At 38.6% G+C, this 72,089-nt stretch overlaps 1 pseudogene; it reads left to right on the top strand.

Annotated features, from left to right (window-relative positions):
• Positions 1 to 37,590: 37,590 nt before the first annotated feature.
• Positions 37,591 to 57,538, top strand: LOC148024698 (small ribosomal subunit protein eS7y-like; annotated as a pseudogene).
• Positions 57,539 to 72,089: the final 14,551 nt, after the last annotated feature.

The following is a 72,089-nucleotide window of genomic DNA, read 5'->3' as shown; positions in this document are numbered from 1 at the left end:
GAAACAAACCAAATATATTAAGTGATAAGTTAATGGTCATGTGAGGATCATAATGACCACCAATGTGCTAAGTGTACACATATAGACCCATCTAAGTAAGTAATCCATCATCAATATCTACACATATTGAGCTTGCCATCTCAACACTCCCGCTCAAGCTTAACTATATCTCTGCAATTCCAAATAATCTTCAAACTTTTCAAAGCTTCTCTACACCTAATGCCTTTGTGAAAATGTAAGATTTTTGATCCTCTATGCTAATATATACCAAGTCAATCTCTCGTGTAAGCACCTTCTCTCTCATAAAATGATAATATATCTCAATTGTTTTGTTCTAGCATGGAATACTAGGTTCCTTGCACATCAAAATCACCTAATAACTTTTGCAGTCATACCACCTCATATGCTGCCATAGTAGCACCTTTGTACTCACCCTCTCTACTCAATACAATATATATAGGTTGCTTTTTGCTACTCCATATAACTGCTATACGACCAAGGAGAAACATGATTTCACTGGTAGATCTTCTATCAAACATGCTACCAGCCCAATCTGCATCTAATTATAAAACACTTCTATATCCTTACTTGCCTTATAAAAAAGTCCATAATGCAAAGTGGACTTCACATATCTCACTATGCCTCTAACTACATCCAAATGAGGCTTTTTAGGCATCTTCATAAATTGCTTGACAAGGCCAAGAGCATAACTCAAGTTTGGGCTTATGATAGTCATGTAAATCAGACTTCCTACTATCCTTCCAAACATAGTAGGGTCTTCTATCTCATCCCCAATGTCAGCACTCAACTTCACATTTTTCTCTTATGGCACTAAAAGAGACTTACTTGCTAACATACCATACTTGGATAACATATCAAAGACATACTACCTATGAGACAAGCATATTCCATTAGCACATCTAATTAGCTTAATGCTTGGAAAATACCTCTGCTCACCCAAACCCTTCATCTCAAACTTTTTCTTCAAAAGGTCCTTAACTTTCATAATCCCATTGTCACTGTCACTGCCACTTGTAATTATCAAATTATGCACATAGATGACTATGATGGCCAAACATGCATCTCCCTTTCTCACATAAAGTGAGTAATCAATATCTGAAACATAAAAGCCAATGTTGACAAGATACTCTCTGATCTTGTTAGACCATGCTCTAAGTGTTTACCTTAGCCCATAGGGCTCCTTCTTTATTTGCATACATATTTGGGATGGTCTAAATCCTATAACCTATAGACTGCTCTATATACACCTCTTCCTGCAATTCACCATGCAAGAAGCCCATGGTACCTAGCCACATTTATGGGTACTTTGAATCTTTGGGGGGGGGGGGAGGGAGGGGAGGATCACTTTGTTTAAAAATGTGTGTAACGTGAGTTCAAAAAAAGGCAATATAAAAATACATAGGCTTGCATATGTACATTTACAGAAGACAATATTTTAAAAGTAATAAATCTATTCACAAAGGGGGTCTTTATATTGAACATGTGAAGTTTTTACAAAAGGGTATTATTAAATCATAAAACTGGCCTAGATCTTTAACAAAAAGATATGATGAACCTTAACAAGTAAAGATAATATCCCTAATCTTTAGGGTATTATGCCCCCACACACACACACACACACACACTCTCTCTCTCTCTCTCTCTCTCTCTCTCTCTCTCTCTCTCTCTCTCTCTCTCTCTCTCTCTCTCTCTCTCTCATACAAGAGGTGGAGGATGAGTGAAAAGACCTAACATTAAAGAGACATTCTCTAAAGTGGTCAAGCACTAAGACTTAGATTTTGTAAAGCCAACCCAAAAGAAGAGAAAGAGTGATTGTTACATTATTTTGTGGAGCCGCATGAGAGTTGCATGCTCACACACACACACACACACACACACACACACACACACACACACGTGAAAACTATTATTCCTTCTTCTATTAGAAGTTAAAAAAAAAAAACACACATTCAGGACTAAAGTATTTTGTGTTTAAGGCAACTATCAAGATTGTTTATACTTCTTTAATGATTAATAGATAGATTATGCATGTAGAGTGATGGTTTGATTTGTCTTCATTTTCTTATTCCTTTCTCTCTCTCTCTCTCTCTCTCTATATATATATATATATATATATATATATATATATATATATATATATATATATATATATATATATATATATATATATAACTAGGCTGAAAGGAGTATAACCATGAATAGTTGATGGCATTATTTTCTCTTCTTAGGAGGTTTAAACGAGTAATTTTGAGAACACTCCAATTTAAGATGCAAGCAACACATAATTAGCAAGTAGCTATGTAAGTTAGTAACGATAGGATTTTGTAACACATGCCTTGAAAAGTGATATTACCATACTATCATGAGGCACATGTTAAGCTTCCTAATAATAACTATTGTAAAAACCTTATGTTTTGTCTTTATCTTTAATATAACATGCACTTTCTTCATACATATACATACATATGTACATATACATAAATGCACTTTCTTTATATATGTACATATATATACATCTACACACATATGTACATCCATACATACATGCATGCATGTGCACGCGCACACACACACACAAAAGTTGATTCACATAATGTAATAAAAAAGAGTTTGAAAATAGCTCTTGGATTAGAGACAAGGGTTTTGTAAACCTTCAAAACTTTCTAATGAGCATGATATTAACAAACCTATCAAAGAAGTGGAGATATCTCAAGATGAGGGGGAAACTCTTTTGAGGAAGCCTCGCAAAAGCAATTCTCCTTCTAATCAATTACGAGCCAATGGTTCTTGTGCATCTATTTTTGTTTGTAACTTTGTTCAAACAAGAGCTGAATATCTTAAATAAAGGGTTAATAGCATCATAGGGACTAGTAATGACTAAAGTAAGTTACACTAGTGAGGGCCAATATTAAGAAAGCTTCCAACAAGTAAAGATAGCCTCAAAGAGTGTAAAACATATAGAATGTTTATGTGTTGATGTGCTCTTACTAGCCCAATTATGTTAATGTATAGGAAGTTATTGTTTTTACACATTGCATCCAAATTTCATCATCCATGGTTTAATGGAAGTGACTAAAATGGTTTGAATCAAGCACAATACACATGTTTTTTTATCATGCAAAAGCTTTGTGATCAAACTTTCTTATATAGTGCTATTAATTAAGAGACCTTAGATGTATTACCTTCTGTAGTGTCCAAACTTTCTTATCTAGGGCTATTAATCAAGAGACCTTAGATGTATTACCTTCTGTAGTGTCCAAACTTTCTTATCTAGGGATATTAATCAAAAGACCTTATATGTACTACTCTTGGCCCTTTCATCCTAGAAAATGTAGCAACACATTAAAACTAGGGGTTCAGATGGCACAAATCTCTCATGAAATTAGCTTCACATACATCATCATTGTCTCTTTGTTTACTTGTTGCTATGATAAGATCATTGTGGATCTAGTCACATGGAGTGCTGATATTATGACCAAAATGGTTTGGTGGTAACCATCTCATTTTCATGATACCGTGGAGGTAAGTTGTGATTGGGACACCATCTTGGACTAAGCCTCAATCACTTAACCAAAATGACCATTAACAACGTTCTTCATACTATGGGTGGAGCTATGATATGAGACATTATGAAACTCTTATATGTACATCTAGTGTCTCTATTTGGAAATTTTTTCAAAACCTTAGCTTTATTTAGAAAATTCAAAACTTTACCATTGGATGTTATATATCATGAAGATATTTTGCAAAGTTTCATCATCACTAAAAAGCTAAACTCTTTTATGAACCCTTAAGAGCTAGTTGTGATCAATTTTGTGATAAATATAGTGTCTTGTATTTATTACATAAGGATTTGCTAAATTCTTTTTCTAAATTATAGCAAGGGATTTATAAAATATGGTAAGAAGTTACACAAGGGTTTAAAAAAATCACAAAAAATATTACATAGAGATATATAAAACATGCCATGAATGCACGTCATATATAGGATTTATACATAGTGACCCCCCCCCCCCCCCCCCCCCCCCCCAAGCTTTGATTGATGTATTGATGTATGTCTATGTTGTTATGAGCTACAAATGCATTTTGGATCACTAAAGACATTGTATTATGAGAAAATGCTATTGAAGAGGATATGAAATACCTCTATTTTATGTCATAATGGGTAGTAAATTCATGCTCATTCTAAACTGTAATTGACCTATAGCTAGCTCAATTGATCTTACATGTCTTGAGTAGTTAATGCCTAGTGAAATCTTGCTTGTGAAATATTTGAAATCGTAGTTACCAAATTGTGATAGGTCTTTGTAGGTTGTTGGCCATTGCTATTGCCTAAGTGGAAAACCTCATCAACATTGATTGTTGGTCTCTAAAAAATGCATGGGAGATCCTTATGAAAAATTATGGTTATGTAACACATGCAAGAAAATTTTAGCTAAGGTAGTAGTTTAATAACATGACTAGAAACAACAAAAGTATACATGCCTACACTACTAAAATCAAAACCATTTGCTCATTAGATTCTCTCCATTAGCTCAAAGGTTATGGATGATGATATGGTTGTGGTTACTCTCTGGTAAAGAATACAAGGCCTTTGATACATCTATTTCTCTAAGATTAGAACCCCCTAATTGGGATGAGCTACTTGCATTGTTGCTACATGAAGAAGCTAAGCTAGACTTGAATAAAAGACCTAGTAACTCTTAGAGCAGAGATATAGTTTTCCACTCTACTTAGGAAATTGAAGGTGGTAAGGCTTGAGGAGCCTCTTGAGGTCATGGTGACACTTGAAAAAATTATGGGCAACAAAAAAATAATCCTAGAATAATCAAAATGCACAAGGCCAAAGAGGATCTACATTTTTCAGAGATAAGGGGATGTCACCTAGAGATATAGGGACTTCGCAGCCTATTCATTAGTCAAGTAGAGACAAGGCATGATCATATTGCAAAAGACTATCACAAGAAAAAATCTTATATGAAAGCTAAGAGCAAAAAATGTGGTCACTATGCATAATTTATTATTGCTAATGATGATCAATAAGGTAGATTTTTTTAAATGACACATGTATTGAAAGACATACTTAAGCAAAGCAAAGAATGATAAAGAAGTCTCTATTCTTCTCATATTTGATGTGTGTTCTCTACTCCTTGCTCAAATTTTGTCTACTATGACATGTAATTTCTATAGTTTTGTATGTACCAGCTATTTCCTTTTTTTTGGTGTTGGATAGATGGATCAATAAAATTTGCATGTTAGATTTAGCAAGGATGGATGTTTCATAAAAGAATATGGGAATGGTTGTAAATTGATTGCAAAGGGTAAATGGAATGGTAGAATATTTACTTTAGACACTAATATTTCTACACTAATGACAGTCATGTTTGCTCATGACAGTGGAGCAATTCGAGATATTGAAATGTGGCATAAATGCATTGGGCATGTCAATATACAATGGGTAAAAAAATATACAATAGAAAGAGACTATACTTAATGTCACTACATTTAAATATATAGACTTAGGACATGTATGTTTAGCTTGACAGCTTTTGGAAAGTAGGCTATATTTCATTTGTTAGACATGTTAGGAATAGCATAGATCATTATAGTTAGTGCACTCTAATATTTGGGGTCTAGTCTATAATGCATTTTCAATGGTGCGAAATACCATGTCTCCTTTATTGATGGCTATAGTAAGTACACTTAGCTGTATATTTTGAAGCACAAGAATGAAGTGTTTGATGTCCTCAAATATTTTAAAAGTCGTACTAAAAATGCATTTTGGCTCTTATTTTCTTGCTTGAGATCAGATGGAGGAGTTGAATATGTCTCTCATGAGTTTGATAGATAACTTGCTAAGCATGGACTTAAACAAAAATGCACATGCAACTTTACACAACAATAGAATGGTGTAGTAGAAAGAAAAAATAGAGTTCTTATGAAAGCTACAAGACCTATGATGAATAAGAAGAATTTTCCAAACTACTATTTTGCTGATGGTAAAGAAATTATGACAACAGTGTATGTTCTAAATAGGACCCCTATAACTAGTATTCATGACATTATGCTTTAGAGAAACTATGGGCACAAACCTAATCTCAGTTGGTTAAAACTCTTTAGATGTAATGTCTATATGCATATGCTAGATGAAAAAAGAAAGAAACTAGACACAAAGTTAGTCAATTTTATATTTGTTAGCTATGCATAGGATAGGAAAGCATACAGATGCTATGACCCGTCTACACATAAGACATTTGATGAGTTGGCTTCTTGGTATGGTAGTCAAAATGTGATTATTTCTAATGAACCAACAAATGATAATCATGCTAAAATTGATACTTTGGATAGTACCATTGTTAGTAGGCCTACAAGTGACACTCCTCTACTTTCACCATTAGAGGAAATATGGACTCAAAAGGAGCCTCATAAGAAATAGATTAGGAATCCTTAATCTTGGATTAGTCTGTCTTCAATAGTCATCATTGCATGCCTTTTTGTCCCATGGCCCACCTACATTCCTAGACTCTACCCACTTTTTGTGGTGGACCCTACCTAAAAAGGGGGGGTCTCCCTTTCTTTTCACCCTAGTAACTAGCCGTTTTCATCCTCCAAGTTGGGGGACCACCACTCTTCCAAAAAAGCCACATCACAAACTTAGATTTATTTTTGGCCCAAAAAATGAATTCTTATAAATTTTCACAAATTAAGGATTCTTTTTCTTAAAAGGTACCCAATTATATCCCAAGTTGAAATACTCATTTTCTATATACTTTTTTGTATTAACGGCCCTCTACACAACTCATTCTCTAAGACGAGACCATCACTCTTCCAAAAGTGCCACATTAGTAACTCAGATTTATTTTTGTTCCAGCAAATACATTTTCAAAAATTTTGACAAAAAAAAGATGTTTTTCCTCAAAAGGTACCCAATCAAATTACAAGTTGAAATACTCATTTTCTATATACTTTTTTGCATTGAAGGCCCTCAAAATTACCTCATACTTTTTAATGTCCACATATATATGATACCTAGGACCCTCTAGAGATACTTATATTTATACTTTTTGCTCCACTACTCCTCCTAATTGCCACATCCATAGGGCAGACTAATTTTGATCTCAAAAAGTGACTTTTTACCCTTCTCAATATATGGTCTTTTCCATCTCTAGTTGTGCCTCACCATATTACATTTGCAACAATATTATTGCAGCGCTTGATATATATGTTAGGATCTAAAGAGCAAGAGATAAAACCTTATTTTATAAGAAAGAGATCAATCTTTTGATACCAAGCTCGTGAAGATTGTTTGAGACCATAGAGTGCTCAATGAGGTCTGCAAGCAAGATTTTCCTTATGTTTAACTACAAATCCCTTTGGTTGCTCCGTGTATATCTCTTCCTTCGAATTGCCATTAAGAAAAGTAGTTTTCACATCCTTTTGGTGAACCTCCAAATCAAATTTAATAGCAAAAACTAACAAGACCCAAATATTTGTAATGCAAACAATGAGTGAGAAAGTTTCTTGATAATCATCTCCTCCAATTTGTGTGAACCCTTTGGCAACAACTAGCCTTGCTTTGAATTTCTCAAATGTTCCATCTGCTTTTTTTTAGTCTTATAAACCCACTTGCATTAAATAGCAATACATCCAAGTGGTAACTCAAGTAGAACCTATGTATCTTTAGAGAGAGGAGATTCATACTCAGCTACTACCATGGCCTCTAGCTATTGTTCCTTTTGTGGAGATGACATGGTATCACTATAAGAGATAGGGTCTTCACAAATATTGAGAGCATTCTCAAGAATATCAACATCATAAACATGACAACTAGTACCATGCTCATTATCAATTGTTGGATCATCAACATAAAGATCAACACCAAGGTCATCATCAACAATAATAATTGCAAGTTGTAAATCATGATTTAAAGAGTCAATTTTATCCTGTGAAGGAGATTTATCATCATATAGAAAAGAAAAAGGAGTAATGACTTTATATCATCAACGTCCCCTAGTGACTGCATCCTCTTAGCATCCTCTTGAGACCATGTGTTACCCATAAGTTGCTCATTGAAAATAGCATCCTGACTTAGGATTACCTTCTTGGAGAATGGATCATAAAATTTGTATCCCTTAGAAAAATTTGAATATCTAATGAAAAGAACTTTCAAACTAGTAGGATCAAGTTTTTTGCAAATCTCTTTGGGTACATGAATATAAGAAATACATCAAAAAGTTCAAAAATATGAAACAGAAGGAGTTTCACATGTCCAAGTCGTAATCAATATTTAACCAGAAGAAGCAGCTGTAGGAAGAATGATTTAGCACAAATACTACTATTCAAACTTCTTAAGCCTAGAAAATTTAAGATATCATTAACTTCTAGTTCTACAAAATTTGAACTTATGCTCAGAGGTCTAATTTTGAGCATTATGTCCAATATTTAACATTGGAGGAAAGTTAACATTCATTTGATATTGTCCAAAGGATCTATCTATGGTTTATTTGATTCACACATTGACTTCCAATGTTGCATTGCTTAACTCTAGTAATGGAATTCTATGGCCTATTTGAGTGAAAAAATTGTAGTTGTAACCTAAAAGCATTGTAGCTCCCATTGGTCTTCAATGCTTAAGATTGAAACATTTCTCACCATGTTTAGAGATAGACTTTTATGTTAAGTTGATGATAGATCTAGACCTATAAAGTCAAATAGGTTTTGCAATATTACTTCAAACTGTCAATACAAAAATTCATGTGGTGATTAGGAGTCCACCTTAAATCACAGGGCATGAACTTTGATCAACATGGAGTGGTATCTATATGTAATAGTGAGCTATCAAACATAGAAAGTTCAAATTTCAACATTTAGAAAATGTAATATAAGGAAACACATGTATGTGTACATACTTTATTGTAAAAACTGCTATGAAAATGAGAAGATGAATATATATTTATTTGTTAGTTTTTGTTGTATATTTGCCATAAAATTGTGAGTTGTTACACATAAGTACTACGTATGACACTTGTCATATTATGCTTGTGGATAGATGGTAGGAAACATATGTATTTTATGTTGTAGTGAGCATATTCTTTTCTACAATTATTGATTATAAATTGTCCTTAGTGGTATTTGTTCTTATTTATGTATTATTAAAATTGCTATTTTATCAATGAACTAGAAGGTTATTTAGTGGTAATTTTAACAAAATCATTGGCCTTTAGTACTATTTTAATCTCATATAAATAATACTAGACTACTCGATTTAAGATACACATTTATCAACATAATCTTGCTTTATGAAATACTTTAGTTCTTTCTTTAAGTGAATTATTTTTAGAAACAATTTCTAACTTTCTTTATAAAAGTAATAGGATCATGTGAAAAATAGAAAAACAAGGTAAAAACTTAGTTTTGTTGTTTCTCCCTCATGAAGAGTCTAAATTTGGAGCTTAGGGAGTGGTTTTAGGTATTTTAGCATGTTCTAGACACAATAATGACGTTGATGTAGCACACTTGATTCTCTACAGTAGTAATTATATCAAGTTACAAGAAACCTCTTTATACAAAAGAATTGTATTTTGACTTATATTTGTATTCTTTTCTGTAAATAAATATAGATATTTCATAATGGAAGATGGCAAGCCATGGCTTTGGTTATGATGGAGATTGGGACCTATTATATGTTTTTCTCTTTTTCTTTGTGAATTTGTTAAATTATTCAAAATCTTTCGTGTTTAATAATTATGTCTATATCTAAGATTTGAGATGCTACACTTGCCACATGGTCTCCTTTGCAATAGTGCTATTAGAGCTTGGCTATGCTCCAAACTTTCAATCACTTGGCATTTTATGTGAAGATGAACACTAAAGAACAATTGAGATCTACAATGCAAATCATTGTAAACAAAAGCTATAGTCATACAAGCTATGATGATTAATCTCATGCTTTAAAACCCTTGATTTATTTACTTAACTATGTTAATCAATTTATATTTCTCACCTCTAATTTTTTTAAAAGATACCATCATGTTTGCATAAGAAAAAGACATTATAGATAAACTTTACTTTTAAAATTTTTTAACTTTAATTGATTTGATGAAGTTATTGAGTTTTTAATGATTATATGAGTCTTCCAAACTCCAGAATCTCAAAATGTCCGATGTATAGCTGTTTTCTAGGTACTATATATTTCTATCTTTTCAAAATTTGAGGATCATGTAAAAATTAAAGTATTAGGCCTTGAAAAGACCTACAATTTGTATTGGAAATTTTGTAAGAGATATTTCAATCCTAAAGTGATCCTAAACCCATATTTCATAATAGTAAGCATGTTGGAAGAGAGGGAGAGAGAGAGAGTGGAGTGGAAGATGAGCCTCCGCTCATTGTTGTTCTTCTTCCATTATTCTTCCATCATACTAATTAAAAGAGACTTACACACATAGGTATGACTAACCAAGACTAACTATGGTTAAGTCACTTGATGACTACACCGACTTATTGAATGTCACACATGTGTACCGCTGTATCTAGCTAATGTCACTCACACACATAAAGATAGACTGACTAAAGAGTAACGGGAGCTTGATATTCTAGCAAAGCATAAATTTAGATTTGGAGAGACTTTGGACTCTAGTTTGGAAACCTTACCTTTGAAATTAGAGACCTCATTAGAAAATGATATATTGAATCTTATGGTATCTATGAGTCTCTAGTTATTATCTTAAGTGGATTTTATACAATATAAAGATATATATCACAAAAGCAGGTCTTTGAGATGACCCAAAATTAGTAGAAATTTCAAGTTCAAACCAGTATAGATACTTAACCTTTTAAGACAAGGATGTTTTGGATGGAAAGTAAAGGTGTTGCTAATTATTGAGGGCGATGACTTGCATGATATTATTATTGGTAATTATGAATGTCCGCTTCAACCAATTAATCGGGCTCATGATAATGCCCTTGTAACTAAAGGACCGATCTTTAAAGAATGACAATTTGTTTATAATGAGTTGGTTAGATGTGACAAAGAAGCTCATCGATATATTCTTTCTACTCTTCAAGAATCTCTTATGCTTGATGTATATAATCGTTCAACCTCACAAGCTATATAGGAGTATTTGATAGCAAATTTTGAGAAGAAATCTATTACAGAAATACTTTATCTTCATAGTCAACTCACTAAGTTACAATACAACATCCGAACTTCTATGACAGCACATATCAAATCATTCAAGAACATTATCAATAAGCATACTGCTACTGGTGATACCATTCTATGAAAGCAATTGGTAACATAGCTTCTTGAAATTTTAAAGGATCCTACTTATGATAATATTGTTACCATATTATCTAACAAAGATGGGATCGATTTTGATAAAGCTTGTATATCTTTGATTGAATATTCACAACGACATGAACCAGGGCACAAAAATCAAGAAACAATTATCATCTCACAAGAGGACACACATTTAGAACCAAGCGACCAAGCTTTCCTCTCTCAAAGGCATACCTTGCCTTCCTTTCCATGCTTTACACATAGGAGTCATCATGGTGGTAACTTCTCTCATCTCAAGTTTCCTAATAGACATTGTTCTTATTGCAATAGAAATGGTCAAACTATAGATGATTGCTGGGAAAAATAATATGATAACTTGAGATTATTCTTCTAGAGATTATTCTTCTTGTGACTAATATAGAAAGAGTGATCATCCAACCCATCTATGTTTCAAGAAGTACTTTGATTCAAATCGTAATAGAGCATATGCTACTACACATGACAACACTACTGAAGAAGTGAATTGTGTGAGTTATTCTATCTCTTCGGAAAAGATACTTCATGTTTGTGATGAATCTCTTTTTATTATTGATTCTGATACTATAGGAAACATGACATATTAATCCCAATGGCTACATAATTATCATTCTATTCCTTTCAAGAAATTGGTTTGTCTTGCTATCAAAGGTATATGTAACTTATATCTCGGTACTCTTTCTTCAACAAAAATCCTACGTAGAGTTTTACATGTCCCAGATCTACAAAGGAACCTTTTCTCAATTATAAGACTTGTGGATCTTGGTATCTTTATCAATTTTGACCATACCAAGTGTCACATTGAGAAAGATGGCCAAGTCATAATTGTTGCCGCTCGAAATGGTAATCTTTTTGTGTTATCTTTAAATGAAGATGTTACAAATGTTGTTACAGCTCATGGCAATTTTAACAGAAAAATATAGCATCATCACTTTATTCACTAGTTTGATTTTCCTAAGCTTGTTAATCTTTATGGGTGTGACCTTGTTCAAGGTATGCAATTCAAAGCTCATCCTCACATGGGTATTTGTGATTATTGTGCACTTGGAAAGCCTTTTTGCAACCCGTTTTCCATTTCCACCACAACTCATTCCAGATATTTGCTTGATCTTATTCACACTAATATTTGTAGACCTTTTTGTCCATCGAAATCTCAATATTGGTATTTTATGACTTTTATATGACCTCTCAAGATATACTAACGTTTGTTTCTTGTGACACAAATCAAAAGCTTTATTATATTTTAAGCAATATCAAAAAGTTGCAAAACTTCATACTGGTTGTCACATCAAGAAGCTTCATAGTGATAATGGTGGAGAATACATTTCACAAGATTTTGATTAATATTGTAATAATCATGGTATTCATCATGAATATACAGTTCTCTACTCTTCTCAACACAGAATGGTTTTGTTGACCATAAAAACACGACTATTCTCAATGCCATGCGATGTATGCTCATTCATTTAAAAACATTGTTTTATATCTATGAGTGCATACACGAGATGTATGTGTGTGTGCACATGTGCATAAGTGCCTCTCTGCATGTAAGCAAGTATAAAGAGCTTGGTACATGCAAAAAATGATCTTCAGTTGTGTGTGCATGTGTGTCTATGCATGTGTGCATGCATGAGTCCATGCACACACAAGTTATTGATGGCACCATAGCACGCCCAAATCCTACTGATGCTACCTTTGTGGATTGGACCATAAAAGATTTGAATGCTCATTGCTCGGAGCTTCTTCTCTATCTGAGTGAACACCCAACACAATTATTTCAAACCCTCACCACTTCTAAAGCCATGTGGGATCAACTAAAGGCTATTTATCAGCCTACAAACTGTTCTACTCAAGTATCAAGCTTGAAATGCCTAATTCAAATTTATCTCTCTAAAGTTGAAGATGTTCCCAAGTTTATTCAAAATTGGCAATAGTCAATGGATCATGTTTCTACTTCTTGACTTGATATTCCTACTAATATCCAAGCTATGCTTTTATTAGTTGCTTTACCCCCTTCATGGCATCCTTTCATTACAACAAAGGTGTCTACAAACTTGACTATATTCACCTTGATTCCAAGTATTCTTCAAGAGAATACGTTGCATAAAATTGTTGCTAACTCCAATGCATCTTCATCTCAATCTACTGCTCCTTTGGCCATGTTCACCTGCAATTCACGTAGACTTCATTCTGTCCTCCCTTTCAAGGTTGACTTTGCCCTCGACAATTTGCCAATCCCTCTTTTGGAAAAGTCAATTTACACCATTTTTGTAAAATTTTGTAATAAAGTTTGTCATTTGACCCGTGATTTTTGTTCTCGCAACTCACAACAAGGGTGGTCTAATTTCTGTCGATGGGGGCATGCACATCTTGCTAATGAGGATGACCACGAGGACTCATGCAAATTTAAAATTGATGGTTCTTATGAGTCAGATGCATTTCTTTCTAATGATACTCTTGTTTCTTTCATGGAAATTGATTCTTCAGCCTCATCCTCTTCTACCATGTGGGTGCTAATACAAGTGAAACCTACCATTTGACATCTTGGTTTGATTGGCTTTCTCATTATAAGATTTTAAGCGAACCTTTTTTCTATACAATTTGGTAATCATGCTATCACTCATGCTCTTGGTTGGCTTTGCTCGCATACAGCTCATGGATAGCAATATTGTTGATATTGAGAGAGTGTATCATGTCCCACAACACTACAACATATAGACCCAATAGCGACGTTTAAAGCGAAGAAATTATTCATGGAAAAAATTACCCCCGTCATCGCTATTCGCGTCGCTATTAGCAACGCGATCAATTCGTCGCTATTAGCGTCACTATTTGTGTCACTATCTTCATCGCTATTAGCGTCGCTGATTAGGTTAGCAATGCAAATAGCGATGCAAATAGAGATGCTAATAGAGACACTAATAGCGACGCTAATAGAGACACTAATAGCGATGATTGTGCAGAGTAATTTTCCAACGCAAATAGCAACAGTTACAGAGGGGAAAAAAATTAGGTGGCAGGGCTGCACTAAATATTCTTTCATAATTCATTTGCCAATGCCACCTACACCTAATGTCTAAAAATTGTGTATCAGATTTTCAAAAAAAAGCTGAATCGTTTGATTGCAAAAGCGCTTAGATATAATCAATTCAAAAATGTATTTCACAAGGAGCTTTTTCATCACTTGCTTAGGCCTGAGAAGAAAAAGAATGTTGAGATATCGAGCTCCACTCGTGATACGCCAGGGTGACCGTTGTGTATTTATGTCACCGACTTTTCGGTTGCAGACGCGGTTGGTACACCGCCCATGAATAATAGCTACATGATAGCTATCCTTATCTACTCTAGTTCGTGGCTCAGTTAGTATGCCACCTTAGTTAGTTGAGTTTGGTTTGAGACCCATATCTAGGGTTCTTCTATTTCTTTGTACTTGAGTTCTTTTGGCTTACACAACTAAGAAGAGGAAAACGTTTTTCAGCCTCCACCCTTGTGTGTCTTCCCCCATTGTGTAAGCAAGAAAGCTTCAAGTGAGACTCCTTCCTTCTCTCCCACAATCTTGACATGGTATCAGAGCCTTGTTCGTGGTAAGGAGCTCAAGAAAGCAAGCCAAGCTCGTGGTGTTCTGGTAAGAGGAGCAGTGTTGCTTTCATTTTCTGTTTCGGGAGCAGATCTCTGCAGGTAGCACAGCCGAAAAGTGCAGGAGTGCATTGTCTCAGGTTGAGACGCCCTTCGCGGTGAAGCAAAAGGGCAGTATATGCTGCGGGATAGGGCTTTAGCCCTTGGCGACCTTGTTTTTTTGATTTGAGGCCATTTCGGGGCCTGTTTTGGAGGCGGAAGTTTTCTGCACGCACTCAGAAAAAGGCCCAATTTTATGCTGTGCAGCCACTGTTCTACAGGTCGGTGAATAGTTACTGTAAAAATTGCATTGTATGCTTGTGCGCAGAGACATTGGGAGTTACAGAATCATCCCTGTTGCCTGTTGATGCAAAATCGTCAGTAGGAAGTGACTGTGTGGTCAAATACCACTTTCGCCAATTTTGCAGATTTTCCCTTGTGAGGGTGAAGCTGTGGTTTTTGCAGTGACAGAATTTTTTGCAGTCTTCTGTAATGGCATCTGATTCTCTTTCACAGATTGTCACTGAAAAGCTTGACAAGAACAACTTCCAAGCATGGAAGTTTAGAATGACGAATTTCCTTATGGGAAAAGGATGTTGGGAATTTGTTGCAGGAAATGAAGAAGAACCAGTTCTTCCTGATGTTCCCAATCAACAACAAATGCAGGCATTTAAAGCATGGCATGAGAGAGCCAGGAAAGTTATGTATTGGCTGTCTATCAGCATTTCAGACTCTATGATTGTGCATATTCAGGATGCAAGTACGCCAAAGGAGGCATGGGATACTTTGTCAAAAATGTATAGCACAAATACGCAAGCCAGGAAAATGCAGCTCAAGCAAGAGTTGCACAATGTGCAAAGAGAAAATATGAGCATCAACGACTACCACATGAAGGTGAAGAAGATTGCAGATGCACTTGCTTCCATTGGGTCACCAGTGGAAGATGATGATTTAGTTTCTGTGACCTTGAATGGTCTAGGAAAGGATTATGCACAGTTTCGGACATCCATTTCAGTTCGTGAAAGATTTCCTGATTTTGAGGAGCTGATTGCTCTTCTAATTTCTGAGGAGCAAAGAAATGGTGGTGCATCTTCTTCAGGAGGAACTTCAAAAGAAGCTGTCTTCTACTCAAATGCTGGAAGAGGTAGAGGCAGAGGTAGAGGAGGCCGATATGGAGGCCGTGGTAGAAATCAGAATATGCAGCAAACTCAAGAAAACCAGTCCTATGGAGGAGGACGTGGTAACTCTAGAGGCAGGGGGAGCCAAAGAGGTCGTTGTAAAATGCAAACAATAATGTTGAATGCTACTATTGTGGTAAAATGGGTCATATGGCTAAAGACTGCTATAAAAAGCAGAATGACATCATGAATGGAAAACTGCAACAAGGAAATTATGCATCCTCTAGTAGACAGGGTGATGACAGAAATGAGCATCTGTTTATGGTGCAGCACATGAACAATTCTGTGACAAGTGCAGAAGAAAGCAACAATGTATGGTATGTTGACTCAGATGCATCAAACCACATGACAGGTCATGCAGAATGGATGGAGGATGCAAGGAAAATGGAAAAACCAGGATTTGTGGAGACTAGTGATGATACTGCACATCCTATTGTGCAGATTGGAAAAATTCATTTGTCTATGCAGGATGGGAAAAAGAAATACATGTCCGATATATTTCATGTCCCGAATATCACCAAGAATCTGGTTTCTGTCGGTCAAATGGTTGAGCAAGGCTTGCAGGTCAGATTTAATCCTCATGGATGCTTTGTTGAGGATATGAAAAATAAAGGTCGCTTGATAGCAAAAGGAAAGAAGAAGGGCAGAATGTTTACGTTGGATGCAGACATGTCTGAATTGAGTGCAGCAATGTTTGCACATGGGACCGGTGTAGTTGCAGATATTGATATCTGGCATAAACGCATTGGTCATGTTAATGTACAACGACTTAAATCAATGCAGGCCCAAAATATTGTTGCAGGTTTGCCGAAATTCAAGGTTGCAGAAATGCATAAGGTATGTGAAGCCTGTCAATTTGGAAAACAGGCAAGGAAACCATTTCCTAGACATGTTCAAGAGAGTAAGAAGCCATTGGAATTAATCCACTCTGATGTGTGGACAACTAAAGCTGCATCTCTTGGAGGCTGTCATTATTTTGTCAGTTTTATTGATGATTATAGCAGAAAAGTTTGGGTGTATTTTATGAAAAAGAAAAGTGAAGTTTTTGGGCATTTCAAAACTCTTAAAGCGATGGTTGAAAAAGAAACAGGCCTGTAGATAAAATGCCTAAGGTCAGATGGAGGGGGAGAGTACCTCTCAAATGAGTTTGCAAGGTTCCTGCAGGAGCATGGCATAAAGCAGCAATATTCATGCAGTCATACCCCACAACAAAATGGAATTGCAGAAAGGAAAAACAGGTATATTGGAGAGGTATCTCGTGCCATGCTCAATGAAAAAGACTTGCCAGATTTTTATTGGGCTGAAGCAGTTGCTACAACAGTCTACATAATGAAGAGGACTCCCACTGCAGCAATACATGGAATGACTCCAGAGGAGAGGTATACTGGTAGGAAACCTGATATTTCTCATTTGAAAATTTTTGGTTGCATTGCCTATGTACATGTGCCAGATGAGTTGAGATCCAAGTTGGATCCAAAAGCTGAGAAGTGCATCTTTATTGGTTACTCTCTGCAGCAAAAAGGGTATATATGCTATAACCCTTCTACTTGTAAGTTTACAGTGAGCAGAGATGTTGTTTTTGATGAGATGAGTAGCTGGTATAAACCAGTAAATGTGATTGATGATGTAGATGCACAAAATGGTAATGCTGCACAAAATTCACAGCAGCAGTCACAAAATATTAGTGGACCTGGAGCGTCCTCTAGTAGTGGTTCACATTCTTTGCCATGGACAGGCAGATTGAGATCAGGAGAATCTTCTCAAAGCAATGCAGATAGTGGTATGTAGGTATCACGAAAAGGAAAAGAGAAGGTTGATCAGCCCATGTTTGATGTGAATGCAGGTCACTCTTATGTGGATGGTGAATCCAGTGGCTCAGAACAGAGCATTGATGATGAGTTGGGTATTCCTTCTATTGTTACACCTGGAGTAAGGAAGACCAGGGATGTTTTGAGAGTACCTGGGAGTGAACCTACTTTGCGCAGGTCTATGAGAGCTAGGTATCCTGTGGATAGGCTGAAATATGATGGATTTACAGCCATTCACTATGCATATATGGTTAAAGTGATACATGAACCAGAACCCACTTCTTTTGAGGAAGCCATGGGAAAAGAAAAATGGGAGAAAGCCATGGATGAAGAAATGGATGCCTTGGAAGCAAATGCTACATGGGAATTGGTACCTTTGCCTAAAGGTAAAAATGCAATTGGTTGTAAGTGGGTTTATAAGGTGAAGCACAATGCAGATGGTTCTGTGAATAGATACAAGGCAAGATTAGTAGTCAAGGGGTATGCACAAACATATGGCATTGACTATGAAGAAATATTCAGTCCGGTTGCAAGGATGGCAACCATAAGAGCAGTCATTGCTGTGGCTGCATCAAAGGGATGGTCTTTACATCAGATGGATGCAAAGAATGCCTTCTTGCATGGTGATTTGCAAGAAGAGGTCTATATGGAGAAGCCACCAGGTTATGTGCATGCTGTTCATCCTGAGTTTGTTTGCAGGTTGAAGAAAGCCTTGTATGGCTTGAAGCAAGCACCTAGAGCATGGTCTGACAAGATAGGACAGTATCTTGTCACTATTGGCTTTCAGATTTCCAAGGCAAATTTCTCACTTTATGTGAGAAAAACAGAGAAATGTATTATGCTACTTGTCATTTGTGTTGATGATTTGATTATGACAGGTGACAGTGATGAAGATATCCTTCATGTGAAAATGCTATTGAAGCTAAAGTTTGAGATGAAGGATTTGGGAGAGCTGCGTTATTTCTTGGGCATTGAGGTGATTAGATCACCAAGTGGGATACAGCTCTTGCAGAGGCAGTATGGATTGGACATGCTGTCCAAATATGGGATGACAGGCTGTAAGCCTATTTCAGTTCCTTTGGAGCAAAATGTGAAGCTGAGCACAGATGCAGGTGAGCTTCTAGAAGACCCTACTATGTACAGACGCATAGTAGGAAGTTTGATTTATATGACTATTACCAGGCCAAATTTGAGCTATGCTGTTGGATTGGTAAGTCAGTTTATGCAGGCTCCAAGGAAACCACATTTGGATGCGGCTAGACGCATACTCAGGTATGTGAAGTCCACATTGCAATATGGACTATTTTATGAGACTGGGGTTCAGATACAGTTGCATGGATACACTGATGTTGATTGGGCTGGTAGTATTTCTGATAGACGATCTACCAGTGGATATGTGTTCTCTTTTGGGAGTGCTGCAGTCACTTGGAGCAGCAAGAAACAGCCTACAGTTGCCTTGTCGAGCACAGAGGCTGAGTACAGGGGTGCAGCAATGGCTGCATGTGAGGTAGCTTGGTTGCATAAGCTACTTTATGATATGCATCACTCTACAGATGGACCAGTTGTCATTTATTGTGACAACATGAGTAGTATACACTTGGCAAATAACCCAGTCTATCATGCTAGAACAAAGCACATTGAGGTGCATTATCACTATGTGCGAGAGAGGGTTTTACTAGGTCTTATTGATCTAGTTTATGTCAGCACAGAGGATCAGGTAGCTGACATATTCACGAAGGCATTGGGCGCAGAGAAGCTGCACAAGTTCAGAGACTTGCTTGGTGTGCACGAATTGGGATTGAGCTCGAGGGGGAGTGTTGAGATATCGAGCTCCACTCGTGATACGCCAGGGTGACCTTTGTGTATTTATGTCACCGACTTGTCAGTTGCAGACGCGATTGGTACACCACCCATGAATAATAGCTACATGATAGCTATCCTTATCTACTCTAGTTCGTGGCTCAGTTAGTATGCCACCTTAGTTAGTTGAGTTTGGTTTGAGACCCATATCTAGGGTTCTTCTATTTCTTTGTACTTGAGTTCTTTTGGCTTACACAACTAGGAAGAGGAAAACGTTTTTCAGCCTCCACCCTTGTGTGTCTTCCCCCATTGTGCAAGCAAGAAAGCTTCAAGTGAGACTCCTTCCTTCTCTCCCACAATCTTGACAAAGAACTTGTGATTGCAAAATCTAGATATAATCAATTCAAAAAATTATTACTCAAGGAGCTTTTTTATCACGTGTTAGGTCCAAGAAGAAGAGCTTCACTTCAAGCTTTCATTATAGTCAGGACCTTGAGGTATGAATAAGTCCCATTGATCTTCTACTCACTCCAGCTTATTCCAAACTTATTCAAGTCTTTTTGGGAGAGCATTTGGACATTTGTAAGAGTTATACCATGGTGTTAGAGCTAGAAACACTTATATAGGGAGTAGTAGTGTCTCTAAGCTCTACTTCTTTCTTCTTGTTTTTACCTATATCTAAGTCATCTTCTATCTCTTCTTTCTTATCTTCACCCTCAATCTCAATGGATGGAGGTGTTTTAAGATCAAAAGAATCAAGCTCATCCTCCCTCTTCTCAAACTCCATTTCTTGAGCTCAGACTAGTTGCTTACTCCAAGTAGATCCCTAAAACGAACAAATTTCTCTTTACCAAGTGATTTGGTAAAGATATCTGCTACCTGGTCTTCTGTCTTCACATGAAGTAGATCAATCTGTCATGCAAGTACCATTTCTTCGATGAAATTGTAATGAACCTCTATGTGCTTGGATCTAGCATAATAGACGGAGTTGCTAGCCAGCATCCATATATACCTTAGGTTGTATACATAAACCTCACACTGCTCCATATATACCTCTTCAAGCAAGTCACCATTGGAATGCATTTTTGACATCCATCTGCCATAATTTTCAACCCTTAGAAGCCGCTAATGCAATGACTATTCTAACCATTTCCATCTTGGAAACCAAGCTGAAAGTCTCCTCATAATCTAGGCATATTGCTATGCATATCCCTTTGCAACAAGCCGGGCTTTATACCTTTCCAATGAATCATCTGACTTGCATTTCTCTTTATAAACCCATTTGCTTAAAGACATCGAGTACCTCATCCTTGTACTTCCAAATGTACAGCCATGTGTATCAGTTGAAATCATCTATCCAACCGACAGTAGATTCTTGGTAATAGAAGATACATGTAGTATATCATATAGGCTCTTCTTTTTGCCATCATAGCTGCAACAGTCTACCTTTCTATTGGTGGGCCATCCTGCACTCGTGCCCAAAATCTTTCCATCCCTTTCAGCTCCAAGTCTTGCATGACTTCCTAAACAACCTTATGAAAAGATCTTTTCGAGATGAAAAGCTCGTATCCACGCTGGATTCTCCTTATCTCCTGAAGGGTGATAGTGCCCGGTTTCCATCTCCTCTTCTTCTCTAGTGGTCATTGTACTCTATGGGGAGCACCTATTGCTGCACTAGAGGAGGCTCCACCTTGTGCTCCAAGTGGCGGGCTTTGGCATGAGGCCTTCCCATGGCCGAGAAACAGGGACATGCTTTCTTGGTGCCTGCCATGCAAGCTTGAGGAGGGCAAGATGGAGAAGAGACAGAGGTTGGGGGTGTGAGAATGAAGAAAGCAAAGAAAGTAAGATGTGAGAATGAGAAGAAGAATGAACTTTTAACCTATTTAAACCCCAAAACCAGGTTAATGTAGCTTCATATGCACTGTCCATCGTGTGATCGTAAATCCATAACATTTTATCAGAATGCGACCAAACTTCACATGCGCACTCGTTAGGTGGCCAAGAGTCCAATTTTTTTTTGGGGAAAAAATAGGCGTACAGACCCCTGGTTCATTGTTTGGCGTCTAAAGAATCCTTTCGCGCTTCTCTCATCCTTCTCCTTCACAGGTTCCCTCCTTCTCCTTTGTAGTTGTCCCCTCTCTTTTAGTGGATGCGGTGGCAATGGTAGTGGTAGTGGTAGCCTCTCTCTCTCTCTCTCTCTCTCTCTCTCTCAATCTCCCTTGTGTTGATCTGCCTCCCTTCTTCTCTCTATACATCTCTTCATCAACAAAAAGAATGAGAGAAGTAAAGAAAAGAGAAAAACAAAGAGAGAAGAGAGAATGCACTTACCTCAAAGCTTGAAGAAGAATCCTTTCGTGCTTCTCTCCTTCTTCTTCTCCTTCATGGGTTTCCTCCTTCTTTGCAGTTGTCCCCTCTCTTTTTGTGATGGATTGGTGGTGGCAATAGCCTCTCTCTCTCTCTCTTAATCTCCCTTGCGCACGTTGATCTCTCTCACTTCTTCTCTATACACTCTTCATTAAAAAAAAGAAATAGAGAAGTAAAGAAAAGAGAAAAACAAAGAGAGAAGAGATAATGCACTTAACTCAAAGCTTGAAGAAGAATCCATGCGTACTTCTCTCCTTTTTTTTCTCCATCGCGAGTTCCTTCCTTCTCCTTTACACTTGTCTCCTCCCTCTTCATGGATGGCGGTGGTAGCGGCAGCCTCTCTCTCTCTCTCTCTCTCTCTTGCTTTTTACAAACCTATAAAAGGCCATGCTCAGGTTTCCACACCCTTTTTTGAAGCCCCTCTCTCTCCCATTTTTTATTTCTCTCTATATCTCTCTTCCTTCCCCTCCCTTCTTCTCTCTATTTCTCTCCCTCCTTCCCTCCCCACTCTCACTCAACTCATCTCATTGCAAAGACAATCAAAGATAGAAAATAAAAAGCTCTAAAAACAAAGGTATTGAAAGAAATGTCATCCCACCTCTCTTTATCTCTCTCTCCCCCCTCTCCCTTTACTTTTCTTTCTTAATCTTCTCTCTCATTCTCTCATTGATTTTCTATTTCTCTCTCCCTCTCTCTCACTCTCTATTTTTTCTCTCTATCTCTCTTTCTCCCCCCCTCTCTCTCTCTCTCTCTACTTTTCACTCTCCTTCATCTCTTTACCTCACCCTTCTTTTCTACATCCTTCTCCTCTCTTCCTTCCCTCTCCCTCTCTCTATTTCTATCCCCCTCTCTTTCTCTCTCTATTTATCTTTCTTTGTTTCCTCTCTCTTTGTTTCTCCCCCCTCTCTCTCTCATTGTTTCTCTCACTCATCCTCCTCTCTCCGTCCCTTCATCTCTCATTTCTCTCTTCCTCTTTCTCTTTGTTTCCTTTCTCTCTCTCTTTCTCTCTTTCTCTCCCTTCATTTTTTCTCCCTCCCTTCCTCCCTCCCTCTCTTTCCATGTATTTCTTTGCAAAGAAAAACAAAAAAAGAAAACAAGAGAACACAAAAATTAAGCAAGAAGAGGCAATGTACCTACCTCAAAGGCCTAAAGATGAAACCCTTTGTACCTTCTCTTCGCACCTTCCCTCCCTTCTCCCTTGCACACTTCTCTTTCTTCTTTGTGTATAGCGGCGACGGTGGTGATGATGGTGATGAGCTCCCTCTCTCTCTCTCTCTCTCTCCCTCTCAAAGCTTTAAGTTATCTCACTCTCTCTTTCATTATTTCTCGCAAATGTTTTCTCGGCAAAGGTCACACTCGGGTTTTTGAAACTTTTTTCTCAGATCGACGTCGCTATTAGCGTTGCTATATACGTCGCTATTAGCATCTCTATTAGCGTCACTATTTGCGTCGCTATTTCTATTAGCGATGCAAATAGCGACGCTTTTAACGACACCGCTTTTTTGCATCGCAAATAGTTGTCGCTATTGCCCCATTCCCTTGTAGTTTAACTCACCAAAAATCTCATCTCTATTAGTAAACTCACTGACAACTCCATGTCTGTTGAATTTTTTCATGATCATTGTTTGATCTACCATAGCCTTTCCAATGGCCATCTCCATGTGGTACAATGCCCTTGCATTGGAAAGCTCTACCTTTTAGGTTCAAATCCACCCTCCAATAAGGCTCATCATTTAGAGGATTTAGCCTCTTCCCATCATTCTACTATGTTGTGGCATTATCGTCTTGGTCATCTAAATCTCCAAACCATGCATTACATCCATTCTCACCATCTTGCTCAGGATTTTGCTTTGCCTTCTCATGGAAAGATAACCATTTCAAAGGGATGTATCTATGGGAAGCTATTCAATAAACCATACCAACCATCTCGGAACTTCAATACTTCTCCACTTCAGCTCAAACATTCCAATCTTTGTGGACCATTGCCTACTATTTCCATATCCAAATTTTCCAATTTCATCACCTTCATTGATGATTATACTCACTTCACCATGGTCCAACTACTTAAGAATAAGACATCCACCACCATTCGTAAGGCCTTTACTCATTTCTATACCTTAGAAAGAAATTAAATTGGTCTCAAACTCAATACTATTTAGTCTGATAATGGCGGGGAGTATGCCAATAAGATTTTCTCATCTTACTGTAGATCATTTGGCATCCAACATCATCTCATTATCCATGATCATCCACAACAAAATGGTCTTGTTGAGTGAAAAATATGAACCTTGATGGAAGTTGCTTGGTCCATGCTCAAGGTTGCTTCCTTGCCTCCATTCCTTTGGGACAAGGCTATCATTACTGCCTGCTATCTCCAAAATCGAGTGTATCATCACTCTATTAAGGCTAGTCCCTACACCAAATGGTTCCAGTGTAAACCAAATTACCTCCATTTATGCATCTTTGACTGTCTAGTTTATGCATTTGTCCCCTTAGATAATGGATGCAAAGTGGATGATCATGCTATCAAAGTTGTTTTTATGGGATATGGTGACCTGTATGGTGCCAAGGGTTATTGTCTCTATTTTCCAACATGCCATACCTTCTTCTTTACTCGAACCATAGGCTTTGATGAGTTTGCATTGATATCTAGAGCACCTATCTCAAAAGATGCTCTGGTCTTACCCTTGATTGCTTCCTCTCTAAATGAGTCATCTACCACTAGCATCTGCTCTTCTTCACTCCAAGCTCTACCCCCTGGTCCTAGTGGCCCTAATGTAGTGCCTTTTATGCCTCTCCTACCTGCACCTCCACCTGATGTGTCCATCCCTTCCACTCATTAAATTGAAGCCACCTCCCATCCAATTTCTATGGCTTTGTAAAAGTTCATAGGGGCTAGCAAGTTAGGACATCTCCCATTGCTCGACAAACTACTTATACTCACCTTGATTATGGACACCCCTATCCAACACATGGATCATCCTGTTTGACCACATGACCACACACTCAATGGTAATCTTGCCATGATTCCACACAATGTCCTTCCCCTTCATCTAGACATGTGCCACCTCTATAACCTAATGAGGTTCAAGCTCCCTTTGAGAAGATTTTTGAGCTCCCTTCTCCCCATGAACTACCAACCCTTGGTGACTTCATGCCATCCTCAATTCTTACCTCCTCTTCCTCCTTTACTAATTCTTCATCTTCCTCACCTATAGTAGAATGTTTTGAGCACTCCATTGCTGACCTTTATGGGTCCATTACAAGGCTTGATGCTCTTTTGGCTGAGCACTACTCTAAATATGATGTTGCCTTGTTATCCACTTTAGCTTCGTCGTCATCAAGTGATGTGTTTGTAACTACATCTCCTCCTACTACTATGGACACTGCTGAAGACATTTCTATTGATGATGCCCTTCAGAGTGAGAAGACTCCTCTCTGGCATGTAGTAATGGAGTTAGAACTCCACTCCCTTCATGTTAATGGAACTTGAACCTTGGTTCCATGTCCATTTGATCGCCAACCCATTTCCTACGATTCAATCCCATTTTTTTGAGTCCACTCATACCCTTGATTTTGTTTGTCATCTCCGCTAATCCCTATATGGTATGAAAGAGTGCCCTTGATTGCCGTTTCAAAAGTTTAACTCCTTCATGATTCCACATGGTTACACTTGATTATGTATTCAGTCCAACATCTATATTCACCACACTACTAACTCCTTACTTGTTGTTGCCCTCTATGTCCATGAGATTGTAGTCCTAGCATCTAGTTTCCATGTAGTTAACCAATCTAAGTCTGAATTGGGTTTTGGTTTCTCCATTACCAATTTAGGACCCCTAACCTATTTTCTGGGGTTAGACGTTTCTTGTAATTGTTAAAGTGATACATTATTCCTCCATCATCAGACCAAGTTTGCTATAGATATCCTTAAGACTTTTGGTCTTCACCAATCTAAACTTGTCTCTAATCCTTTGCCTCCCTCCATCAAACTCTTGCTAGAAGATGGTCCATCCACTCCTTAGAATTGTGCTTATATGTGTCGATTTCCATATGATAAATTTCTAGGGAAGCTCCACTATTTGGTGACTAGAAATCATCCTAAATTGTGCTTTTCCATCAATTACTATCCCATTTAATGCACAATTCGGGTTCCAAACATTGGAAGGCCCTCTTATGTGTTATGTGTTACCTACACCACACTAGTAATCTTGTTATTTAGTTTAAGTGTGATTAATCCCTTCATCATGTTTCTACTTTAGTAGGGTAATTTGACTTGGATTAGGGGGCACCGGGGGGGGGGGGGGAGTATTGATACATGCGGATCTACTTCTGGCTTTGTCTTTCTATTATTTGGTGGATCGATTACATGACAATCCAAAAAGTAAATTGCTGTGACTTTATGTTCAACTGAAGCCGAATATGTGGCAGTCTATTTGGTTGCAAAGGAGGGGTTGTGGATTCAAATGCTCTTAGATGAATTGAAGTTAATTGATAGACCACAATTAAAGATTTTTTGTACTAAATTATCATGTGTGTTTTTGGCTAGGAATCCCAAACACCTTTGAGAAGACAAAGCATGTTGATATGAAGTGTCATTTCATTCGGGAGATGATTGAAGAAAAGAATCTTTTGTTGGAGCATGTGCCTACAACACAGTGAGCAACAAATATGTAGGCTGATTTTTTAAAGCTAAACTATCACAAAAGAGAGCAAATGAAAGTGTTGATGAATTGGTTGTAAACATGATGGAATCACATCAAGTCACTAAAAGAGTACATTATGAAGCCTCAAATGCCAAAGAAAACCATGCCAAGTGGCTAGAACAGGGCTTTGACAAGGCAGTAAATGGGCTTGAAGAGAGCTAAGATAGTAAGATGAACAATGTGTTCAGTGTGAATGCAATTCATAGTTTAAGAGAGAAAAAGAGAGTGTGCATCTATGTGAATGAGTCTCACAGTTTAGGGTTATATAAAAGAGGGTTGCACTTTCTATCTTATTCATTGAGTTCTCATGTCTCTTATACAGGAAAGATGGCTAGGTCTAAGGTAGTTGCAAATAAGCTTCCGCTCAGAGCCCCATATTGTGTTCAGTCCCTTGGAGCATCTAGTAGCTCAAATGCACCCCCTTCTCAACCGAACCCACCTTCCGCAAGCCTCCCTCACAAGGATCCTCCTCAACATCCCCACAAGAAATACAAGTGGAATAAAGGTAGAGTGGCCCTGAGAGAAATCAGGAGATATCAACGCTCTTGAGACTTGTTCACGAGATTGTGCAAGACAAGGATTCCAAAGAGGTGAGCTTCTTGAGACTTGTTCACGAGATTGTGCAAGACCTCTATCACATAGAAAGCAGGAGGTGGTTTTTGGCACAAGGTCAGGATAGACTTGATCGCTTCACCAAAGAATGCCTTCATGCTCTACAATGTGCTGGAGAGGCGTTTTTAGTTGACTTTATGACTGATGCTGCTCAGTGTTGTGCAATTCATGCGAAGCGCATCATTGTACCTCCTAAGGACTTCCAACTTGTAAGAAATCTTCAAGCACTGAAGGATGCATTCGTTCCAATGGAATGAACACAGTTTGTAATGTTATCTTTTTTGGCATAATGTTCTCCTCGTGCATTGGAAATATGACTATGTCATCACAGTGTAAAACTATTGTACACGTCCTTAAAATATGAATTAAATTTTTACTCTTGTCCTTCGCTCTCAACTTTGACTGTGCATCTTCATTATATTTTCAACTCTTACTTACAATTTTCGCTAGCATTGTCAAATTCAACAGGAAAAACATGCAAAAATTTACAATTTCTTATTGCAAACCCTACTCGTGATGCCTCTATATAGTCTATGTGGTGCGAAGTTTCTAAGGGCCAATAGTCGTGATGTTGATTTCTCGATTATCAACTTCACGTGCACTCTCGTTAGGTGGCTAGAGCCAAGAAAGTGTGATGCTTCAGCTTCAAGGAGACGATCTCGACGCTTGCGACTTGGGCCAAAGGGAGGGACTGCAGGAGGATCAGGGGGTGCTGCTCTAGAGACACAGATGTGGTGTCTCCATCTCGTCGTTCAGCTGGAGTTGCGTCACCTCCAGGATTTGTCACACCTGTGGGGACGTCCACTCCAGTTACTTCGGCTTTTGTGCAGCCGACAGATGGTGTAAAATATTACACGGCGCAGCGAACAGAATCTGAGAAAGAGATAGAGAGTACACAACAGATAAGAGGAGAATCAGTAAAATTCTTTAACTCCAAACAACTGATACAAAGATGGCTCTGTCCACCCGTGCGCTTCCACTAAATGAAGCTTAGATGGCGATCTAGACAGAAGATAGGTGAAGAGCTTAAGGCTAGCTGGAACAACAACTCTGACTGGGTGAAAGATGAGTGTAAGATGGCTGCGAAGGGGTTTAGCTTTTATAGCCCGCGAAGGTCGTTAGGTCGGCCTGTTGACCGACCTACCATATGAGCCTCCACTAGTCGGCCAGGGAATATTCCAGGGAATATTCCCTTTACCATCGGGCCGGGGGCGCTGCCCCCGGACCCCCGCCAGGGGGGCCGCTGGCCCCCCTGGGACCCCCCGGACCCCACAATAGGGGCCCCTTTTAACTCCCTTACTACGCAACTCAATGCAATGTGCCTCGAGTTGCTACCAGCTTAACCACTCTGTCTAACCCAAAGATTAGACCCACAATGGTCACCTTTTTCCCATCCGGTCACATAGACCTCATCTGATATACAAGTCAGGACTCCACCAATGTCCGGGCTCACACTTGGCTTCTCCTCATAATGGGGGCCTTACAACTTTGAGCACCATGGATCATTGGTAGTACCTAATGAGGGTGGGGCATTGATCATATCTAACAGATGGCACGTCTTTTGGTGGCACTCCTTTTGGTGGCACCCTCTTTGGTGGCACCCCTTTGAGTGGCACTCCGGGAGAGGGTACCCCCGTCGGTACACCGGATGTACAGGGGTCTCCTGGATATGCCCAGGAGCGTGGACAGAGATGGGAGAGGGCCCATCTTAGGCAGACTCCTAGGGGTTATGGATACCTAGTGGATAGCAGGTCAGGAGCCATCATCATGAATGATGAGGGGAGGAGGGTGATGGCTCGCATGAGGGAGTTGTGCCAACAAGTTTTTTGGCACAACATCCTGGATCATTGGAGGAACATACCAGAGGGGAGCAAGGACTACATAGTAGCATCCTTGCTCGAGGAGTTCCCGGTGCCAGCCGCAGTGGATAGATTCTCTACGGGCTGGATGATGGATTGCATGCGTGCATACATGTCACATAGACGATCGGGCGCACGCAAGGCAATCAAGAGTGGGGCTCCAAAGCCCGAGTGGTTAGATGCAGACGACTGGCGCCGACTGAGGGAGGAGGCTACAATTTCGCCAGGACGTTGGAGTCAGCAGAGCGGGAGGCGGTGAGGGCACGAATCGAGGCCGGATCGGTACATCATCTTGGGAGTGGCGGCCACAGGACATATTTGGAGGACTTTGTAAGTTTCTCTTTTGTTTTGCTTATTTGTTTTTTTGAGATATTCTTTGTACTGACAATCATGTTTCTAATAGTTAGCATTTTGTTTTCTTTGCAGCACTCCGTTACAAATCGCAATCCGCAAGGCCTTGAGACTCGATATGCAGAGAGGCACAGTTTCAGGGCATTGATCGATCGATTGTATAGACACGGCGGCCCTGTAAGTCACTCATCTTTCTTGTCCGTAGTTACCATGAGATATTTGAATGCATTATTGTATGGTGGATTGATATGTTGTTTCTTTTTCTGCAGAATCCGTTTGATGCTCCTTTGCAGCGGGACGAGCTTTCGGGGGACGAGGATTTGTAGCTCGCCCTTGGATCCTTAGAGCTCACACACCTTTAGTTTTTAGTCACCCGATCTATGTAGACATTTTCTATGTATTAATGATATCGTTTCATGATTGTACCAATCGCATTTTATGCGATCATGTATTTATTTCATGTATCAGTTTTATGATTTCAGTATACATTCTTTTTGTTTGCAAACGCTTTGTATGCAGCAGTGTAGAAACTATTTTGTATGCTCAAGCTGCCCTGCAACAAATTTTTTTTTTCTCTGTTATCGTCGCTATTTGCGTCGCAAATTTACTGCACGCATCGCTATTGGCGTCGCTATAAGCGTCGCAAATTGCAACCGTCGCTATGAGCGATGCATATAGCGACGATTCTATGGCGTCGTGAATAATGCCAAGAATGAAGTATTCTATGGTCCCATGTTAATCTCTTGACACAACTCTGCATACACTGGAAGGTCGATAGACATGTCACCACAAAAGAACGAGTCTGCCTCGTTCTCAAAAAATTTGTACGACTTCTGTATTTCCATCATTGTTAGCCGATGCGGGCTCCAAGCTTGCGGTGGCCTCCACCCCTTGTAATATCGATCCCTCTATTTGCATATTTTCTTCATCTATGCCTGGAACATCGCTTTGATCATATACTCTCGCACCTCGAGGAGTTGAAGGTATAACATACCACCATCGAGGTTGTCGGGGGTTTGGATAAAAGATTACCTGTTCACAAACACTTATAAAGCGAGTTCAAACTATTGTGACATAAACCATGTCGTATTACAATTAGCAAGCAAATTACTATTTGTACCTGTTCACAATGGGCCAACAACACAAAGGTGTCGCGCAAATCCATCCATTTTTTTTCAAAATCTATTTCGAGAAATCCAGATGGACCTCGTCGAACTATTGCTCCAGCTCCTCCAAGTACCACTTTGAATCACTGCACATCGAATAGTATCATGGAGAAGCTACGATAATCCACCGTAATAATACTTTGCAAGTTCCCAAAATACTCCATCTCATCCACAACTGTGTTCGGATCCGTTGCTCGTCACCGACTCTCTTGCTCAAACCTTGCCATGACACCACAGTCCATTCTAGAGCACATTTGGTCAATACGCTCCACCCGAAAATGCCATCCGCGCGACCACGCTGCACTATATATTTTGTACTGCACATTGAAACACTCAAATTAGATGTAGCAAGCAAATTTAGATACGACACATTCTAAACCCCTCATTACCTTTGGACTACATCCCCTCGAGAACTCCCACTCCTTCATTGAGACCTCTGTCCCTTCGTTGGATGCTGCGATCAAGGCTCCATGCAACCATCATGTTGGCATAAACCGTGGCATCTCCTCCATGCCTTCGGGATATCGAATTGGTCAGTGACGCGTACTGCGTCGAAATTCAGCTCGCGCTTCCTCTCGATCTTGCCTTGCAATCTGGTACTTGGCGAGCCACGTCTCCATGGAGGCATGGTGCAACATACAAAAGCGATTCACCTTCTCTTCCATTGAGGCCTCCATTCTTTTTTCTACCCCATTTCCAACCACCACATCTCCAGTCAGCCTATCATCGTCCTTCAGCGTCCATAGCATTTCATTGTCTGGTTCCACCGTTGGTAGCCATTGTGAGATATGCACTAACGCCTCTGACACCAACCAACCTTCCGCCATGCTACCTTCTGGACGAGCTCGTTGTCGCACAAAGCCTTTCAGGGTTTTCATGAAGCGCTCCAGGAAGAACATCCATCGCGTATGGACACGTCCAGCAATCTCCACTTCATCCACAAGATGCACAAGAAGGTGAACTTGTATCGTGAGCATGCTAGTGGGCAGGTTTTTCTCAAAGAGTCAGACCGTCTCAACTGCTCCCCGCCTTGCGGATTCAATAGAGGACATCTTAATCTCTTTCTTTGAGATCCATTGCACCAAAGTCGACAACTTGTAAATGGCCTTGCGAATTTCTGGAGTTAGGCATCCCACGATCGCAATCGGTAGGACAAATTGCCACAAATGAGAAAGCATTAAGAATAATGGTCACTTTTCAAATTTCAAAATGTCCACGCTAATTAAAATCCATTCTGTTCACAAACCTGACATATCTTATGCCAATCATGGGATTTTAGCCCAGTTATTTGGTCATCTTTAGAAAATGCGGACCTGAGAGAACGCATCATACCTGTCGGAGTGCGGATAGACTTGATTACTTGCTTCACAATGCACTCTTCTTTGGTAGACAAAACCCAGGGAGCGCGAGGAAGCTGCACTCCTCCTTCAGCACTCGACTGCGGCCAAAGCGCCTCCATCTTACCTACCTCCTTTAAATCCATTCGTGACCCTATAGTGTCTCTCTTTCCTGTGATGTGGTCCCATAGCAAGCTGCCCACATTTTTGAAAATATGCATGGGATCCAACAAGTGGTTGACCTGTAAGTGGGTCCAATATGGCAACTCGTAGAAAATTGAGAACCGTTGCATTCCATTTGGATGTGATTCCAGGTTTACCATTTTCAGCTCGTACTAGCTTGCAGCGTTCATACGTGCTGGAGATCGTCCAAGAAAACCTTCCTTGAGTTCATGATCCTCCGGCAAGAAAGCGACGTGTCCTTGATATACCATCTTCTTCATGGTTTGTGACCTTCGGGAGTCTAACTGTGGCCCACACAATGGACATGCATGATAACTTGAGGTAACTAGACTTGCAAGGCGATCCACGACCTAGTGAATACTTGATTGAATGAAATAAAATATAGATATTACCAGCGAGAACAAAGGTCTGCTCACCTGAGCACTCTCCCAATCTCGAAAAGTCATGCATCGTCCACATGAGAATGGCTCGAATGTTGGCTGACCGTCAACCATCGCGCTTGCTCATATCTTGCACCGTGACCCCCTCCTCCCACAAAATCTTAAGCTCATCGACTAATGGACGAAGATACACGTCCATATTTTTTACTTTGTAGCGGCGCGGGACGAGCAAGCTAAGGATGAGATGTCCTTTCTTCGTAGAAAGCCATGGAGGGATGTTGTAGTTGACAAGCACTATAGACCACACACTGTAAGAAGTCGAGCGCAGACCGAATGGGTTCACACCATCCATGGCGAGACCGAGCTGAAGATTCCTTGGCTCTCGCGCAAAGCCTGGGAAGGTAGAGTCAATGTGGCTCCATGTGCGCGAATCTGCTAATATTCGTTGAACTCCATCCGTGGACCTATTCTGCACATGCCACGTTGTCAAGCTTGCCATGGCAGACGTGCGAAACATGTGATTTATGCGGGGGATGAGCGAAAAGTGTCTGAGAACTTTTTGAGGGATGGTTTGCACTTGTAAGTCCTGTCGATACCTGTGAGCACCACACTTTGGACATGTCTCCATAGTCTCGTATTCATCTCGAAAAAATATGCAGTCGTTGATACATGCATGGATGTTATTGTAGTCCATGCCAAGCTTCCGTAAAACATGTCGTGCATCATCACGAGACTCAAGCATGGTGTTTGTAGGTGACAATATATGATATTTTAATAACCTGAAAAAAATCATAAAACACCTTGAAAAAACACAAATGTTTGCAATAATACTGTTAAAAAAAAATCAATGAAGCCTATGTGCAAGGTACCTGAATAACTCAATCACACTCGTATCGCTCCAACCGTATTTTGCTTGCACACTTAAGAGTGCAAGCAATGTCTTCAATCGAGATACTTGGCACCCATCCTATAACGGTATGGATGCTTCCTCTCTAAGCGGGTCAGATGTCTCAACATCCATGGGAATCAATGCATCGATCATTGCCTCCATCTCAGGCTCCAAGATTGTAGGCAGGTTGGGAAGGTTGTCTGTCTCCTCTGGCATTGATGGTATAGATGGGCCTTGCGAGTGGTCGATTGGCTCCTGCAATCCATCCATCGCACGTCCACGAACTCTTATAATTGGCCGCAAAGGGTGCACTCCCCCTTGGGTCGAGACATCACCCCCCTGGATACAAAATTTGCCAACAAGACCCAATCTTATTGTGTATGGTTTTCAATTAGCTTGAGAGTACAATGCATGAAAAATGCTAACTTCAAATTACCGTTTGCTGAAAATCCGCAATTGCCTGAGCAATGATCTCAGATTGAAACTTGCTAAATCGTCGTACGTGTTCTATAGACAATCGGCGTTTTCGTCTAATTGCCAACTTGCATTGAGAGCAAGGACATGGGACACGCTGATTAAGATACATCTCGGGGTCTTGAACAATAAGACCTTCTTCGTTTGCCATCTTATCTACATTACAGCAAACGAGGCTTAAATGGATAGCTTTATGGAGATGTACGTCAAGTTGCAAGTTGACCATAAATCTTGCATTGTATATAGTAGTTGAGATTTTCCGATGTTATATCTCGGCCTTGTATCATGCTCAACGATTTGTTTGTCCCGGTAGATAATTATTTGTTATATCTCGGCTTTGAGTATAAGTAATCCATTTTAAAATTAATGCGCGCCATCTATGAAATTTTATAACTATAGTAATAAAATTTATTTCAATCATCAATTCTACTCATAGTCATAAGACCTGAGAGAAATTATCCTATACTCAATTTAAGGGTTTCTTCTTCTATAACAATACTTTTGGGTTCATTTTGATGAAGTACGTGGCCCATGGCAAAGCACATTGCATACCATTATCAATAAGTCTATTATCTTAAATTTCCTTCCCCTCCCTCTCCCTCTCTTTCTCTCCCTCTCCCTCTCTTTCTCTCTTTCTCTCACCCTCTCCCTCTCCCTCTCGTTCTCTTTCTCTCCCTCTCTCATTTCCTTCCCCTCCCTCTTCCTCTCCCTCTCCCTCTCTTTCTCTTTTTCTCCCTCTCCCTCTCTATCTCTCTTTCTCTCTCATTTCCTAAACAAGCAAAAAATAAAGTGATTTAAACATCCTCCAAGAAAAAGGGAGAGGGAGAGATACAATGCACTCTCCCTCTCTTTCTCTTTCTATCCCTCTCTCATTTCCTTCCCCTCTCTCTCCCTCTCGCTCTCTCTCTCTCAATTCCTCTCCTAAACAAGCAAAAAATAAAGTGATTCAAACATTAAACAAGCAAAAGGGAGAGGGAGAGAGAGAATGCACTCTCCCTCCTTCTCCCTCTCTTTCTCTTTCTCTCCCTCTCTCATTTCCTCCCCCTCCCTCTCCCTCTCCCTCTATTTCTCTTTCTCTTTCTCTTTCTCTTTCTTTCCCTCTCCCTCTCCCTCTCCCTCTCCCTCTCCCTCTCCCTCTCCCTCTCTTTCTCTCTTACTCTCTCGTTTCCTCCCCTAAACAAGCAAAAAAGAAAGTAATTTAAACATTAAACAAGCAAAAGGGAGAGAGAGAGAGAGAATGCACTCTCCCTCTCTTTCTCTCCCTCTCCCTCTCCCTCTCCCTCTCCCTCTCCCTCTCCCTCTCCCTCTCTTTCTCTCCCTCTCTCTCCCTCTCCCTCTCCTTCTCTTTCATTTCCTCTCCTAAACAAGCAAAAGAGAACGATTTAAACCTTCAACAAGCAAAAGAAAGAGAGAGGGAGACTCACCAATGAGATATGGCGAGTGTAGGCGGCTTCTCTTTGCAACGAGGGCTCCTCCTCTCCTTCGCGAACAATGGCGGTGGCAGTAGCGGCGGCAATAGCAAGTCTCTTCCTCTTCTTCTCTCACAAAGCCTTCGCTCTCTCCCTCGCTCTTGCTCTCAAAAGGCGAAACAAAAGAAATGAAAATGGCGCTCGGGTTTCGGCCGCGTTTTTTTTCCTGCGGCATCGCTATTTGGGAATAGCGACGCCAATAGCGACACCGATATCCGCCGTCGCTAATCGGCGTCACTAATTGCCCAATTCCTTGTAGTGTTTTCCAAAAAAGTAATTTGACTCTGGCAGGAAAGTGACTCCAGACGCCATACTTTGGACCATGTATCTACAAGCATTTTTTTCCCAAAAAAATATTTTGGGCTCTTGGCCACCTAAAGAGTGCACATGTGAAGTTTCATCACATTCCGATAAAAGGTTATGGATTTACGATCACACGATGGATAGTGTATATGAAGCTGCATTAACCCGGTTTTGGGGTTTAAATTAGTTAAAAGTTCATTCTTCTTCTCATTTTCACATCTTACTTTCTTTGCTTCCTCCATTCTCACACCTCCAACCTCTGTCTCTTATCCATCTTGCCCTCCTCGAGCTTGCCTGGCATGCACCAAGTAAGCATGTCGCAGTTTCAGCCACGGGAAGACCTCACGCCAAGGCCCGTGAGCCTCCTCTAGTGTAGAAGTAGTACTCCCCATAGAGCACAACAACCACCACAGAAGAAGAGGGGATGGAAACTAGACATTATCGCCCTTCAAGAGATAAGGAGAATCCAATGCGGATACGAGCTTCTCATCTTGAAAATATCTTTTTATAAGGTTGTTCGGGAAGTCATGCAAAACTTGGAGGTGAAAGATGGACTGCTACAACTATGGAGGCCCTGCAAACGGCTGCAGAGGGATTTCTCATTGACTTGTTCCATGATACACAGCTAGCGGCTATCCATGCAAAGCACGTCACAATCACAGATAAATACATGAACTTTATCGTTCGGCTTCGACATGGCAAGGAGACTCCTCCATAGGTTATGAGATTAATTATGCAAGGTTTTGAAATGAGTGTTATAGCACCATAGTATCTTGGAAGGCAAAAAATTTTTGTATACTCTACCACATTGAAATATATATATATATATATGTGTGTGTGTGTGTGTGTATACATATATACATAATATCTCATGCGATGTGTATTAAATTCAAATAATTGAGTAAAATTGTTTTGTTTTATTTCTTGAAACGCACAACTCTTAATTTTTGTTCAATGTACATACGCATCGAAAGTAGTAATACGTACAGATACGAGTTATGTTATTGCTTAAGCACAATAGCAAGTGCAATACTACGCATTGACGTAATTAAATTGGATTATGTTAACGTATGCAAATGTGTTATTCACGTACCACACATTATCATCATACTTATATAAACCACACATTTATTCAATAAATATTAATTTAGAGGGACAAAGTAAAATATCTTATTTTCATCAAGAAAAATACATGCGATGGTTGATAGTGATGGCAGATAAAGAAACCCGATAGCCAACAAGAACTCTCAATCATTCCTTGGCTTTTTCATCGATGGAGAGGAAGGGCCAGCTTCCGATGAAAATAGAAGTTCCTTCTTTGCTTCAAAAATGACATGCTCCCCCTTCAGGTCTTTCTCCAAGAGAAGTGGATTTGACACTTTAGCAAGGTCACCTACTGTAGCAAGCACACACATTACTCCACCACGTATTTGGTGAAACAAGTAAAGAAGCTTTGACCGCTTGATTAGCACCACCTTCTTCAAGCTAGATGTCTTAGGTATCGCTTGTAAAGGTCCAAAATTTATCAAAGCTCTAATTTTCATGATTATTTCTTGTCCTCATGGTGAGTAGTTCTTATGGAAGACTACCAAGTCTTCAACAAGGTTACCAATGTACTTCTTTAGAGCTAAATCCTTCAGTGGATCCACATGCCGAGCTCCTCCTTGCCTTGATTAAACTCATCTATATACAATATGTCCTGAATGACAAAGTCAAATCAAACAATATATTAAGAAATTAACCTAGAGTTACCAGAAAGCGATGAGTCTTGATGTAAGGGTGCACCAAAAAGTGGCCCCAGACACCAGACTTCGAACAGAGCAGCTGCTGCAAGCATCATTTTTAGCCAAGCTTTCACCGGTGGACTTCGAGGGACCCCATGCACCCTATCGTCAAGTTTCACTGCATAAAAATATATTGTAGTTAGAAATCTTTCCTTCTCAAGATCATCTTGTATCTTCATTTCCTCGTGTATCAGTGAGGCACCTCTTTGAACAGAGGGATCTATAAACTCCTTGGTAGGAAGATGGGGCCTTGGTTCGAGCAGATCATGTTGTAGTACTTCAAGTTCAACATCCGACACAAGGTAATCTTCTTCAACTGAGGTAATATGCTCTTGTGCTCCTATGATGGCACTCATTGTATCTAAGTCTGTGCCATCATATCTTCCAATATATGCCATTATCGGATGCACATCTATGTAATCATAATCGATCAAGTCTTCCATCGAATCCTTGACTAGGATGGAAAACAACTCTTCTTCCTTCATTTCCAAGTATTATAGACCATTTGATAGAAGCAAGTATTGTACACCATCTACTTCAATAGGCGTCAAGGAGGCAAGGTTGGGTCTGTCAACTTGTGGCTGTTTTGAAGAAAATGGCACTATGAGAGCCAACCCTTAATTTGCCACCACCCAATGTTCCTCTTCAATATTTATGAGCTCTTCAATAGCTTCATCTCTCATGTATGTGATAGCAACAACTTGTGTAGTTCTATTTTCATCGCTCTCCTTCTCTAGGGGTAAACTCAATGCAAGGAGGTAAATTGCCAGTACGCAATCACACTCCATGAGATCCAAAGGTGTTGTACCTGGTGCACTGCCCATGAAAACAGTGCATACTATGTGTGAAGGATCCATATGGACCAGATACCTAATCACCACTTTTTGGTGATTCTTCCCTGCCTTAAATACCATGAGTTGTTCCAGAGGCATCTAAGTCATGACAGATGATGGAGTTTGTGCAAGTAGCAATGGTGCTCACAAAGTCTTCCAAAACCTAAAGTGGGGGATCCAACAATGAGAGCATGCTTCCAAGGTTGAAGTTCTTAGAGAAAACGTGAAATATCTCGTTACCCTAGGTGGCAAAGATAGTCTCGTGAATCCACTTGTCAAAGTGTACGAGCATCCATCGTAGCAGGTAGAAGGGATGTGGTGGATATAAAGAGATGAAGAGAGGAAAGTGTGAAATGAAACAATGAAACAATAACAAAACTAGTTCCACCTTAAAAATCTTAAGTTTTAAACCATTAAAGGATGTTCGCATATGATATTTAGTTATGGCTTTACTTACATATTTGTAAAGTTTACATGCATATGTAAATGTGTTGATATAAAAAGTGTATAACAAGTGTATGATTTTACATAAATACCAAAAAATTTTAATGTTGCAAGTTTACAAGCAACAATGTTATATTGGCAAGAAAAAATCCAAAAAATTACAAGTATTGGATACTACAATTTTTCATGTTGGAATTTTTAGGGAGACTCTAAAATTTCTAAAATATGTGGATCCACACACTTTCCACTGGTAACAGTATCCTCAACTCGGCTTCAAATTTTTCTACATCTAGTTTGAAATAGAAGCTAACATTTAGATTTTGCAATAACATTGTAATTTCTTGGTGCATTATACTCAAGGACCAATCACCCTCCACTTGCAACACTTGGGACTTGCGGCCCTCACAAATGACAATAACATCCACAATTGCACTTTCACGTATGTCTTGATTAAGGCACAATCATTTACCCTTGAGCATCCTCCATCCACAATACTTGAACACTAGGCACAAAGTCTATCATGTGACAAAGTACCTATAGTTGGAAAGAAAAGTTAGTCGATCTATCCCAAAGTAAGATAATAGTCAACTAAGAGAGAAATTTTTTACCTAAAAGCCATATCCCTTGTTGCGACTTGACACTCCATTGTATCAAGACTATGAGTCATTTTTTATGTCCAATTTTTTCCTAGAATCCTTGTTACATAATCCTCCAATCCACTTTTTATGGCGTACGTGCTTTTGGTACGTCTCAAACCCTTACATTCCTTGAACATATGTGCAAAAATTGCAATCAGTATGAACTAGCTTAGATGTACATTCTATGAGCCAGTGCTTGGCTTCATAGAGTTCAATGTCTATTGAAATTTTTATGCTACACATGTGCAAAATGTCTCCACTACACATAATGGCCATTCTATGCTATTGAGATTCGATATGTGCATAGACTTAAGGGTTCCATATTTTCGACCCCCATTGGGCAACATGTACTTGGATTCATAGAAAAAAACAAGGTCCTCTACAAGCTACTTAGTTGTATGTCCCTCAAAGAGTAATCTACCGATTTCGAGGTGGTAACACTTAAAAAACCTATGAAACTCTCAATATTTTTCCACTCATAGCAATCCAAAGGATATACTTTTGTAAATACAAGACAAGTAGTTACATATATATCATTGAATTTCTCATTCCCAATGAGTTGCAAATACTTACTATTTGCAATGTTTCGTTGAAAGGGCATGTGGACACAATATGTATTTGTTTTTACATGAATACATGTTGTACAAACGCCTGTATTACAAGGTGAGAATCAACATTCCTTTGTTTGAGAGCTAAAATTTTACGCTTCCAGTGCTTTGATACATTTGCAATTGCAGATGCTTTCACCCTGAAAGCTCCCTTCATACTTGGACGTTGTCGATGGGTTTTCGAAAGCAAAGTCGCGACCACAGAGGTTCTTAAGAAATTCCAAGATAGAAGATTAATCAAGTGAGAACAAGCTATGCAATAGTAAACTCCAAACTCTTCATATTGAATGCAAATATTGCTGATTTAACATGCATCTGTTCAATAAACTTGCTGTTTACAGCCTGAAGAGCTATTGAATCTAGGCACCACCGGTTCCAGTAATCAAAGACCAGTTTCTGATCAGCAGTTATTAAACCCTACGCGAGTTTAACATACTCTATGGCAATGCTTTATTGTTGGATTCTATGACTCTGCAGAAGGCTAGGTTTGTCTCTAGCAAGCTCTCTAACACCAAAAGTTACATATAAGATTTCTAGCAAGGGCTACCACTGGCATGCTTCACTCATGTTATACTCTTCACTGCTTTACAAAGAGCATAATACTTCAAAATCTAATTCTTTGTAATCATTGAGAAGTGATTCAATGTCCTCAACCTGCAAATCTCCAACTTTGGCTTATAGGAAAGGGAATTTACTTGCAAGATGACCTGCTTTATTGGCTTCTAGTACATCACTAGATCCATCAGTCTGCAACTTTACCAATCTATTGACAAAGGTGATTCTTCTCTGGGTGTGGTAAGCCTCTCTTGAGGCATCCAGTCTGACAGAATTCTTCACCCTCTGAGCTTGTGCAAAGAACATCCAAGCAAGTTTTGACAGAGCTCTGTGCTTGAACCTCAAGAGATAGCAGTTTTTCTGCTGTGGGAATTATCTTCCTCTTTGCATAGAAAGCCCTTGACTTATACTCGTAAGCCCCAGTCAGTTTCAGGCACTTGTATCACTTGCCTAATCAGGGTATCTTTAGACATATCCATCTCTCTTGCGGTATAATTTTGATAGGGACTACTGGGAACGTCGGTTAGATCTTCAGACATAGAGGGTAGCCGTTGATGAAAGAAATGGTGCGATGAATGGTATGAACAGCTGTGGATCATGAGCCGGAAAGAAAGATTGGAAAGGACAAAGGCCTGGAGCCTAATGAATTCTAGGAATCTGTTGCACAGGCTCTTTTTGATCTGGAGAACACCAACCCCCCCAGAGCTTCGAAATGATTTGAAAGACCTGTTTATCAACTCAGCCAAGCAAGTTGACATTTCGGGCATGTGAAAAGCAGTTGTAATTCATGTGCCATGTAGGCTTCGTAAGGCATGTAGAAATATTCATGCTCGATTGTTACGCGAGCTAAAAAAGAATTCAGTGGGAAGGATGTAGTTTTGATTGCCACAAGGCGCATAATGAGGCCTCCAAAGAAGGGGTCTAGCTTGACTCGTCATCGTAACCGAACATTAACAGCAGTACATGAAGCCATTCTCGAGGATTTTTGTTTACTCAGCTGAGATTGTTTGGAAACGAACTTTCTCTCTGCTTTTTCCTTTCGAATTTGATTAGTGCATACAGAGATCTTGAATATGCTCCGCTCTTGTCAATAAAGTCTCCCCTGTCTGGTCCGAAAAAAAACTGCGATTCTCCCAAAACCCCCCAAAGTATTGCGCTGCCAATCAGACATGGCTTTTTCCTCTATTCTGAGACCCTATTTTTCTTTTCATAGTGTTCCAGCGTTGTGCTTTTTCTTTCCTGAAATAGTCGGCTAATTTCTCCTTCCACATTCTCATATGTAATACTGTCATGAATTTTCACTGCTGTGACCAAGATGTCATTAATGCCCATTTTCCCTAGTCCTCCATTGGATGTAAAAATTTGAAGCCATTCCGATTGTATGGCATATGACCTGTTGTTATCACGATTGATCTGTTTATAGGGCAGTATATATCTTCCCTTTATGTCATTGTACTATAGAACGTTGCTGACGTAGAAGCCCAGCAGATGTCTAATTCTTTGTCAATGACATTTTTGTATCCTCTTTTAAAAAACGATGATGTTTCCCACCCAATTTGTTCTCTATGATATAACACTATCAGTCACAATAGTTGTCCCTGGATGCTCTGCAATAACAATAGTTGATAAAAGAATAATCAAACCTTTCCGGTTCATATCCTTCCCATTGGATTCTACCGCTGCTACTCATCGGGTTCTGAACACTGACTTCCCACTGTTGATGCATCCATTGATACAACATCTCGCTTTGGCATAAGATAAAACATCTTTTACAAATCCTCCAAGCTTCTGCAATTTGCATATATGTCCAGTAGAGCACTTTCCACAAGGGAATCTAATTGCAATCTACGTTTAATGATCTAGTCATGTGTCAGCTTGGCCTTCAGCAGAGCTCCTACATTCCCACAAGCTTTCAAGATGAACAAAACACAACCCTGTTGGAAAACACACCTTCCTGTTCCATCCATCCATGAATTTCAATACTAGCTAGATCATGACGTTGTAGAAAAACACCAGCAATCATTGCACCCCATGATCCTACATCTGAATTTTCCAACTCATTGAACACTTCATATGTTTCAGCAGGTTCTCCATGTTTGGAGTACATATCAATGAGTGCATTTCCTACTTCTACATCAAAATCAGATTCTATCCTGGTTATCTGATCAGATATCATTCTACCATGCCTTACGGCCCAATGCTATTACAAGCTTTTAGAACACATGTCAATATAAACTTGTTTGGCACCACGCAGTACAAAAATGCAAACACAACAACTAAGTATGTACAAAGTATCAAATCCCACACACACAACGTTTTGGTGGATTTCACACCTCGGATGCGCAGCAGTACGACATCCACCCCCTCTAATCCTGCGCATCCTCCGAATGGGCCAACTACCCATGATCATTATCATCAAGATCCACGAATAGATCAATCTCTTCATTGTGTATTTCCGGTATATCAACAAGATTATCTGTCATATCATCTGTCTCTTCTATTGGAGTTTCTTCTCGTTGCTCTTCTCTTGCAAATTCTTCCAATGCATAATCCTCATCATCTATTTTCTTGAAAATCTTGATTCTTTTTCCTGCAATAGGCACTCTAAGCACTGTCCCATCCAATTCTGTCAACTCATATGTTGCATTATCAAAGACATGTCTGACTATGTACAGTCCAAACCATCTTTTCACCATCTTCTGAAGTGCAGTATGCTAATTTTCAAGGCTGCTATCAAAGACTAATACCCAGTCTCCCTCTTCTATTGCTCTAGGCCGCAAGCGATGCCTGCTGTCAAACCTGTCCTTATTTCTTAGTCTAGCAACCTTCAACCTGTCAATAGCTAGCTGGATATCCTCTGGTATTCTCTCCAACTGCCGAATCCGAAGAGCTAAGAGCTCCTCTCTCGTCAAATCCTCCTGCCAAGGTAAAACTGACCAAGTCAAAGCACAAGTCTTAGTCGGCATAATCGGTTTCTGACCATACATCAACTCTGCAGGCATATATCCTGTGGTAACACTATGAGTCGTACGATCAGCCCACAAAGCAAATGGTAGAAGTCTCGGCCATTCTCCAATCTGTCCTCTGCATGCTTTGGCTAATGCTTTTACTATCAGCGGATGTCCTCTTTCACTCTTCCCATTTCCCTCTTGATTGTATGCTGTGGTTAGAGCCAACTTGATTCCTAGTTGAGAGAAAAACTCCCTAGCTTCATCTCCATCCAATTCACCACGATCCGTAGTGATCTTACCCACATAGCCATACCTGCAGAAAATTTCTTCCAATAAGAACTTACACACTGCACTAGTGGTCTTCGTTCTCAAAGGTCTGCCCTCAACATGATTGGTAAGATCCTCTCTAGCCAAAACAATATACCTCATCTGCCATAGACCCATAGGCATAGTAATCAAGTCAACTACCCACTTATAATGAATGCATAGCAGATAGGTCGGATGAAGCTCATCTCGATGACGCACTACCGAATACATCTGGCAGTCTCTGCAAGTCTCTACAAAGTGAGAAACATCTCTATACATGCCTTTCCACCAATATTTCTCCTTGATTTTCTCATAAGTATCCCACACTCCTCTATGACCAGCCCAAGGACTCTCATGAAACTCCCTCATCACCTGTAACTGTGTCTCTCTATCGCAGACAACCCGCAAAGGTAATCCACCTCTTTTCTTCGAATGCTTCCAAAGACATCCGTCCTTGAGAAAATAACCATAGGCTTTTCTTCTTATCTTCTTGAACTCTTCATCTATCCATTCATCTCTTTTGCTTAATGTACTAAGGTACTTGCCAATCTGCAAACCAATCTCCAACATAGAGTTCTTCTATGAAAGCCACAATATCATAGACATGGCAAACATGATCAACCATAACAGCTGAAATTTCTGCATCATCCTCTTCTGCAAGTAGTGTCTCCTCATCATCATATCTGGCTCTAGGCAGCATATCTGCCACCACTGGATTATCCTGCTATATGTTTAAATTCTTGATTTCATGACTTGACGTATGCAATCCATCTCAGCATAGCTATATCCGGAGTAGAGAAACTCGTAATCATACCTATCAATGGCAAGCAATCTGTCTCTACCACAACTGAGGCTCCAATAAAGTACTCATTGTCACATTTGAGAGCCATAACAATCCCCAGTAACTCCTTTTTGATTTGCGGATATCTCCTCTGTCTCTCGTTTAGGACTTTCGCCCCAAACCGAATAGCATACCTGTTTCCATCTGCATCATCTTGACCCACAGCCCAACCTATGCCAATTGGACTAGTGTCAACTGTCAATACAATAGGCCTTCCACAATTATAATCCGCTTTCCTAAGAGTAGGAGCAATCTGCAATAAATTCTTCAATTTCCGCATGGCTCTAGTGTGGCTCTCATCCTAATAAAATTTTTGCCCCTTTCGAAGCAGCTGATATAAACAATCTGCTATGTGTGCAAAATGGGGTATCCAAATCATATAAAACACGCAAGCTCCAATGAATCTCCATACCTCTGAAGTGGTAGAATAATACTCTGTAATCTTACCTATAGCATCCACCTTCTCAGGTGAGGGTTTCCTGCCATAATACCCACACATATGCCCAACAATGACAACCTCATTTACTCCAAAAACAAATTTTTTCCCTGATAGTGTCAAGTTCACTTATTCTAACCTGGCCAAAATCTTCTCACAAGCTGAAATATGATCAGCCACAAAGTATCTGCATCCCTACTCATTTAGACTCTCATTCTTCTCTTCTTCTGCACATCCCTTCATGGGCACATCATCCAAAAAAGGCATGGTAAGCTGAGGTATGTAATCACAAAGGACCTTATGCATGGCATTCATCATATGTGCAACAGAATTAGTGGCACCTTGAGGCAAGGTACACATCCTGACAATCCCAATAGGAGTTCTCATAGTGGTTATGTCCCTGCTTTCCAAAGCCAGCTGAAATTGATCATATCCCGAATACAAATCACCTAAAGAATAGATGGCACGTCCAGCAAATGCTTCTGCAAACTTCTCCACAACTCGACCTATATCAACATTCCTGATAGTAACTCTGTTTATTACTGGTTGCATGTCCTGTATAAATCGGAGAGTACCATTCTTCTTTGGAACCGTAAACCACCTATTTGAGTATGGTGCTGATGAAGGCTCTAGGATTCCCATCTTGATTTTCTCATTCAACAAGTCAATTAACTTTGGCAGGTGTGCCTTAAGCACTGGAATAGGTCGAAGGTTCCATGGAATATGAGGAATAGTAAAGATCACCATAGGAGCAACAATATCTGGATTCACACATCCAATCTCATGCGGGAAAAAAACAAATCCCCTTCCATGTCGCTCAAGCATCTCCTGAAAGCATTGCTTCTCTGTGGGTAGCAAGAAATCACCATTTCCAATTTTTAATTCAGCAAGAGTCTCTGCTGAAAATTTATGGCCTATATGCTCTGGATTCCTCACAATTGGTTGTTTGGCAGCCCTCTCTATTTGCTGATCACTGTCAGGTGGAAGCTGTACGGCTATTGGCTTCACCTTCTTATCCACAGTCTTGTATTTCGTGTTAACCCTGGCTTCATTATGATCCTCTGCATTACTCAAATCTTGCTGTAAATCAGCAATTATGCACTCCAGTAGAGGGCTGAATATCCTCAGCCCTCTGCTCTATGGACTGCATAGGAATAGCCCTAAACTCTGGATGCTGAAATATTTCAGCAGTAAACTCTGTTGGCTAAAAGTTTTCAGCCCTCTGTGTCTCTGTAAGCTGATCATAATCAGCCAGAAACTCTATTTGCTGAATTTCTTCAGCACTCAATACTTTTTGCTGAGTCACCTTAGCCTCTGACTCTATCTGTGACACAAAATCTGCAATTTCATGAAACATGTCCAGGGGTTGCACTAATACATTACTGTGACAACTCTGCATATCAGTTTTCAGCATATTTTCCATCTCTATCATCGTATCTGCACAAATCATACTATCATACATCCCATCTATATGCTCATCATCCTCTAAAATACCTGCATTTTTCAAATTTTTCTCATTCCTGCATATGTACTTCCTGGCAGCTCTAGGCAACTTAGAAGTCTTTTGATAACTCATCGAACTGTTTGCTGAAATTTCAACAAAACTGGAGGAGAAAACACTACTGCTAGGAGGCAAGAACTCCAATCTCCTCTGCTTTGTACCACCATCATCTCGCAAAACAGTGGTACTTAATGAAAACCCGAATCCCTCACAGTGGGCAAAGGTGCATCTCTAAGAGTATCCCTGTTTCTAACATGGTTCACACACACAGTCATAAACCGAACTGCTCTCATACCATCTTTACTGCGAATCCGTGCATAAGCAAATCCATCATCCATTACTTTTGTTTCCATGCGCATCTCTGTGATGAATGGCTGTCCAAGAATTATGGGATAAGAGCATGAATCCTGCACAAAGAAATGGAAATCCTCCTCTACATCTCCAATAGAAACCCTGACACTGGGACAGGCAGCATACAAATCACCTGCAATGTTATTGGCGGCTCTCATACACCACCCATTCTCTACATCCATAGGCCATCTGTTACTTTCATAAACTCCACGAACTATGAGATTAATCTCTGAACCATGATCCACCAAAGCAACATAAGGCACCTGTTTCTCTCCAATTTTTACCATCGTTTCTGTAGTTGCCCTAGCCCAATGACTCCGCGAAAAGTGACTACGCAGTATCAAGATAGGCTCCTTAGTTTCAACATAATGCATAGGCTGAATCCTCTTCTCTATCTGTGGAAAAACAGAAGCATTCTCAACCATAACCTCATCCTCATCCTCATCCAACTCCCCAATCAAAACTCCTTGTGTATCAGTAGTAGGCAATGCATGTCTTTTCCTCTTCGAGACTTCTTGGAACTGATCTTGAAACTCTCTTTTCGAGATGCCCAAAACCTCAGAAATAGTAAAAGTAACCTCACTGCCAAGTATCTTGTCATTAAAGATTTTCTTCATGTCCGTAGATGTCTCAATATCGGACATCAATCTAAACCCTGGCTGCTTTCTCTCTCTAGGCTCTTGCCTCTTTTCTTTCTTTTGAGCATCTTCCATCTGTCGTTCTGGCCCTGGTCTCAAAGATGGTCCTGCAGTAGGTGGAGTAACAAACTCACCCCCTCTAGTCTTTTTAGCTGCACTTGGATTTTCTTCATCCCTCTTACGCTTCTCCTCAACAAGTACATTTGCTCCCTGAGACTTAGCCAAGTAGGCATAAATAGTGTACCTGTCAACATGCGAATCCCAACCTGTCTCAGATCTGATGCTAGAGCCTGCACTAGTCAAAACAGTTTACTGAATTTTTCCCTTGTTTGCCGTCTCCATAGCATAAGTCCATAATGCTGACTGATTCTCTGATCCTTTCTCGATCTGAACTCCATATGCAGAAGCATCTCCTCTAGCTGCCACATAAGAAGTACGCGTAGCCATGTCATCCACTAATTTCTTCATTTCGCCTTTCCCAAAGTTGGTAGCAAGCGGAGCTCCTGTTTCAGTCAACCAAATCTTACCATCTTGTCCCCAAAATACCAAATTCTTCCTCCTTGCATCCTGAATAGATTCACAATCCCTGCAATGCTGATGGTCCGTACTATCACACCAAATACATCTTTGATCTCTCCTAGGTGCACTAGGAGCACTCCTAGGTGCAGTAGGAGCACTAGAAGAAATAGTAGGCGCAGTTGAAGCAAACTGCTCTTTCAATTTTCCCACCAATTTTTCTTTTACTGACTCTAGTGTCAAATCCATTATGCCTTTGATTATATCATCAAGAGAGGAAGGCACCGACGGAGCGGATGGTTTTGGAGCAGAAGGAGCTGGCATCGCTCTTGAAACAGGAGGAACGGGAGGAGTAGAAACAGTAGGCACTGGCCTAGGCCAAGAAACTGGCTGAGGAAGAGAAGAAATAACAGGGATAGAAGCAGGCATAGGAGCAGAAGACGGCATCGGTGTCATAGATCCATTCTGTAGGTGGGTCTTCCATATCCTCCTCTTGGTCAAAGTCGAGACTGCATCCTGGGCATCTTGCCAATCGGTTTTAAGACCCATAGGCTTCGTGCGATCCTCAAGAAGCTCTCCTAATTCTTCTTGAAGAGCAGGATCTGCAGCTTGCAAGAAAAGCTCAACTTTCTCAACATCCAATGCTCTTTATTCAATGGCATCAAGCTGACTATACCTCTCTTCAAATTCTCGTATCAACTCTGAAGCAGCTAGACCTTTGTTTGGAATGTAGACCCACTCTCGGAATGACCACCGTGTAGCCATCCCAAAGTTCTCAAGGAAATACTCTTCTTTCAGGGCCTTCTTAAAATCTTGCCAATGCGAATTTTGAATAAAAAGATCAGCCACTTTTGCCCTCAAGGCGGGTGTGACAAGACGAAGGAAATACTTACTCATAAGTCCAGCTGGTACTCCAAAAAATTCCATCTTGATCTCATATGTCTTCAAGTAAGCTGAAACATTACGGCCATCAAATAGCTTCTTCTCATTCTCAACTGCTTCAATCGCCTTAGTCGCGCTGATTGCATTTTCTTGCTCCGAATATAGTTGCCTTTGTTCAGACAACTGTTGTTGATGCAATTGCTGCTACTACTGCATATACAATTGTGTCTGCTGATTTTGAAGTTGCATACACATAGACATATTCTATAAAATCTGCTTTTAATCATCCGTTGAAGTACTTGAAGCAGCAGTCAATGATGCAGCTGAAGTAGAGGACACAGCAGGAATCGTAGAAGAGGCTGAAATGGATGCTCAAGTATCTCCCATCCTGAAATTTATGCGACGCTTTAACGTCGGTTTCACCAAAGATGTCGATGGGTTTTCGAAAGCAAAGTCGCGACCATAGAGGTTCTTAAGAAATTCCAAGATAGAAGATTAATCAAGTGAGGACAGGCTATGCAATAGTAAACTCCAGACTCTTCATATTGAATGCAAAGATTGCTGATTTAACATGCATCTATTCAATAAACTTGCTGTTTACAGCCTGAAGAGCTATTGAATCCAGGCACCACCGGTTCCAGTAATCAAAGACCAGTTTCTGATCAGCAGTTATTAAACCCTGCGCGAGTTTAACATACTCTATGGCAATGCTTTATTGCTGGATTCTATGACTCTATAGAAGGCTAGGTTTGTCTCTAGCAAGCTCTCTAACACCAAAAGTTACATATAAGATTTCCAGCAAGGGCTGCTACTGGCATGCTTCACTCATGTTATACTCTTCACTGCTTTACAAAGAGCATAATACTTCAAAATCTAATTCTTTGTAATCATTGAGAAGTGATTCAATGTCCTCAACCTGCAAATCTCCAACTTTGGCTTATAGGAAAGGGAATTCACTTGCAAGATGACCTGCTTTATTGGCTTCTAGTACAGCACTAGATCCATCAGTCTGCAACTTTACCAATCTGTTGACAAAGGTGATTCTTCTCGGGGTGTGGTGAGCCTCTCTTGAGGCATCCAGTCTGACAGAATTCTTCACCCTCAGAGCTTGTGCAAAGAACATCCAAGCAAGTTTTGACAGAGTTTTGTGCTTGAACCTCAAGAGATAGCAGTTTTTCTACTGTGGGAATTATCTTCCTCTTTGCATAGAAAGCCCTTGACTTATACTCGTAAGCCCCAGTTAGTTTCAGGCACTTGTATCACTTGCCTAATCAGGGTATCTTTAGACATATCCATCTCTCTTGCAGTATAATTTTGATAGGGACTACTAGGAACATTGGTTAGATCTTCAGACACAGAGGGTAGCCGTTGATGAAAGAAATGGTGCGATGAGTGGTATGAACAACTGCGGATCATAAGCCGAAATGTAAGCTTGGCAAGGACAAAGGCCTGGAGCCTAATGAATTCGAGGAATCTGTTGCAGAGGCTCTTTTTGATCTGGAGAACACCAACCCCCCCAGAGCTTCGAAATGATTTGAAAGACTTGTTTATCAACTCAGCCAAGCAAGTTGACATTTCGGGCATGCGAAAAGTAGTTGTAATTCATGTGCCATGTAGGCTTCGTAAGGCATGTAGAAATATTCATGCTCGATTGTTACGCGAGCTAAAAAAGAAATTCAGTGGGAAGGATGTAGTTTTGATTGCCACAAGGCGCATAATGAGGCCTCCAAAGAAGGGGTCTGGCTTGACTCGTCATCATAACCGAACATTAACAACAGTACATGAAGCCATTCTTGAGGATTTTTGTTTACTCAGCTGAGATTGTTCGGAAACGAACTTTCTCTCTGCTTTTTCCTTTCGAATCTGATTAGTGCATACCGATCTTAAATATGCTCCGCTCCAATAAAGTTTCCCCTGTCTAGTCCCAAAAAAAAACTACGATTCTCCCAAAACCCCCCAAAGTATTGTGCTGCCAATCAAAAATGGCTTTTTCCTCTATTCTGAGCCCCTATTTTTCTTTTCATAGTGTTCCAGCGTTGCGTTTTTTCTTTGTTGAAATAGTCGGCTAATTTCTCCTTCCACATTCTCATCTGTAATACTATCATGAATTTTTGCTACTCTGACCAAGATATCATTAATGTCCATTTTCCCTAGTCCTCCATTGGATGTAAAAATTTGAAGCCATTCCGATTGTATGGCACATGACCTACTGTTATCACGATTGATCTGTTTACAGGGCAGTACATATCTTCCCTTTATGTCATTGTACTATAGAACATTGCTGACGTAGAAGCCAAGCAAACGTCTAATTCTTTGTCAATGACATTTTTGTATCCTCTTTTAAAAAACGATGATGTTTCCCACCCAATTTGTTCTCTATGATATAACACTATCAGTCACAATAGTTGTCCCTGGATGCTCTGCAATAACAATAGTTGATAAAAGAACAATCAAACCTTTTTGGTTCATATCCTTCCCACTGGATTCTACCGCTGCTACTCATCGGGTTCTGAAAACTGACTTCCCACTGTTGATGCATCCAATGATACAACATCTCGCTTTGGCAGAAGATAAAACATCTTTTGCAAATCCTCCAAGCTTCTGCAATTTGATATATGTCCAGTAGAGCACTTTCCACAAGGGAATTTGATTGCAATCTATGTTTAATGATCTGGTCATGTGTCAGCTTGGCCTTCAGCAGAGCTCCTACATTCCCACAAGCTTTCAAGATGAACAAAAGACAACCCTGTTGGAAAACACACCTTCCTGTTCCATCCATCCATGAATTTCAATACTAGCTAAATCATGACGTTGTAGAAAACACCAGCAATCATTGCACCCCATGATCCTACATCTGAATTTTCCAACTCATTGAACACTTCATATGTTTCAGCAGGTTCTCCATGTTTAGAGTACATATCAATAAGTGCATTTCCTACTTCTACATCAAAATTGGATTCTATCCTGGTTATCTGATCAGATATCATTCTACCATGCCTTACGGCCCAATGCTATTACAAGCTTTTAGAACACATGTCAATATGAACTTGTTTGGCACCACGCAGTACAAAAATGCAAACACAACAACTAAGTATGTAGAAAGTATCAAATCCCACACACACAACTTTTTGGTGGATTTCACACCTCGGATGCGCAGCAGTACGACAACGTATATATACCCAAGACGAGCAATGATACGTATCAATGATCCGAATCGGATTCCCTTAATCTTTTCTCTTACATACTTCTATTGAGAGAATGCTTGTTGTTCTCTCACGCATTAAAACCTATGTATTAGATGTAAATAAGTATGTATTAACCCCTAAATAATAAGCATTTTAATTTTGTCTAGTAATCACCAATATGCTATACAAATCAACATGGCATTAAGAGATGTTTACACTTTTGTAAATAGACACAAACATCGATATCGAAATGCATATGGATATGTACATCAACACAAAGTATAGATTAAATTTCAAGGCATCACTTTAATCATACCATTTACATGAAATATAATGAAAAGAATAGTACAAGAATGCTCAGAGAACTTTGCCAAAATAAATTTTATAATAATGAATAGAAGTCTGATTTGACTCAATACATTGTATGAAATGTGGGTATTATAGAGTATTTGTTACAAGGATAGCAGCCACATGGCATGCAAATCTGAATAGGCACATTGGATTGACACTTGAGATATTCTATGACTCAACACATTGTGCGTTATATGGATAATATGATATAAGAGTTTCATGAATGATTGCCAATTGGCATGGAGATCCAAATGGACACATAGGACCAATAAAGCAGAGGATTTTTGAACCATCCACTTCCAGTGGATCCATATTATCCAACACAAAAGAATCACTCACTACATCAAAATAGTCAATCGAGAATTATGTGCTTCACCTAAACCTTGTACAATACCTGCATGTACAAAAAAATACTTGCATGAATCTCTTTTAACAAAAAATATCTAAATAACTGCATGAATAGAAGCAATACAAAATAGGGCCAATTTACCTATAAGCTAATATATTTAAGATAAGATTGAATCGTTACTGATAAAACCCATTGCAAATGATGGACAAAAGAAAATATCAATCCCATCAAACATAAAAGTCACTAATTAAACGAATAAATTTTGGCACCACAAAATATGGCAGATTTACTCGTAAATTGAGCTACAGAATCTCTGCTCTATGTTGTGTTAAGTGTTGCAACAACAATTGATCCTTAAGTTAGAACTAGCATCAAACCCTATTGTAAAGATAGTAGAAAAGGGATAATGCAGAGAGGAAGAAAGAGAGTATGTGTGAGTACGCGGGAGAGAGAAAGAAATGAGCACCTATCCAATCTTGCCCAAATTGATCTATGCAAAAGACAATAGCAAGTGTTAGTATTTACATGAATGTATACTGAAAAAACATTGGAAAAGAGGAAACATAGAGTTTGAGAGAAAGACACAGGGAGAGAGAGATGAGCACTTATGCAATGTCATCCAAAATTATATCTGCAATACAGCCACAACAAGGGTTAGAACTAACATCATGTTGTATTGAAAAGATAGCAGCAAAAAAAAAACCAAACAGAGAGAGAGAGAGAGAGAGATTAACATCTTTGACTCTTAATCCAAATAAAATCTGCAAGAAAACAACAATTGGAACCAACATCTGAAAACACAACATAAAAGAGAAACAACACAGAGAGAGGGGGGAAAGAAATGACACAGAGAGAGAGAGAGAGAGAGAGAGAGAGAGAGAGAGAGAGAGAGAGAGAGAGAGAGAGAGAGAGAGAGAGATGAGTACATTTGTCCCCTGCCTAAAATAACCTCCGCAATAAAAGAACAAAATAGTAAGAAAGGGCATCAAACCCTTTTGAAAAAATAGCAAACAAGAGAAAATACAAAGAGAAATGGGCACCTGTGTTTTGTCCAAAATCTGGAGCTACATGGAGAAGAAAGTGCAGAGGTAAGCAGAATACTAAAAACCCTAATTACTCTAACCAAGGAGCTTCAATGGAGACAAAAATTCACCAATATAGAGAAATGAGGGAAAGTGGTTTGTTGCTCAACTTTTGGGTCAAAATAATTTCGTGATACGAAAAAAACCAAAATTGAAAATTCTCCAAAAAAAAGAGGGGAAATAAGGTGAGAGAAACTCAAATTTTGTATACTATTCATTCTCCCTTTTTTAAAATCCCCCACTATCCCTTTTTTTAATAAAAAACTCAAGATTTGGAGAGAGAAGATTCACCCTCCATGGATGTCAACATCTAGCCTTCCTATTAGACAATCCAAAAGGCCTATATCTTAAACTATATTATTTTTAAGGTCCCATTTGTGAGTTCATCTTTTTCCTAAAGGTAGCAATCTTTGAATGATAAGAGCTGAAAACACTATATGATGCTTCCATTAAGGGAGCATGTTGTAAGTCGACCTTTGATATAATAGTTGTATCATTAACAAATTAAATAAAACGTAAGTGGCATAAACTAAAACAACATGCCTCTTTGTCATGCGGCATCTCATGACTATGATGTATTGCTTGTTGGCAAGATCTAATGATTTATAATTCTAGAATGTACATATTCTTTGTCTCTTCCTATTTCATTGTTTTACTCCTGATTTCTACAATACCTTTGGTTAAAAGTATATCAAGGGCCTTGATGGATAGAACTGCAAATCTTGGCTTATGAAATACTATATTTAACGAACCATTTGTAGACTGATACTCTAGATCGTATTTAAAGCTGCGTTTGTGCGAGCAGACGACTATAAACTCGAGATCTTTCAGACCAACATGTGTTATTTGTAAGCCTTTCTGCCTTTGTAAAGATTTCGCACGGGAGAGAAAGAAAGATCATACAAAGTTTTTTAAAGCCAAGTTAACACAGGGTTAATTTCCGGCTTAAGTCTCACATACCTCTCCCTCTCTCTCTCTCTCTCACGGACACACGCATGCTCTCTCGGTGCACGTGTGCGTGTGCGCACGGGTGACATTTTCAGACACACAAAAAATCATCGTCCCAGGAGCTGTTAAAAATTTCCCACTGAGGAGTGTAGGGATATAATGGGGACGGAGGACTAGCTGGAGTAGTCGAGGAAGAGGATAATAAGGTAGGAAATAATTCCAGCTGCTGTTGCTCCTTGTCTGCAATCATCGAATCCACCAGCGAGGCCAGGTTCGTGGGGTCGCAGTAGAACCGCCCAGGGGAATCGTCGTCATCACCATCATCATCACTGACACCCGCCAGTAGCCCAGTACCGCAACGGCTGATCACTGCGCCCGGCGGGTCGGCGGCAGGAAGGCCAGCAGATGCAGCACAAAGAGAGGCTGGGGGGTGCGCATGTAAAGAAGATAATGAAGTGGCAGCAATAGAAGGTGTGCAGGTAAATGGGGATGTTTCGGGAAAAATATGGTTGAGAAGAGAGACAGCACTACTCTTCTGGACTTCAGGATCAATAAAATTGCAGTCAACATCATTGAATACGGGTATAATATCATCGGCGCTATCATGAGAGCCGCGCAATTTCCCAACCTTAATCCTTTCGCTGCACCTAGCTAGCGTTGTATCACAACCAATGCCTCTATTATAGTCATGATGTGCGTCGATAATCGACCGGGCCGCTGCAGCATCGTCTGACGTGTCACAAGGTGCAGATTCGCTGCTCTCTGAGGGCATTGCGATTCTGGTGGGGACTCCGGCGCAGACACATGGCCGATCTTTGCGCTTGGATATTGCAGCAGCGGTTGGTGTTGATGGCGGGTTAACATCTGTGAAATGGCTGAGATCATCTAGTATCAGGGTGTTGCTGTTGTTGTTGTTAAGGTTGGCGCCGCTGCTGGCGCCGGTGAGGCGCTGCACGACAGCGCGGAATTCCGCCTGTGTCGTCTCCACAAACACAGGAGGAGCCGTATGAATCACCGTTATCGCACAAGCAGGCCTCTGCTCCTGCATCATCATCACTCTCTCGCGATAGTCTCACCAGATCGAACATTCAAGACCCCTATAGCAATGATCACAACCGCTCTTGTAATTACTCGTGTAGAATGATCAGCATCCTTAGCATGGAACTTGTATATCGACAAAGTTTTATAGGAAGGAAGGAGCTTGTATCTACATAGCACTCTGAATATAGAAAACAATTAAGAGGTCTGCAAAACCTCCGTCAGCATTGAGCAATTACTCAATCAGAGTTGGACAAGTGAAGAAAAGAAGCATAACGTGCCCGGAATGCTTTCTAACTCTCGGTCTTTAAGAGAACAGCTGCCCTTTGGACGCAAAACAGCTCTCTTTCTGCGCACCACCGCTAATGCCCGCTTACCAATTATCTCGAACTCTAATACAGCCCACTAGTGACCATATAAAAGGGGCTAATTAGACCGAATTGACAAACAATTTGGAATCCAACCTCTGGATAGGAAGAAAATGGCTCCGCAGAATTTCAAAGACTCTGCCCGATCACACCACATCATTATGTTGACATTTCTCTAGGGAAAATGTACCATATAAAATGCTGAAGATGCACGTCTGTGAAACCCAAGTCTACTACGACAATGGAGTTACTAGGAAAGGATAAAGACCACAAGTCAATATTCACTTTAGGCCAAGGTCACGTGCCAATACTAAAGGATACCTCCGAATCGGAACAAGGGTACCAGCCTTAGGTGTTCCAAACCTTACATCCGGATTCCCTTTAAACCAACGTCCTCAAGCAACCATGTTCTTGTGAACTCAAAAGCAAACTACACCACCTATATATACATTCAAGTTCCAAACCCTAACAACATTGTAAAAGTGCTCATGGTTCTCAATTAGCACCAAACTATTATGGTAATTGGATGAAAGGTGTCCACCCTAGGGTTGATCTCTTGCACAATGACAAGATTCACGAGTGCAACATTTAATGTGGTCTCTAAGAGAAGCTGGCTCACTTGATTTCATATCAACTTTTACTTAGGTTGCAAAAATTGTTGCATTCACAAGACCTTCACTCGAGAAATAAATGCATGTCTTGCCATATGATGACCATCAACAAGGAACTTTGGAGTTTTTGTTTTCTAGCCAAAAGGTTATATAAATTAGAGCATATCTAGTAAAATTCTCAACTAATAAGAGGTTTTGCAAAAGAGCAAAACAAAGTAGCCGACAAGATTATACCAAAAATGATTTTGTTTAACACTATCCATGGGATTGCAAACAGGGCCATCTTATTTCCATTTATCAGATCCTGATAGTAGTAGCTGAGTTTAAATTCATGGTAACTGAAGGACCAGAAATACAAGGATTGTCACATCCATAAAAACTTATTCATTTTCACATGTGAGATTTGTTGAGATGTAGAGAGAGAATATATGTAGAGATGGAGAAGGAGAGAAGAGACACACCATATACATTCCCAAAGATTATATCATATTGATCACAATTTATATATATATGTGTGAGACCTAGTCTAGATAGGGTGAGCTATATATAGCTCCAACACCCCACTCAAACAAAGGTCTCTCGCTGCAGATGAAAAACCCTTGGGGAGCACAAGGGAAAAATTCAAGCTCCTATATACAAATGTACAAACATGATCAAGAAGGATTATTGTGTGTATGTAAAGTGAATCGGTGCATGTGAAGTGAAACTAAATATGTATGTATAAAGATGACCAAGAGGTTTGAGGTGTATGTGCATATGTGAAGTGTATGGTGCCCACAAAGAGTATGTACAATGGCACTACAATGTCATAGTAGATTAATTACCAAAGATTGAAGTTGAGACAACTCCAAGTTCTGAGTACAAATCATATAGAAAAGGAAAAGAAGTAAGTAATGACTTTGTATCATCAACGTTCTCTATTGACCATGTCCTCTCAACATCCTCTTGAGACCGTGTTGCCCATAAGTTGCTCATTGAAAACAGCATCATGACTTATGATTACATTCTTGGAAGATGAATCATCAAACTTACATCTCTTAGAAAAAGTTGAATATCCAATGAAAATAACTTTCAAATGAGGAGGATCAAGTTTTCTGCAATTCTCTTTGGGTATATGAATATAAGAACTACATCCAAAAGTTTGAAAATATGAAACAAAAGGAGTTTTACCTGTCCAAGTAGTAATCAGTATTTTACCAGAAGGAGCAGTTGTAGAAACATGATTTTACACAAATCCTATTGTTAAGATTTCTTCAGCCCAAAAACATTGAGATAAGCCAAAATGAATGAGCATACATCGCATGGCATTGAGAATAGTCATTTTCTATGCTCAATAATACTATTTTGTTGAGGAGAGTAGGGAATCATATATTCATGATGAATACATTGATTATTATAATAATCATCACAATCATTTTAAATATTTTCTCCACTATTATCACTACGAAATTTCCTGATGCGATGACCAATATGAAGTTTTGCAGTTTTTTGATATTGCTTAAAAGATAACAAGGCTCTTGATTTGTGTCACAAGAGAAAAACAATGGTGTATCTTGAAAAGTCATCAATAAAAGTCATGAAATACCGATATTGAGATTTTGATTGAGGAAAAGGTCCACAAATATCGGTGTGAATAAGATCAATAAAATCTTTAGAATGAGTTATGGTGGAAATGGTAAAGGGTTTGCAAAAATGCTTTCTAAGTGCACAATATTCAGAAATACCCATATGATGATGAGCTTTGAATTGCATACCATGAACGAGGTCATGCCGATAAAGATCGACAAGCTTAGAAAAATCAAAGTGAACAAAGCCATGATGCCATATTTTGTTGTTAAGATTGCCAAGAGCTATAACAACATTTGCAACATATTCATTTAAAGATAACTCAAAAAGATTACCATTTCAAGAAGCAACAACTATGGTTTGGCCATCTTTCTCAATGCGACACTTAGTATGGTCAAAACCGACAAAAAGACCAAGATCCACAAGTCTTCCAACTTAAAGAAGATTTCTTTGTAGATATGCGACATGTTGATAAGTCATGTTTCTCATAGCACCAGAATCAATAATAAAAAGCATCCATCATGAACATCAATAATAAAAAGAGAGAGAATAACTCACACAAATTTGTTCTTCAATAGTGTTTTCATGTGTAGTAGCATATATTCTATTACGATCTGAATCAAAATGCCACTTGAAATATCGATGGGTTGGATGATTACTCTTTTTGCAGTAGTCACAAGGAGAATAATCTCTAGATAAACATGCTTTTTTATTTGTAATACCATGTTCTTCATCATATTGTTTTGACCAATAATCATATGTAGTGTGACCATTTCTATTGTAATAAGAACAATGTATGTTAGGAAACTTGAGATGAGAGAAGTTACCACCACGATGACTCCTATGTATAGATCATGGAAAGGGACACCTTTAAGCAAGTAAAGCTTGGTTGATTTGTTGTGAATGTGTGTCCTCTTGTGAGATCATAATTGTTCCTTGATTTATGTGTGGTTGTTCACATCCTTGATCAAAATTGATCCCATCTTTGTTAGATAATATGGTAACAATATTATCTTAAGTAGGATCCTTTATAGTATCAAGAAGCTGTGTTACCAATTGCTATCATGGAATAGCATCACCAGCAAGTAGCAACACGTTGATTGAAAATGTTCTTGAATGATTCAATATGTGGTCTCATAGAAGTTGTGATGTTGTATTGTAACTCAGTGAGCTAACTACAAAGATAAAGGATTTCTTCTCAAAATTTGCTATCAAATACTTCCATATAGCTTTTGAGGTTGAAACATTACATACATCAAGCATAAGAGATTCTTGAAGAGCAGAAAAAATATACAGATGAGATGCTTTGTCACGTCTGACCCACTCATTATAAATAGTTTGCCATTCTTCAAAGATAAGTCCTTCAATAATTATCAACATCTTTACTTTCCACCCAAGGAATCCTTGTCCTTTAAAGTGAGGAACGGAAGGTTGTCCAAAAGGAAATCAATTGAGGATTCTTGAGTTCAATATAGTTGGCTGAGAGAATACATACAATATGAGATCACAGAATGTATACACCATATATGAAACGACAAGAGACAAAAGTGCAACACAACAAATCGGATGCAGAAACTATGTTGTAAGGAAAGATGTTTAGTTCAAATAGCATGCTCCAAAAGAAAGAGACCCAAGATAGATGAAACGTGGGCCAGAATAAAGTGACTTAAAATAGACAAAATGTGTGAGCGAAGAAATTAGTCTAACATAGATGAGAAACATGAAAAACCCTCAAAATGTTATCACTTTACTTTTTGGCTAAGAATAGATTATGATCTAGCTAATTTTTATAGAAATGCTGAAACACAAAAGTGAGTAATCGTGAAAAAACCTATGTCGTAGAAGTCTGCACGAAAAGCTATTGTCTTGTTTGTTTTTCTGTTTCAAGTCCAGTTTATCTGAACTGACATAGCTTTTGACATAGAACTCCAAATTGAGCAATGATATGATAGGAAGAAATCTTGTGAGTCCTAGCACATCATAAAAATTGGTCTTCTTAAGAAAGGTGTTTCCTTAATAGTTTCCCAAATAGAAACTTGTGGGGTGTCCAAGCAAGGCATATCTAGAATTTAACATATCTTCAATCTAAATGATGATCAATGAAGATTGAGTGAACTTATTCTAAGCTTAAAAATCATAATATAAGATGCTCATAACATACATAATATATCAAATTTAAGCATGAAAAGTACATGAATCAATAATTGAAGAATCAATAATTGAAGAGACATTAGATGAATCAATAATTAAAGAGACATTAGATAGATATACTTCTTGATTATCTTCTTCGAGGAATTGGTTGTAGTCAATTATGATAGCTCTAATACCAGGTTAAGATGTAGAGAGAGAAGATATGTAGAGACGTGCAAGGGAGAGAAGAGACACACCATATACACTCCCAAAGATTACATCATATTGATCACAATCTACATATATATAGGTGAGACCTAGTCTAGATACGGTGAGCTATATATAGCTCAAACAAGATTTTATTCTCTCTATCAGTGAGTTCTTCCATGACTAACCCCACATGAGATGATAAAAGGAAATGAGTAGAGGAATCACACTAGCATGGAAGGAAACACTAGTTTCCATAGCATGCATCAAGTTTAAGTCTACTGCTAATAGAGTCACCTACTCTAGGAGTAAGGTTGGAAATCACTGCAACATTTGATAGCCCATATCCTCCTAGGTCAAATATATTCATTCTACCTTCTAAAATATAAATGTCCCCATTACTAATCTATTTTCTCAACTAGAAACCTCAAAAGCATTCATGTAAGGATTTTTGTATTATGTAATATACAATCATTGTGTATACTCTTGTAATTTGGAATTGACTCAAAGACTTTGCAAATTCACTTAACTATTTGCTTTTGTAAGTAGTCTTTACTTCTACTTGCGTGGCCAATAAATACATGCATTGCTCCATGGTTAGTTGAGGAAGCAGCAATATTTGCAAATACATCACTGTACTCCTCAAGTAGGGCCTACAAGGTTGAATCCTTAGATACTTCAAAGGGCTGACCTCAATTGTCCTTATTGAGAAAGTTTAACTTTTCAAGAATTAGTGTGATGTTAATTATGGTTATGTGGGAGAACATCTTGCATAGTGTAAAGTAAGTTCATTCAAAGATGGTGATTAAATTCTTTTGCCATAGACACAGAGCTAATGTAAGTCTAGATGTTACTACTCTAGATGTTACTACTCTATCATTTAAAGATAGATAATGTAAGTCTAGATGTTACTACTCTATCATTTAAAGATAGATATATCTACAATTTAAATAAAGGCCATGATAGATGTCAACCAATTAATAAAAAAGGCCATGATAGATGTCAACCAATTAATAAAAAATCTAACGAGATGATCATAGCATTGTCAAAACCATAGACAACTTTAATACTAGCTAAGAGAGACACTATACTAAAGATAGAAAGGCTTTCTAGATATCATATGTATGGGGATTATATTATTTGTATATGTAATTTTTATTGTTAGATCTAGTATATGACACAATGCATATTCTATCACCGAATTTATTTAGTGAATATATAAAGAATGTGAATGAAAATGAGTAAGCTTACTCCTTCTTTCATTTGATATGGTTGATGGCTGCATGCTCCAAGCAAATACTATGAAAGCATTAAAGCACAATAGAAACAACACTTATATAATGTCATATGTCATGCATATTAAGCACTGTAGAGGATATTCCAAAGGAACTGTATGACTTAGGTACTTCTTTAGTGTATGTATCATATGCATTTTATAATTATTAGGAAGAAAAGGTTGAACTAAGAAAAGCATAGAATTAGTGGGTACCTTCTATACACCTTGGCGTGTTCAAAAAGAGGAATTTTTTTGTCTAACCTCTTCATCAGTAGAGCATGGATAGGAAACAAAAATTACTGGATTATATTTTAAGACATGGCTTACATGAAAGTTTTATGTGTTTTACTTTCAAGTGTATAGTATCATCATATATAGGGGTAAAGATAAATAGCCATAAAAATGAGATATCATGCATATCTTTTCATATGAAAAATGTATTTATCATGGTATTTCATATATTAGAAGAGGGGATCAATGGACTTATTCCAATAGAAAACTTGTTTATTCATTGCAAGCAATGTATTTCACTTCCTTATGGTTTTTTGATTGCTACTTGTGAAAATTTTATTTATTATCCACCACATGAGAATGGAATACTAAAACTTTCATGTGTTGTAAAGGTGAATAAAATTTGCAAAGTTTTATGTAGAAAACAATATATGTTATTGTGTTTCAACATGATTAAACATAAAAGCATTGTAATATGTAGAAAGAAAAGAATAAATAGAGGTCTTTCTTGTGAAGATAAAAGGTAGGTTGTACAATTTTATTGATTTGAAGTTGGTTTTTTAATGAAACTATAGCTACAACTTACTAAAAAGTAGATTATAAGGGAGAAATTTATAAAATTAGGGATCATGTGATAGTTAAAGTAGATAATATAGGTCAATGGAAGGTTTGAATAACTAACTTCTTCTCAAAAAATTTGGGAGGAGCGCATTTCAATTTCATAAGTGGAGAATACTACAAACAATGTGGAATTAGAAAAGATGGAAAATAGAAATTATTAGTCAATTCTAATATGGAAACAACCATGTTACAACTAAAAAGGCTTAGGTTTGCTTTGAATTTCATAGGATCCACATGTTTATTCATATTCCTATAGGTAATAAAATTAAAGCATGTGAGACAAAAGGTCTATCCCAGCACAAAAGGTTACTAGAATTAGGGCAACTTCACTTTTGTGAATCTTCTTTGTTGAAAAAATGGATATCATCATAGGGCAAAATGTAATTGGAAATAATGTAGATAATGTCTATTTCCATGCCATAGTTAGAGAAGTAAATGGAGAGGTAAAGGAGGGTAGCTAGCCGAGTTAAAACATGATCATAAGCATCCAAATATTGAGAGAGTAGTTGAAGAAAATATATTTAGACATCGGGACCCTTGTATAGCAATAGTCTCAAGCTTTGAAGTTATATGTAGAAGAAAAGTGATCTTATCAAATGGTGAATTGCATTGTCTTCATGTGATGTGGAGTTCACTCTCAAATTAAGATCATTGTCATGTTCTTTTGACTCACTTTTGGGTGCATATATCATACTTTTGGATTGAGTTAATTCTAGCATATGCATTGTTTGGTTCTTAAATAAGTAGAGTCCTTCAAAGTGTTTGAATTTATAGATCAATCTTATCAACTCATATGCATATGGAGCAACATATTTGAGATGGCATCTTCTAGTAAGCACCTCAACATAATGATATAAGATTGATGAAGAATAGAAAATCTTTTAACCTCTCAAGTTGAAGGATTGTGACAAAAACAAGAAGCATAGAATGTCTTCTTTTTTTGGATTTTTGTAGATACAACCAAAATATTGTGTGTTATGCAAATCATACAATAGCTTAAAGTTAGCTAGAGGGCCACATCATGATTTATGGCATAGAGGAAGAGCAATAGAAGCTCATAGATATTAATTCATACAAGTCATCCTATTATTTTACCTCTTTAGTTTTCTCGAGCTTCTTACATGTGGAAGAAAGAAGAGATATATATTAACATATACTTTTATATTCAATACATTAGATGCACATCACAAGATTAAAAGACAAAACTCAAAGTAAAGGTCTATCTACAATAAATCAATCATCCCCATTTTATATCATTGCATGTTGCGTTTGTAATATAGAAGTATATCGTGCAATAACTAATATGAAATGATGAAATCATATAGGATTTAGAAGGGGATGTATATGGACCACACCTTGAGGATCAAATTGTTTATTACAATGAGATATAGCCATTTTCTAAATGCATAATCACTATATTAAATCATTAAAGCACTCATAGATGATACTGATACTTTTTTAATGTCTTAGGATTCTTTGCTATTTGAAAGGACCTCTTTATGGAGCTATTGAATGGCTCTACAAAGGTTTGATATCTTTACAGTTTATATATGTGACCTTAACTTATATTTATCAAAAAATTATATTTTTAAGGTGACATATAATGATAATTAGGGTGATACTATTGAGTTACAAAACGAGAATGTATAGATTTTTATTGCAAGAAAAAGAACCATATATTTAGGATATATTATATGTATCATTTAATATTAACTCTTATCTTTCCAAGTATTCTTACAAGAAATTGTAGATTTCTATGATGTTGGTATTTTGAAAATGAACAAAACATGTAATCCATTATTGAAAGTAGAAATATAGTTCATGAGAATAAAAAGAAAAAATGAAGATGAAGGTGTGTGCTCCTCTGAAAGATTATCTATTGTTTTCTTATTGCAGTTAACTTGGTGCGCAGATCGGTCGATGTATGCTGACGTAGTGAATCCCGAAAGGTCCCCAAGAACAATGAACTCTACTTTTTTGCACAAATTACAAGGTAAAAAGCATGAACGACAAGAGCAAGAGACCAATTGGGTTCAATCTCTCCCCATGCCTTGTGTGAGCGCTCCACAAAGCATGTATTTTTATGTATATTCCATCTTCATGCTCAATAATAGCCCAATTTACAAAAATATATCAAGCTTTTAGCTTTTGAGTTTTCTTTTACAAAAATAGGAATAAAGCTAATGGACGGTGCCCATAGAGTCTGGCACGCCCAATACAATGTCCAAATAGAAATAACATATCCGTGCGCATAGGCGCATACAAAATAATAATAAATAATCGATGCCTCAATAGACATGACAAAATATAGGCGTGGCGCCTATCAAAATATAATCCATAGATCGAATACTCGCTAAACTCCAATGCTTTCCTCCGCCACCACTGCTGCTATCTCTACACATCAACTGAAGCATTCACAATCGTTAGTAAAATAACACAATTAAACCGACAAAAGTGAATACCTAGCACTCTTCAGCTACATAAATAAATCAACTGGTTAGAAATAAATCCTAACCTTAATTTATTACGAGTGCGCACTCTCAACTCATAAACGTTTATTAATTTAATATGTATTTTGCGGAATCACCCGCTATGGAATCACCCATGTACACACTAAATTAATGAAACGCTCGAAAAGGACAGCGTCCCCATCAACTTCTCGCACAAAGAATCCACTTTGTGTATGAGCCCCGGTCATCAAAGTTTACGGAATCCACCGTAAAACCTCACGGAATCCACCGTGGCAAATACTTGCTAAACTCCAATGCTTTCCTCCGCCAATGCTGCTATCTCTACACATCAACTGAAGCATTCACAATTGTTAGTAAAATAATACAATTAAACCGACAAAAGAGAATACCTAGCAGTCTTCAGCTACATAAATAAATCAACTGGTTAGAAATAAATCCTAACCTTAATTTATTACGAGTGCGCACTCTAAACTCATAAACGTTTATTAATTAAATATGTATTTTGTGGAATCACCCGCTATGGAATCACCCATGTACACACTAAATTAATGAAACGCCCGAAAACGATAGGCGTCCCCATCAACTTCTCGCACAAAGAATCCACTTTGTGTATGAGCCCTGGTCATCAAAGTTTACGGAATCCACCGTAAAACCTCACGGAATCCACCGTGGCATGGAATCCACTGTGAAATATGCCTCCTGGCATCATAAAGTTTACGGAATCCACCGTAAAACCTCACGGAATCCACCGTGGCACAGAATCCACCGTGAAATATGCCTCCTCGCATCATACCCCCAGGGTGGGATAGCAATTGACCTCAATTGCTATTAGCTCAATGTGGAGCTAATAGAGTGGGGAAAGCATTTAAGTCTCTAGCATGCATCCATTGTGCTTCTTCTACAGGATGGTTCTTAAATTTAACTAGATATCTAGAATAACTTCGGCCAGTTCTAGTGGTCATAAAGTCAGTGTCTATAATAGCTTCTGGTTCAAGTATTTTAGTCTCTTCCTCTAATAAAGGTGGGTTTTCATAAACAGGGTGTACCGGTAATTGGCCTCTAAATGGTCTCAATAAACTAATGTGAAATGTGTTGTGAATTTTCCAATGAGGAGGTAATTCTAACTTGAATGCATTGTCATTAATTTTATGAATGATTCTAAATGGTCCATAGAATCTAGGAGCTAGTTTGACAACTGGATGTCTATCTACACTTTGCAGTCTACGTTTTTCTATTCTCAGCCAAACATAATCATCAACTTTGAAATTCATGGCTTGTCTTTTCTTGTTGGCTTGTTTGGTATATGATTGCTAGGCTTTAGCAATCATATCTTTAACTTCATCAAATATATTGTTGTGCATACTAGCAATATCATCAGCACTCTGAATTCTATTAGACAAAGATGCAACAGGTGTAGATAATCTATATCCATAAATCACTTCAAACGGTGCTTTCTTTGTAGATGTGTGCGGTGTATTATTATATGCAAACTGTAATAAATGCAAATGAGTGTCCCATGTCTGAGGTTTAGAGATAGTATATGCACGTCAAAGATCTAGAATGGTGTTGTTTGTGGCTTCTGTTTGTCCATTAGTTTCTGGTAAAGTATCGGAAGTAGTAGTAGTGTCGTCCTCATCTTTAGTGAAATCAGGCATATCCTCATGTTCATCTTCGTCCATAGCTCCAAGGTAGTTGATATGAGCTGGTGGTTTCTTTGAATGACAATTTGCTGCTAAATGTCCAGGCTGGTGGCATTTATAGCATACTATTGGCTTGGCTTTGGTTACATTATTTGCAATGGCGGGAAGTCTAGGTACATTTGGATTTGGCTGTGGAATAGGCTTAGGATTTGGATTGAAATTGGATGGTAATGCAGGTGGTTTAGCCCAATTCTTGCGGAAAGATGATGAAGAGAAACAACCTGGATTAAATCTTCTAAAATTGGAATTGAATTGTTTAGATCCATAATTACCATTGGTTTGGAATTGATGTGGTCGTCTGTCTCTACCGCATAGCTTATCTTCAGTGTCGTGAGCTAGTGAAATGGCGTCTTCAAGGGTAGCAGGCTTGAACATGTTAACTTCAGCGTAGTAATGCCCAAGGAGTCCAGACATATACTTCCGCTTATGTGTCGCCTCTGGTACGTCTTCAAGAATGTGTAGCTGGAGGAGTGCATTCCAAAAATGCTCTGTATACTGAGGTATAGGCTCATGATCCCGTTGTTGGAGTAGATCCCATTGCTTAATAGCTTTCTCATGAAATTGTGGTGGAAGGAAATTCTGCATGAACTTCTTCTTGAAATCTTCCCAGGTAGCAGGACATTCTATGCTCTTGCGTACTACAGTCCACCAAAGTGATGCTCTGTCTACCAAATGATTAGTAACACACTTGATTTTATCTTTTTCTGCATAGGTTTCCTCATGGAAATAGTCATCAAACTGACTAATAAATGCTAGAACAGTTTTTCCTTCTCGTATGCTATTGAAAGTATGAAATTTGAAACTTCGTTTACTTATCTTTGATTCCTTGTGAATGGTTTGAGCTTCAAGAGTGGCGTCGATGGTACGTCGAATCAAATCTTCAGCTTGAGGTTCTTCTTTTTCGGTACACGCTCTTTGTAATTTTGCCAATTGCGCTTGCAATACTTGCCTAGCCCTTCGTTCTTCTTCCAATTGCATCATGATTAAGTCCAGCTTTTGCTCCATCGTAGGTTCAGGTAGGTTGTCTTCAGCCATAAGATCATCCGTATGTGGTTCCGTCATCCTGAAAAACTCAAAAGACCTTTCTCACTCAAAATCAGGTTAGCGGGATGAGCGTAGCTCAAGTTCGGGGTTACAAGGCTTATGTGTTTTTGGGTATTTATTTCTCAATCTTCAGAAATTCTACGATTTTTCATTCTTCGTATGCTGAAAATGCTTCAGCAACCCTGCGTATGGGTAGAATACCTTCCAATGAACAACTTTGCAGTTCGGAGTTTCTATGTAGGAACAGTCCTTTTAGGAGTTTTGAGCACAAGTCAGTTCTGACTCCAGTTGACTAGTCTGACTTGCAGAGTTGCAGACTTGCAGAACTTAGCCGACTTAATGAACTTGCAGAACTTGATCACAGATTACTTACAGAACTTGATTTCTTTGGTGTGGGACCTGGAGTTGTTGACTTGCAGGAGTAAGCTTAGTTGATTAAGCTTAATTGCTTAAGCTTTGGAGGAGGGGGGCTTATGGCAAAAAACGGCACAGATTTCGTGGGGGGGGCCGTTTTTTTCCGTCGTGATTTTCGGGATGAAGCCACTTGTCAACGATTTGATGATTGAAGCTTCCTTAAGCTTCTAATCAAGCTTATTGACTATTAATCTTAAGCTTTGAAGCTTAATGAAAAGGAAGTACTCTGTTTATCCATTACTTGTTGATGGAGATGAAGGAGTGGTCCTCCGCTTGTATAGCCCGGTCCTTCGCGATCTAATGACAGAAACAGGGGTTCTTGATCGCCAGAAGTCTGCCTGTATTAACGGTTCACGACGAGATTGACCGTAGAGTCGGATCGTTCCAGGAGCTCCGCCTTCGCACGAGATGGGTAGCGATTGGAAGCTCTTGATCTCAGCTCCACTCTGATACCACTGGTGCGCAGATCGGTCGCTGTATGCTCAGGTAGTGAATCCCGGAAGGTTCTCAAGAACAATGAACTCTACTTTTTTGCACAAATTACAAGGTAAAAAGCATGAATGACAAGAGCAAGAGACCAATTGGGTTCAATCTCCCCCCATGCCTTGTGTGAGCGCTCCACAAAGCATGTATTTTTATGTATATTCCATCTTCATGCTCAATAATAGCCCAATTTACAAAAATATATCAAGCTTTTAGCTTTTGAGTTTGCTTTTACAAAAATAGGAATGAAGCTAATGGACGGTGCCCATAGAGTCTGGCACGCCCAATACAATGTCCAAATAGAAATAACATATCCGTGCGCATAGGCGCATACAAAATAATAATAAATAATCGATGCCTCAATAGACATGACAAAATATAGGCGTGGCGCCTATCAAAATATAATCCATAGATCGAATACTCGCTAAACTCCAATGCTTTCCTCCGCCACTACTGCTACCTCTACCCATCAACTGAAGCATTCACAATCATTAGTAAAATAATACAATTAAACCGACAAAAGTGAATACCTAGTAGTCTTCAGCTACATAAATAAATCAACTGGTTAGAAATAAATCCTAACCTTAATTTATTACGAGTGCGCACTCTAAACTCATAAACGTTTATTAGTTTAATATGTATTTTGCGGAATCACCCGCTATGGAATCACCCATGTACACACTAAATTAATGAAACACCCGAAAAGGACAGGCGTCCCCATCAACTTCTCACACAAAGAATCCACTTTGTGTATGAGCCCCGGTCATCAAAGTTTACGGAATCCACCGTAAAACCTCACGGAATCCACCGTGAAATATGCCTCCTCGCATCATAACTTCATATTGATATATGTGTTGATGATAATATAGGATCTTAGCACTATCAAGGATTCTACGAAATCTTATTCTTTGGCACAACGTGTGAGAGCTCAATCATATTGTCTAATGATTACCTTGATGTCATAAATGCTCCTTATAATATTTATTTTATAAGTGAAGGTTATGACTATTAATTAGATGGTCTTTTCATGATATTTATCATTGGCCATAGTGGTTGTGTTGTAAAAGTTTATCCACATACTAAAATATTTATCAAAAGATCATGAGTAATAATATTAGATAGTGCTTATTACCTTTATATTTCATCAACTTATTTTTGTAGGTGGAAAAAACTAATGATGATGATCCAAAGACCATTATTACAAAGTTTTTTTACATTCAAAATATTGACGCACTATACATGTTATTGAAATCATCTTTCATCATAAAAGAGATCTCATAGAGCAAATATTTTTGTACTAAAAAATCTTGGATTAACTTTCTCATATAAAAAACTTTGTTGTTCTAAGAAGTGCAAACAACACACTAAGTCTTGATGATGTACTTCCATTCAAGCAAAGCATTTAGATTAGAATCTCTTATGAAGACTTTAATGTGCGATGTTTAAGCTTGTTTGAATCATTCCTCTCCATTGAGTTGCTAATATTCATATCATATAGAATTGATTCTATTCTATTTACATGCAAAGTAGAACCATTTTGTATGCATGATTTCTTATTTCCATGGATTTGAAAATACAATTTTACTAAATAGATGGATTTATGTCTAGTTAAAATATCAATGAATGAAAAATGGTTGTTGTGTTAGCTTATATATGTAGTAAATTATATTTAGATATGTTTTTACTAAGTAAAAATTTTATATTCTAAAATTACTATTTATTTATTTGATAACATGTTAAATTGTTAAAAATTGCTAATTAGCAATCTTTGCAATTTTTCTTCTTAGTCAAATTATTATATAAATTTTTTTGTAGTTTGACTTTGTTATCAAATGCTTGAAGCATTGGATACCTTTGAGGGGGTTTGGGATTATCTTCCATGACCTCCACTAACAATACAATAGACAATGTGAATGTGTTGTTTATGTCACCCTTAGACATGAATACACTATTCAAATGCCCTACCTACATGTTCAAAAGCAAAAATACAACTTGTTTTATGCCTCAAAAAAACCTAGGATGATGTAGCTATGGCTATTATTTTATCCATGGTTCTTTTATGTATTGGTAATGCCATTAAGAGTGTAGTGCCCATTCCAAAAGTAGTGGGTGGATCTTCTTTTAGAATTGTAGCACTAGCCATCATCATTTTCAATTATTTTTATTTTCCTTTGATGCTAACTTTAGCTAGAGTCACTTGATAAAATCCTCGCAAAATGATTTTGATAAATGGAAATGAGATCGCCCTATTTATGGAACCATAGATTGTATTGAACAAAACTAGGGACTATTGATAGGGATTCATGGTTTATGTATGCCATAACATTAATTGGATTATACATTATATTAGCTAGTTGATGGTGTATTTCAAGTCAATAGAAATCCCATTATCATAAATGAAATGGTACTACAATCTTGCTACTTACTATTAAGGTTTGATTTTGTGATGTCCTAGATTAAGCCTCAAATATAGATATTTTTATTAACAAAATAGTTCTCTATACCTTCTATTATTACCAAAATAGTATTCTACACCTACTTGTCTACTAATGTTCTAAACCGGTTTTGCGTATCCTTAACAAAAATGGGGACATAATGGCTAACTATACTATTGTGAGCTCTAGACTTGATGCAAGTGTTGGTTTATACTAAAGAAGTGTTGTGAATGATATAAGTGCTTGCTTACTAGTGCTCCAAACCTTTCTTATAGATTAATTAGCACTTGGGCTACATCTCAACTGCATATTGACTCCAAAATTAGTACCAAGTTTTCTCTCAAATCCTATTATTGAATGAAGGCAATTAATCTTGTGGATAGTCTTCTTGTCACTCATCATTGTGAAGATTGTTGACAATCTGTCAATCACACCTTGTGTATGCCCCTTTGTATGGAACAGCTAG

Source organism: Lygodium microphyllum, chromosome 15 (assembly GCF_053477565.2).
Source record: "Lygodium microphyllum isolate KBCC chromosome 15, Lygodium_microphyllum_v1.1.10, whole genome shotgun sequence".
Taxonomy (NCBI): Eukaryota; Viridiplantae; Streptophyta; class Polypodiopsida; order Schizaeales; family Lygodiaceae; genus Lygodium; species Lygodium microphyllum.
This window is presented reverse-complemented; position numbering and strand designations above follow the sequence as displayed.